The 72089-nt window shown below is 43.8% G+C and overlaps 1 pseudogene; it reads left to right on the top strand.

The window, feature by feature from the left end:
• Nucleotides 1–36990: 36990 nt before the first annotated feature.
• On the top strand, nucleotides 36991–37108 carry LOC126092967 (5S ribosomal RNA; annotated as a pseudogene).
• The last annotated feature ends 34981 nt before the right edge of the window (nucleotides 37109–72089 follow it).

Genomic DNA, 72089 nt, shown 5'->3' with positions numbered 1-72089 from the left:
GCAGCGAAAGATTTTAGTGTTCGTTTTTTCCACGCGCTGTAAAAAAGAGTAGAAATAGTTTGAAGGTAGTTCGATGAACCCTCTGCCAGTAGCTCAATTGTGAATTCCAGAGTAGTCATGTAGGTGCTTCTACATAATGTAGAAGCAAAAAATTGTCGAACTCTGGGTCAACACATTTCAGTTAAAAATCACAACCTTCTGTAGCATTAATGGCATGTTGCGATTCCGACGCTGATGGACTATTCACTATGATTGAATTTGTTATGCAAGAAGCAAACGTGACAAAAACAAAGAGTTTCGCGCTGTAGCAGTCAAATATAGGCCTTGATTTTTCATCCCCATCGAAATTAGCGTACGTGGTATTACCTATTGTAGCAGATGAAGCGTTTCCTTTATCACGTTGCTTAAGGAATGCTGTCTCTAAGCATTTCTGGATAATGTGAAAACAGCTTTCACCTACAGATTAAGAAGAATAAAAGAAGAAAAAAGGAATGAATAGGAATTGAATGTTCGTTTCGAATGTAAGAGAGATTTAATATTAAAAGCTCGTCTTCGAGAACCTGTACTTAATCTCTTGGAACCAAGGAACCAGCACGTCTATTCACCTGGAAATTTTTAGAAACTGTTTGTCTACAGGATTTTAATTGCTCGTACTGTGTACACATGAAGTGAATGTCAAGCGATGTGTTACAAACTCGCTTCATAATCAAGTTCCCTTTGAGAAACTCCATGCGTTGACCGTCTTAATACTATATCGAATTCACAATAACGTCGTTTCTAGATTTAGTTTTGCATTACAAACTATAATTAAGCAAGTTCAGTTGCTTGATGACCTATGCTGGCTAGATATCCTTTCTGGAATCAGTAAAACTGCCTTCATTTAAGTCGTTCACTCCAGCGCTGAGAACTGCATTTCTCGCTGTGGGGCGGCGCGCGTATTCATGCTTTCCTTCATCCGCCGTCTCTGCTTTTCCTGTTTCTTAATGTGGGGTCACAGTTGTCTTCAAACACACTAGGCTACTATTTTAACGTTTTATTCTAAAACAACGAGGGATCACAAAAACATTTACCTCTAAACTAATTACGTATCATGTGATATTTGTTCAGAAAGCTCTCTTGTCCAAGGGTCACATAACACTGTATTCGTAGCAATTCGCTGCACCTAACTGATAGGTAATAAATCACACTTCGTTGTAGTGTTGGCAGCATAATTGGTATAGTCGAGCGTGAACCACCTTTGGTACACGTTTCCCCATGGGAAGACCTATCGTGAGCCATCTGTCGTATACGCCAGCGTGAACGACTTAAGCAAACAAAACTCCGCGTTGTGGCCCAGATGGGCCAGTCGGGACCGACCGACCGACCGCCGTGTCGTCCTCTGCCAATGGCGTCACTCGGATGCGGTATGGAGGGCCATGAAGTCAGCACACCGCTCTTGCGGCCGTCGGCCGCTTTCTTGGCCTTGGAGCCGCTACTTCCGTCTCAAGAAGCTCTTCAGTTATCGCCGCTGTACATCGTTCCAGTCTCCCCACCAAGGAAAAATCCCTGGTAGTACCTGGAACCGAACATGGGTCCTTCGTATAGCACCCAGACACACTGATCGCTGAGCTACAGGGACAGATTTACTATGCTTTAGGTCACATTAATTTAATCTGGACTTGATACGTCTTTAAATGATATTCGGAAATAGCCTGACAATTCTGTTTTGTATTATGTACTATAACTATTATAAAAATAAAGCCTGGCAAGCGAGAGTAGGACTCGCTCTCCGAGGAATCCGTACAAACTTAATTACGTATATAGACACTTCATACATCCCTGGAATAGCAATCTCGTCGATTTTTACCTTTTATCGATATTGGGCACGCTGTAGTTCCTGGAAATTGCAATACTTTCGAGAACGTTGTAATTTTAAGCTGAATTTTTTTGTGGAACTTCGCATTCGCTACTGTAATTTTTCATTTATTTTATTAATTTTGAAGCTGTGTTAACATGCTATGCTAACTGGCAATTGTAGATGCGTAGACTGGGTCTACCCTCGTCTCTGCTATGATTAACGACAACATTTGGCGCAAGAGTCCAGATAATAAAACCATACAGCCGTTGTTGCTGCACAAATATCGAATTGTTCTGTGGAATGCTTCAACGGATATTTTATAGGATTTTCCCAAATAATAGATATGCAATCTCACATCTCTGCTCGAGGTCTTGCGGTAGCGTTCTCGCGCCCCCGCGCACGGGGTCACGGGTTCGATTCCCGGCGGGGTCAGGGATTTTCTCTGCCTCGAGATGACTGGGTGTTGTGTGTCTTTCATCATCATTTCATCCTCATTCACTCGCAAGTCGCCGTAGTGGCATTAAAGAACTTGTGGGATGGCGGCCGAACCGCCCCGCGAGGGGTCTCCCGGCCACCAATGCCATACGCTCATTATTATTACTCTGCTTCGAAATATTACAAATGCTGAATGTTTTACAAACATAGACAGCCAGGGAATGTTTGCATGTGGAGTGAGCACTTCGTAGAAGACCTGTGATTCTAGCGCTGACGTGGCGCGGTATTCGTGTGACATTATGCTTTACTACCGCTAGATGGCAAAGGAATCGTTTTCACAAGAGTAGGACCTCGATCGCAGCTGAGCCTTTTGGCACGAAATACGAGGACTATTCGGAAATTAAGGTCCAATCGGTCGCGAAATGGAAACCACGTGAAAATCAACAGAGTCGCCGCTCCGACCTTGACATTGGTCGTAGCGTTGTACCAACTTTCCAACATCCTCGTCAAAGACGGCAGCCAATCCTCTACGCTGGTCTACAGCCCGTTGTCTGTGCGAAAATACTGTCTTCATAGGCAGTGGTTCGTGAGAGCTGAGATGAATTTCTGGGAGAGCCAATTACGGGCTGTGTGGTGGGTGATCAAACACTTCCCATCGAAAATGCTGCAGGAGCATCTTTATTGCCCCTGCACTGTACGGTCGAGATTTGTCATGAATAAGGAAACGCATGACAGCTATGTTACGTGGGCTGCATGACTTCAGGCGAAATCTCTCACCAGGCCCTCGTATTTGGCGGGAAACACTATTTTCTAGGCATTTTTACGTGCTCAATGTGCACTCAGCACTGAAAAGAACGACGTGACGCGGACGATGAGTATATTAGAGACACTGCTCAACACATCTGTGCAAAGATTCATCGGATTCTCACTGTGGTTTCCATTTCGCACACGATCGGACCTTACTGTCTGAATATCCCTGGTAGTTGTAAATTATGTATACAATGCTTCCTCGTGAATTACTTTACCTGTTACATGAAAATCGGATCATAATTCCTACAGTAGTCTTAAGATTTTTGACGGATTACGAAAGCAATTTAAATTTGTAATGGCCAAATAATATTTTTTATGTGCTGTAATTACAAATTAACGATTTTCTGTTTTTTTTAACTTATACCATGAAACCCTGCCTCTGGCCAAATTTAATTATCCTCAGTCAATGCGAAGATTTTGATGAGTGAGTTGCAGATCTCAAAATATGTGGCATAAATGGCAGTATCTCTTGACTGCATTAATTTAAAAACTTAACTTTTTCACTCCGCCAACGATCAATAGACTGTATTAACTGAGATAAATTTCAACTCGATATGGCTACCTGTTTGTGGAAAGAAAAGAGGTCTTAACAAGGAAAATAATTATCACATGACCATATGAGGAGGTTAAGCTAGATCTTAAACTGTAGTGGCTAAAACTATAGATAATTCCAGCCTATCCTTCGAATTTAGGATTAATAACAATTTGAATATCACATAAGTGTTCAGTCGCGGATGTTCTCCGTTCATCACTTAAAGTACGATCGTATTTCAAGTAACCTGATATTAATTTACTTCAAAATATGGGAGCAGAAAACTGACTGAACAATATATCTCAAGTATGACATATGCCGCCTTTGGTGGCTAATCAAGTTAGCAAAATTGCTAAAGTGTGCTCCTATATAGTCTTTGGCTTAATCTCGTGATTTATCGAACCGATTACCTCGGCGCGCGTAATGTACGCGCCTATAAAATTTCACGACTGCTGTTAATTTATTCGCCCACGTGCGACGTGCAACGCCATGGCGTCCCGTTACACGGACAAATTTATACACCTAACTGGAAGCCTGCGCAGATCTTTGTCCTCGATAAAGATTCTACGGACGCGAAATATGGGTAACGAGTTGGTACTCAACAACACTCAATTTCGTCACTTAGGTGCGAAACGCGAGCTGTTTAAGATTTTTAGTATTTGCCACTTATAGTAAGGTTGTAATGATGTGGCTTTATATCGGTACTTCTACGACACTTAACATTTCACAAGAAACCGGTAGTTGTCATGTCTCAGAAAGCTACGTAGTAAACTTAAAAAGGAGCGGCAGAGAATGAGAACGTACGAAAACGTAACTGTTTAGTTACTTATTCGGCAGTAATCGACGCACTGACGTTATTCAGATTGATCCTGTCCTTGTATGGAAATCTCAGTTTCAAGAAGAAGAGCAATGAATGGGAAAACAGTTTTGACATTTCACGACGAATGCCTCTAGCTACACTTGCTACCAGTCAGTATACAAGTTCAGCATTTTCTTCGAACTGACAATGAATCGATACGTCTCTTTGAATGACGGATCAGAGTGCGAGATCTATTTTGCAAAGATAATTTTTTTGTGCTGGAGAGGGGGTGGGTACACTGCCAATAGAGTGCCATTAGTTTATTTCACACCTGATAACATGAAAAACTTCGACAGACAGATGTAGAAATCATTTATCTGCTTCTCGTCACATTCATCAACAGAATTGAAACCATTATAACCCAACCGGATCATGATTTGTATTTCTATCGTCTGGCGCTGGAGTCTTTACCAATTTGTTCATGTGAAATTGTTCATCAGCTAGATGATTTTTTCAAAATAATTATCTCGATAATTTTTTTTAATAATCACCTTTTTAAATCTGATTAAAATTATAAAATACTTTCTCCTAATCTCACGCAGGTTCCTAATCCCATATAGATTGTTCTGAAAATTTGTAATTGTGAATTTTTAATAGCTATGAAAATATTTGTAAGATTTAAAACGAAAATCATGGAGCACATGTACAGATAAAAGGAAGGAGGTGAAATACGAGGGCTATTCGGAAATGTCCGATCGCTCGCGAAATGGAAACAACGGTGAAAATCAAAAGGGTTTTATTTACAACAGTTATCTACACCTTCCAGCTACCTCTCTACATAGTCGCCGATCAGACTTAGACACCCGTCGTTGCAATGTACAAACTTTCCAGTACCATCGTCATAGAAGGCAGCCGCCTGTGTTTTCCACCAATTCTCTACTCACGTCTACAGCTCATTGTCTGTGTCAGAAGGTTGTCTTTCATAGCCAGCGGTTCATGTGAGCAGAGATGAAGCTCAGCATAGCTAGTTACAGATTGTATTTTGGATGATCAAACATTTCCCATCGAAAACGCTGCAGGAACATCTTCATCGTCCCTGCAGGGTGCAGCCAAGGATTATCACGCAGAGAATGCATAACAGCTATGTTATTTGGGCTACGAAGTCCCTTACCGGGCCCTCATACTAGGCGGGGGGAGGGAGGGGGGCACATTATTTTCTAGGCATATTTGAGTGCTCACTCTGAGCTCGGAAATGTACAGAAAGGTTTGACTCGATCGACAGGCATACTAGAGACACTGGCCAGCACAACTGTGCGAAGCTTCATCGAGTTTTCACAGCGCTTTTCATTTCGCGCCTGATCGCACCTTACTTCACGAATAGACCTCGAATTTATGCATCAACGTATTGCATGCCCCCAAGCCAACAAAATTTTCTTCAATTCGAAGACTGAATTATTCAGCACAAATTTGTTCTTGTGTTTGTTAAATATGGTTCAAATAAATGGTTTAAAAGAGATATCAGTTTCATAAAAGAGAATAATACGATTACAAAATCAAACTACACTACAGGCCATTAAAATTGCTACACCACTAAGATGACGTGCTACAGACGCGAAATTTAGCCGACAGGAAGAAGATGCTGTGATATGCAAATGATTAGCTATTCAGAGCATTCACACAAGGCTGGCGCCGGTGGCGACACCTACAACGTGCTGACATGAGGAAAGTTTCCAACCGATTTCTCATACACAAACAGAAGTTGACCGGCGTTGCCTGGTGAAACGTAGTTGTGATGCCTCGTAGGAGGAGTCACGTTTCCGACTTTGATAAAGGTCGGATTGTAGCCTATCGCGATTGCAGTTTATCGTATCGCGGCATTGCTGCTCGCGTTGGTCGAGATCCAATGACTGTTAGCAGAATATGGAATCGGTGGGTTCAGGAAGGTAATACGAAACGCCGTGCTGGATCCCAACGGCCTCATATCACTAGCAGTCGAGGTGACAGGCATCTTTACTGCATGGCTGTAACGGATCGTGCAGCCACATCTCGATCTCTGAGTCAGCAGATAGGGACGTTTGCAAGACAACAACCATCTGAACGAATCGTTCGACGACGTTTTCAGCACCATGGACTATCAGCTCGGAGACAATGGCTGTGGTTACCCTTGACTCTGCATCACAGACAGGAGCCCCTGCGATGGTGTACACAACGACGAACCTGGGTGCACGAATGGCCAAACCTCATTTTTTCGGATGAACCCAGGTTCTGTTTACAGCATCATGATGGTCGCATCCGTGTTTGGCGACATCGCGATGAACGCACATTGGAAGCGTGTATTCGTCATCGCCATACTGGCGTAACACCCGGCGTGATGGTATGGGATGCCATTGGTTACACGACTCGGTCACCTCTTGTTCGCATTGACGGCACTTTGAGCAGTAGACGTTACATTTCAGATGTGTTACGACCCGTGGCTCTACCCTTCATTCAGTCCCTGCGAAACCCTACTTTTCAGCAGGAGAATGCACGACCGCATGTTGCATGTCCTCTACGGGCCTCCCTGGATACAGAAAATGTTCGACTGCTCCCCTGGCCAGCACGTTCTCCAGATCTCTCACCAACTGAAAACGTCTGGTCAGTGGTGGCCCAGCAACTGGCTCATCACAATACGCCAGTCACTACCCTTGATGAACTGTCGTATCGTGTTGAAGCTGCATTGGCAGCTGTACCAGTACAGGCCATCCAAGCTCTGTTTGACTCAATGACTAGACGTATCAAGACGGATCGGTAGATTGGAAGGAACGGTCCAACACCGTGGCCGCCCCGTTCTCCAGACATTATGCCCCTTGACCTTTTTTCTGGGGCTATATCGAGGACAGAGTCTTCGTCACACCAGTTGCTGACGTCGACGAACTGAAGGCTAGGACACAAGCTGCTGTGGGTACTGTGACAGAACACATGTTACGAAACACCTGGCGGGAACTGCAATACCGCCTATATATTCTCCGAACTACTAAGGGAACACACGTTGAGGTTTAGTAACTAAGTGGTCTTAAAAAATAAGCTAGTAACGCTAACCTATGTAACGGCTTCAAAAGTAAATAATTATGTCAAACGGTTATTCTGTAATAAATTGTTATAATCAGGCGAAGACTTTGTGCTCACCCTGTACATTGATCTTACTCCTCTAGTTACACTCCAAAGTAGTAGATACGAGACACAGCACATTTATATGGATATTGAGATGAGCGTGCCACAGTTTAAATGACATTAGGCGGATTATGCCTCAGATAATGGTACTGGAAAACATGTCATGTTGTACGCAAATATATAATAACTAAACTAAGCCAGATCAATATAATTTTAATACTACTTTCCCTAATGTTATATAGAGTTGACACTAAATTGCAACGTCCTAGATGCTGTATGATTTCTCAAAATATGGGGTGAAAATGCTTTCTGCTGAAGATCAAGTCCTCTTAAAGGCATGCCGCAAGCACGTAAAAACAAATTATTACAATTTCAGTAAAAAATAGATGATTTATTCAAGAGAGAGAGCTTAGCAAATTTAGCATGTTAATAACGTTTTAGTCCACCTCTGGATCTTCGGCTTTGCATTGATTGATAAGAGTTGTTGTGTATCCTCCTGAGAGATATCATACGCGTTAGATCGTTAAAATCCCGAAACGATTGAAAGGCCCTGTCCATAATACTCCAAATCTTCTCAAATGAGGAGAGATCAAGAGACTTGCTGACCAAAGTAGGGTTTGGTAAGCACGAGAGTAATCAATAGAAACTCTCGCCGTTTGCGGGCGGGCGCTACCTTGCAAAAATGTAAGCCCAGGATGACTTGCCAAAAAGGACAACAAAACAGGTCGCGTAAAATATCGTAAATGTACCGCTGCGCTGCAAGAATGCCGCGTATGACAACCAAAGTGGTCCGTCATGAAAAGAAATGGCACCTCATAGCTTCACTCCGGTTTGTCTGGTCGTATATCGAACGACGGTCACGTATCCCAACTCTATCCAGGGCGTGTCCAGACACATCTTCGACCTGGAATTTCAATGACTCGAGTGCAGTTGTCTTCAGTGATGAGCCCAGTTTCGAACTGAGTCCCGATGGACACCGAAGACGTCCCTGGAGGCGCCCCGGATAACGCTGGTACACCAGTCTGACTATTTCCGGCATACGCCCCGACGACAACCAGGCTTGATAGGTTGCGGTAGCATTTCCTTTCATAGCAGGACTCCGTTGGTTGTCATCTGCGGTACGCTTACAGCATAGCGGCGCGTCGACGATATTCCCCGTCCCATTTTGTTGTCCTTCGTGGAGACCATCTTGGCCTTACATTTCAGCAAGCTAAAGCCCGCCCTCACAAGGTGAAAGCTTTTATTGCTTCTCTTCGTGCTTACTAAACCCTATCTTGGCCAATGAGGTCGACGTATCTCTCTCCAATTGAGATAGTTTGGAGCATTATGGGCAAGGCCCTCCAACTGGCTCGGGATTTCAACAATTTAATGCGCCAATCGGACGACATTTGGCACGATGTTAATCAGAAGGACATCCTACAACTCTGTTAATCCATTCCAAGCCGATTAACTGCTTGCACAGGGGCGAGAGCAGGACCGCCGCGTTATTGAATTGCACAATTCATCAAGCTCTTCAATAAATCATTTTTTAAAAATTGTATTCATTTGTTTTCTGTACATGTACATCACTTCTAACGCTTTCATTAAACCTAAAAAACTACACTTTAGCTGTTCCGTAGTGAAGCCTGTAGTTTAAAATTTCTAACATACCGAAGTGTAGTTCCTTTTAATGCTAAAGCTTGCCAGTACTTTTAATGAGTCAAAATATACAGTTCTGATAATCATGATACGCCTATTTTTCCTACAATGTTTAGACACATCACTTTTAAATCTACCCGCCTTTCGTAATCATTTAATTTTCATTCAGGTCGGCATGATATAAGATTTTTTAATTTATAATTAATAGACCTATGTATCAAGGTTTTTGATATCCAAAGTCCTTCATTCCTTTTGGGTAGAGTGTTTAAATATGTTTATATCAGTGCGTATTTGATTGCATTTACAATTTTGGTTACAACATTGCACTAGAAAATGGCTACAATATAAAAGATAAAACGATTCTGGAGTAAAACAAAGAACTTATCAACTGGAGCGTTTATTAATCAGTAATGTGATTGTATTGTTCTGCCTGTCGGTTGTCAGCTGATAAAGAGGTTTAGAAGATCCCTGCATGTTTCTGTGATGAAACATTTATATGCTTGTTCTTGCATATGGTCAACCAATAGCGAAAAGCCACGGACTTGTTAACTCAAAGCACGACGAACAAATGTTTCACGGAAAAGACGCAAACTACGACGACGCTAGTCACAAGCGGATACATATTTCTTGTGTTACAAGTCGTCTGCGTTCTGCATGCTTATGTTCCACAGTCTTGTCACGCTATTGTGTCCTGAGGTGAATAATCGCAGTACATGCCGCGAACAGCGTGCATACCTCCCAGCCGGCTTGGGAAGCTGCTGTTGGTACAGGAAAGGCACGGGGCTGGTACCAGGTTTGTAACGGAATACGCGTGGTGGTAGTGCGTAGCGTAGCAGCAAAACACAAGCGTGGCGGTCGACGTGTTCCCACGAATATTCAGTTGGGTTCAGGGCCGGGTAATTATTTAAGAACATGGAATGGAATTTCTTCGCTCACGAAATTTCGTTAAATATTTATATTAAGTGACGTTTGATATTGACTTATAAGCTGAATGGCCAAATGTCACGGGAATGGTGTCCCATTTGACGAAGTGCAGTGTACAACGCTCGAATATTGTGTCTACATGCAAGCGCGTAGTGCGAGTATAGACATGATGCCTGAGCAATATATAACAGAGATGTCTGTAATGAAACTGACATTGAACGTGGGATGATAGTTAGTTCCAGACTCTTGGGTCATGCCATATTGGGCATTACACAAGAATTCTGGCTGTCGAGTATCTACAATGGATTTAGAGTATAGCGTAAACTTCCGCATAGGGCAACCACGAGTGTTGCCGAATGGACATAACGTCGCATCCATGGACAAAACGGGGTTATCCACGATCGACTTGCGGCAGTACGCGTTCGTCGGTCTCCGACTGAAATTAACCGTCCATGGTTCAGTGACCATTTCGATGGACTTAAAGTCCAGCTGAAATGAAACATGGTCGGCAGATTCTTGTCACCCAACTCTGCCTCTACAGGAGCAGCTACACGCATTAATCGAAATCAAAATGTACTGGATGAGAGGGCGTCTGTTCGATCCTACGTGCAGGGTTTGCCAGCAAAGGTCACAGCAACTAACGATCTATTATATGGGCTGGTATGAAAAGGAATTTACACAGGTGTGCAAAATTTAATGACGAAAGTAACTTTCGCATGAGGTGTCACTGCCAAGTAACATAGGTTGATGAAACATGGACCATACATAGAAATTGTACTACAGAAGATAACCAAAAGAACTACATAATGAGACGAACAGAAATGACACTGTTATTCATTTACAATAAGTTTTGCACACCAGTGTCTAAACACAAAATTCCAAGAAATGCCAAAACATATTCATAATGAATTTGAACTGGCAACCTATGACGAGGATTCCGCCGTGCGTGGGAGAAATCAAAGGAGCACTTACGACAAGGGTTTTACTACGCGTGGAGAGATAGGTTGCATAGAGCAATGTGCTTCGCTTCAGTGGTATTGAACCGAACGGTGCATGGACCCGGCGTAGGAAGTGGAGGCTGATCCCTCACAAGTTAACAGACGGATGTCTGTATGGAGGAGTCGTCCTGTCGGTAACGAATAGTGTTGGCAGTTGGCTTCAGACAGTCTTCTGCACTGTCTCCTCCCATGTTACCAACCAAGTTGGCTCTTGCAGGTATGTTCCACAGGACCTACTGAATAATTCGTTTCCCCTGAGGGTCCATTAGTTTGTTTTGCAGGGACCCTGAGGCTGAAGTTATCTTTGTCTTCTTCGTCGTGTTTAAACTTAACATCTATCTCACAGATTTCCCCAGAAACGCGATCAAGAGTCATGTCTTACAAATGTAACCCTTACTGTTACTGTGTTAAATCCCTTGATCAAGCTAATGTTTGTTTTAAAAATTACGTCTCTTCCTTCTGTGAGGTTCCGTCAACGGTCGACGCATCCAACATGTCTGTCAACATCGTTTTCTATCTCCAAATGGCTCTGAGCACTGTGGGACTTAACACCTGAGGTCATCAGTCCCCTAGACTTAGAACTACTTAAACCTAACTAGCCTAAGGACATCACACACATCCATGCCCGAGGCAGGATTCGAACGTGCGACCGTAGCGGTCGCGCGGTTCCAGACTGAAGCGCCTAGAACCACTCGCCCACACCGGCCGGCTTTCTATCTCCTCATGGTACCTTGTTGTCTTCTATTTCTCTTTTTTACGTGGCATCCTTTACCCATGTAACTACGAAATCTTTGGTCTTTCTCTTTTCGTTCATTCCTGAGAAAAGAACGTCAGGGTTTTCTTGGCCATCTTGAAAGGCAACCCTGGGGGGACTCTTTAAATGATTCAGACCTTAGGCAAAGGTTAGTGTTCTAACAACATTTATTTCCCAAAAACAGACATAAATTATGTTAAATAAGTTATTGATTGAATACGATAAACAACAAACAGGTGATTTAAGACTACGCTGGACAATGATCCTGGGTGGCAGAGAGAGTTTAAATAGTGGAGTGAGTCAAGTACTCTGGTCCTAAAAATATGAATAACGCAATGTGAATTGATGTGACACCGAGCAGACTTTGATTGATCACATCCACTGAAATTCTTCTACATAGGGGGAGCTGAGGGCAAGTGGAGATTGAGATCTGTATGCCCTGACAATGCTGGAGCGGCAGCATGTTATCCCGCACAAGGGTACCAAATGTCAAGACTGGTAAACCAAAAACGAATAAGTGTGCCATTGGCAAACAAGTAGTCTGAGATGTTTGAAGTCACACTGTCAGTACAGCCGGAACTTCACCACATGCTCCCCAGTCTAAACTACTCACAAGTGAAGTCAGTCTCAGGCCAGGTCCCAGGTACCAACCATACATGCCAGAGCATCGACCAGAAGTGCTTACCAGACCAAAGTCCCACACCTGAGTGCTTCACACCTCTCCAGAAAAAAAATCCGTTTTCCCGCAAAGTGCACGAGTGGCACAGCCTTCACCCCATCTTGAGCCAATCACAGGGCTCTAGAGCCTCTAAATCTTCCCTCCCACACGACAGCACAAACTCATCTCGAACCAGGGCAAGAGTTAAGAAACCTACATCTCTGGAAGAAAAAGAAACCGCCAATTTCTGGCTTTTTTAAGATTTTTCCGAGGAGGAAGATGATTTTTTCTGAAGTCGTACCTTTTCCCATGGCAACAAGTGAACTATACAATCTCAAAGATCTAAAACGCCTGTGCCTTGGAACTTGTTAATCCTAGCTATGAGGTATAATAAAGATTCTATTTTCAAACGTTTCGCAGATGCCCGATTATTTTATTTATTTAGCGTATGGTTATACATGCAACATTAATACATCAAGTGTTAGACATTAAAATCTTATAACAATCATGAATATAATTTATGTTTATATTGGTCAGTTAAAAGGTTATATCGAGGTTTGAGATCCATTCTAGCGCCGATGGGGATGCCTCCAGGAAGTCTGACCAGTTCCCTGCATATGCTCGCAAGGAGCATTCACCATGGATATGTTGGATCGTCTGTCTAGGGGCACCGCAGTCGCATTCTGGTGACATCGCTCTTCCCCATTTGTGTAGTGAATCCGCACACCTGCCCTGTCCAGTACGTATTCGATTTAATGCGGACCATGTTTTCCGTGTTAGTTCCATTCCAGAGATGTTGCAGTTATAGCTCTCAAACCAGGTCTGTAGTTGGTCATTTGTCTTTTGATTCCAATCTAGTCTCCATTGTTTCATGTGGTCATAGTTATTATTTTGAAGCTGCTCAGCTGTGCGCGTGAGTGGCTTTCTTGATTTCAATCGAGTGTGTCGCAGTTGTGAGAATTATTCTTTAATTGGTAGTTCTGGTTTTGTCTCAATCTTTCTGAATTCGTGCAGTAGGGCCGCTTTTCTACGCAGGTCCGGGGGCAGGATATTACATAGCACCGGTAGCCAGTACGTGGGCGTTGCTTTAACGGTTCCAGAAATCAACCTCATTGTGTTATTTAATTCCCTGTCAATAAGTTTGGTGTGACAGCTATTAATCCAGACTGGAGCGCAGTACTCAGCCACAGAGAACACTAAGGCGATAGATGAGGTGCGTAATGTTTTTGCGTTAGCTCCCCAAGTAGTACCGCCAAGTTTTTGAATGATGTTATTCCGTGTTCCAATTTTTGCAGTGGTGTTCTCCAGATGTTTTCGGTAAGAAAGAGTGCGATCCAATGTTATACCTAAGTACTTTGGAAACTTATTATGTTTGAGGTTGGTGTTTCCGAGTTTTATGTTAATAATTTCATTTGCCATTTTGTTATTAAGATGGAATGTAGATACTTCAGTTTTGTTAGGGTTTGGCTTGAGTCTCCATTTCTTGAAATAATTGTATAGTATTTCGACGTCATTATTAAGGACTTCCTCTGTATTGAAAAGATACTTGTCTCTGGTAGCCAGTGCTATGTCATCCGCATAGCAAAATTTTGTTGACATTGTGTTTGGGAGATCTGCTATATAGAGGTTAAACAGAAGAGGGGCCAATACGGAGCCTTGCAGAAGCCCGTTGGGCTCCGTATTGGCCCCTCTTCTGTTTAACCTCTATATAGCAGATCTCCCAAACACAAAGTCAAGAATATTTTGCTATGCGGATAACATAGCACTTGACATTGTGTTTGGGAGATCTGCTATATAGAGGTTAAACAGAAGAGGGGCCAATACGGAGCCTTGCGGAAGCCCGTTGGGCTCCGTATTGGCCCCTCTTCTGTTTAACCTCTATATAGCAGATCTCCCAAACACAAAGTCAAGAATATTTTGCTATGCGGATAACATAGCACTGGCTACCAGTGCCGAATTTTTCTTATACAATGAGGCGGTTGGGGGAAGTGATTCACTGGCCTATTTGCACTATCGGCAAATGCTTGGCGCTGTACACAATGCCCAGTTTATGACACCACTTTGTAGACGCATTCCTTCAGACGGTCGCCCCAGCCCGGGCTTGTGCTAGCGCCGCAGCAGATAGCACAGCATTGTTCTGCTGGAGACCTGTGTCGATGAGGGGCTGCCCTGTCTGCCCTGTATGACTGTGGGCCTGTCCGGCAAGACTTACTAAGGGATGGGCTAGCTGCCAATTGCTTTCACCTCCCAACAAGCCATTTGTATGAGCTAAGAATCATAAAAATACCTCATGCTTTTAGTGCCCTACCAGGTTCAAAAATGGTTCAAATGGCTCTGAGCACTATGGGACTTAACTTCTGAGGTCATCAGTCCCCTAGAACTTAGAACCACTTAAAACTAACTAACCTAAGGACATCAGACACATCCATGCCCGAGGCAGGATTCGAACCTGAGACTGTAGCGGTCACGCGGTTCCAAACTGAAGTGCCTAGAACCGCTCACCCACACAGGCCAGTCATTATCCTCTTCATGAGACTCCACTGACTGATCATCTTCGAAGGACAAGTACTAGCCATCTTCGTCTACAAAATGTTCATTTTTCTTCCGAGGCTTTTTACAGATATGTTGAGTTCCGTAACTGTGTTTTACGAATGCTGGGCAGCTAGCCCAAAGACTGAACCCCCGCCCTGGAGGACCGGGAAATACTTCAGGTTGCCATGCTCTCGGCAGACTGTTTTTCTGAACATTTGAGTTCTTCATTATCGAGTGGAGGTGGAGGAAAAACAGGACAGGATATAGGAAAGATCGGGCTTTTTGAGACACACTTTCTCTGGCTCCCCCGAAGAGGCCTGCCGGGCCTCAGTGGTGCCGTCAGCAGCTACGCTACCGTCGCTGTAAGACACAGCTTCATCAGAATGGACACACCTTCTCGCCCACATGGACAGTGTTTAGATAGGGCAGTGCCTCCTGACACTGCCTTGTTACTACACGAACACTTACGTGGCGGTGAATCAAAGTATTCATACCACTACATACTGTGAGAAAGGTTGTGCAACCACATACCTGAACTGACTGCTATAGTACTTGTATCCCAGACTGTATAAATGAGAAGAACTTGGCCCGACTAGCTGGCGAGATACATATTGATAGGCCGCTGAGGTGTCATATTAATATTCTACCCATTATCAGACATGGAAAGGTTGGGCTATGACGCCGCTTGCAGAGAACCACTCATTTCAACGGTTACTGGGAAAGGTAGTTGGAATTGCAAAAGAAATAAAAGGTTTAGAAAATAAGAAATGAGGTATATTCTCAAAACAGTTCAGAACGAACCATTCTTAACCGAGGACAGCCTCCACTGAAACAAAATCATCCACAGAACGACATGTAGAGAGAGCATTGACCTATAACTACACCATTTCAGCTCGAAACGTTTCTAAGGGAGAATACTGAACTTGAGAACTAGGGTTGGGTAGACTTCATTAAACCCTTACCTCATGGCTGGCAGTGCTGTGCTATGTTTGTATCACGAATTATTCACGATCCATAACGACCGAAACGGTGACCGAATCCGAGCGTCGTTACTAAACTACGCCCGAAGTAACTAACCATTAAACCTTACCGCAGCTTGACGGAGAGTGCCTACAGTCAAGACGCGGTCGCGGGCGAGAAGGTAGCTAGTGGTCCTTTCCAGAGGATGTTACACAGTGCCCTTGAGGATAGTCCACAGGGGTTTTGTTAGCTGGCTGGCATCTCACACTAATGTGCCTGAAGAAAGTGGTTCAGGTGTCAGCTTACTGGATGGTAAAGCACCTGACTGTCACCTGCTGGGCCATAGAACTGGCACCTTCCTTTTTGCAACAGGGATCTCATAACATGGCGCAGCCTAAGACGTTGGAACGGCGGGCTTTTCTGTTCGTACACGGCTCAAGACGAAGAAGACGCTTTGTTTAAATTTGAATAATCTAAACGGATCCTTTTAACGGCCGCCACGATATTAAATAAATTATTAATTCATCTCCAAATGACGGCAGAAAAATCTGTTTACAGATTTCCGTTCATTTGTACACTCCTGGAAATGGAAAAAAGAACACATTGACACCGGTGTGTCAGACCCACCATACTTGCTCCGGACACTGCGAGAGGGCTGTACAAGCAATGATCACACGCACGGCACAGCGGACACACCAGGAACCGCGGTGTTGGCCGTCGAATGGCGCTAGCTGCGCAGCATTTGTGCACCGCCGCCGTCAGTGTCAGCCAGTTTGCCGTGGCATACGGAGCTCCATCGCAGTCTTTAACACTGGTAGCATGCCGCGACAGCGTGGACGTGAACCGTATGTGCAGTTGACGGACTTTGAGCGAGGGCGTATAGTGGGCATGCGGGAGGCCGGGTGGACGTACCGCCGAATTGCTCAACACGTGGGGCGTGAGGTTTCCACAGTACATCGATGTTGTCGCCAGTGGTCGGCGGAAGGTGCACGTGCCCGTCGACCTGGGACCGGACCGCAGCGACGCACGGATGCACGCCAAGACCGTAGGATCCTACGCAGTGCCGTAGGGGACCGCACCGCCACTTCCCAGCAAATTAGGGACACTGTTGCTCCTGGGGTATCGGCGAGGACCATTCGCAACCGTCTCCATGAAGCTGGGCTACGGTCCCGCACACCGATAGGCCGTCTTCCGCTCACGCCCCAACATCGTGCAGCCCGCCTCCAGTGCTGTCGCGACAGGCGTGAATGGAGGGACGAATGGAGACGTGTCGTCTTCAGCGATGAGAGTCGCTTCTGCCTTGGTGCCAATGATGGTCGTATGCGTGTTTGGCGCCGTGCAGGTGAGCGCCACAATCAGGACTGCATACGACCGAGGCACACAGGGCCAACACCCGGCATCATGGTGTGGGGAGCGATCTCCTACACTGGCCGCACACCACTGGTGATCGTCGAGGGGACACTGAATAGTGCACGGTACATCCAAACCGTCATCGAACCAATCGTTCTACCATTCCTAGACTGGCAAGGGAACTTGCTGTTCCAACAGGACAATGCACGTCCGCATGTATCCCGTGCCACCCAACGTGCTCTAGAAGGTGTAAGTCAACTACCGTGGCCAGCAAGATCTCCGGATCGGTCCCCCATTGAGCATGTTTGGGACTGGATGAAGCGTCGTCTCACGCGGTCTGCACGTCCAGCACGAACGCTGGTCCAACTGAGGCGCCAGGTGGAAATGGCATGGCAAGCCGTTCCACAGGACTACATCCAGCATCTCTACGATCGTCTCCATGGGAGAATAGCAGCCTGCATTGCTGCGAAAGGTGGATATACACTGTACTAGTGCCGACATTGTGCATGCTCTGTTGCCTGTGTCTATGTGCCTGTGGTTCTGTCAGTGTGATCATGTGATGTATCTGACCCCAGGAATGTGTCAATAAAGTTTCCCCTTCCTGGGGCAATGAATTCACGGTGTTCTTATTTCAATTTCCAGGAGTGTATGTATTGAATTATTATGATAAAGATTCTTTCCTTCCTGTAATTATTTCGATACTCTAATACGCGGCTGAAATTTTATGTAAGTCGAAATAAAACTGATGCGCAAGTTATCGATACAGCAGCGGTTTCGCCCTCTTTTAAAAGTCCCGAAACTGTAACCTGATTGCCGGCCGAAGTGGCCGTGCGGTTAAAGGCGCTGCAGTCTGGAACTGCAAGACCGCTACGGTCGCAGGTTCGAATCCTGCCTCGGGCATGGATGTTTGTGATGACCTTAGGTTAGTTAGGTTTAACTAGTTCTAAGTTCTAGGGAACTAATGACCTCAGAAGTTCAGTCCCATAGTGCTCAGAGCCATTTGAACCATTTGGAACTTGATTTCTTCATTATTCATTAATTACTTCTCAAGTCATCTCTTGTCTTCGACCTTGGGCAGCCTCCCACGCGCTCGTTACAGCACGTGGCGCTCCTGGAAGGGTTCGTAGCCCGCTGTGTTATAAGATCGCCACCCCAAGAGCCCATTTCTTTCAGTAATGCACAGAGCTAAATCCATCGCATAGATTTAATCAGCTGAATACCAATATCACATCCAGTGTCATCCTAAGACTTTCAGTCGCTCAGTGTAATTGCCTAATTTGGACCATTAAAGTTTCTTCTAGAAACCGGATTCTAACCACATGCTTCATGCAGATGGTAACTGTTCACTGAGTATTATGTACACTAAGGTGACAAAACTCTTGAGATAGCAATATGCGAGTACACAAGGTATAAAAGGGCAGTGCATTGGCGGAGTTATCATTTGTACTCAGGTTATTCATGTGAAAAGGTTTCCTACGTGATTACGGCCGCGCGGCGGGAATTACCAGACATTGAACGCGCAATGGTAGTTGCAGATAGACGCATGGGACATTCCATTTCGGAGAAAGATAAGGAATTCAGTTTACTGAGATCCACAGTATCAAGAGTCTGCCAATAATACCAGCTTTCAGGCATTACCTCTCACTACGGACAACACATTGACTGAAGGCCTTAACTTAACGACCTAGAGCAGCGGCGTTGGTGTAGATTTGTCAGTGCTAACAAAAAAGTAACTTTAAAAAATGGTTCAGATGGCTCTGAGCGCTATGGAACTTAACATCTGCGGTCATGAGTCCCCTGGAACTTAGAACTACTTGCTCTGAGCACTATGGGACTTAACATCTGAGGACATGAGTCCCCTAGAACTTAGAACTACTTAAACCTAACTAACCTAAGGACATCACACACATCCATGCACGAGGCAGTATTCGAACCTGCGACCGTAGCAGTTGTGCGATTCCGGACTGAAGCGCCTAGAACCGCTCGGCCACAACGGCCGACGACAAGTAACTCCGCATACCCGCAGAAATCAGTGTGGGACGTACGACAAACGTATCCGTTAGGAGAATGGCCTGAAATTTGGTGTTAATGGCCTATGGCTGCATATACTGATGTGAGTGCCTTTGCTAATAGTACGACATCGCCTGTAGCGCCTCTCCTGGGCTCGTGAACATATCGTGTGGCGTCTAGATGGCTGGAAAACAGTGGTCTGATCAGATGGGTCCCGATTTCAGTTGGCAGGAGATGATGGTAGGGTTCGAGTGCGGCGAAGACCTCACGAAGCCAGGACCCATGTTGTTAACAAGGCACTGTGCACGTGGTGGTGGCTCCATAACGGTGTAGCGTCTGTTTACATGGAATGGACTTGGGCCTCTGGTCAAACTGAACCGATTGTTAACTAGAAATGATTATGTTCGGATGCTTCGAGACCATTTGCAGCTCCATTCATGGACTTCATGTGCCCAAACGACGATGGAATTTTTATGGATGATAATGCGCCACGTCACTGGCGAAAATTGTTCGCGATTCATCTACATCTACATCTACTGGATACTCTGCAAATCACACTTAAGTGGATGGCCGAAGATTCGCCGAACCACCGTCACAATCATTCTCTATTACTTCCCTCGTGAACAGCGCGCGGAAACACGAACGCCTATATCATTCTGTGCGAGCTCTGATTTCCCTTATTTTATTATGATAATCGTTTCTCCCTGTGTAGGTCGGCGTGAACAGAATATTTTCGCATTCCGAGAAGAAAGATTCCGCCGCAACGAAAAACGCTTTTGTTTTAATGGTGTCCATCCCAAATCTTATACCATGTCCGTGACAGTCTCTCCCCTATTTCGCGATAATTCAAACGTTTTGCTCTTCGTTGAACTTTCTCCACACTCCGTTAATCCTATCTGGTAAGGATCCCAGATCGCGCAGCAGTACTCCAGATGAGAACGGACAAGCCTAGTGTATATCTGTTACATTTACTAAGTGTGTTACCAATAAAATGCAGTATTTGGTTTGCCTTCCCTACAACCTTTTTCTATGTGTTATTTCAATTTAAGTTGTTCGTAATTATAATTTATGGGTATTTAGTTGCATTTATGGCCTTAGGGTTTGACTGATTTACCGTATACCCGACGTTTAATGGATTCCTTTTAGTTCTCCTGTGGATGACCCCACACTTTTCATATTTAGGATCAATTGCCAATTTTGGCACCATTTAGATATCTTTTGTAAATCGTTTTGTAATTTGTTTTGATCTTCTGATGACTTTACTAGACAATAAACGAAAATTTAAGACGACTACTCAGATTGTCTCCCAAATCGTTTATATATGAGATAAAAAACAATAGAGGTCCTATAACATTACCTTCGGGAACGCCAGAAATCACTTCTGTTTACCTCGTTGACTTTCCGCCATTTACTACGAAGTGTGACCTCTGTGACAGGAAATCAGGAATCCAGTCACATAAGTCAGACGGAATTCCATAAAAGGGCAGTTTCACTACAATCCGCTTATGTAGTACCGTCTCAAATTGCTTCTGGAAATCTAGAAATACTGAATCAATTTGAAATCCCTTGTCAATAGCACTCAACCTTGTGTGTGTAAAGTTCTAGTTGTGTTTCACAAGAACGATATTTTCTAAATCCGTGTTGACTGTGGGTTAATAGACCTTTCTCTTCGAGGTAATTCATGACGTTCGAACACAATATATGCTCAAAAATCCTGCCGCATATCGACGTTAATGATATGGGCCTGTAATTTGGCGGATTACTCCTACTACTTTTCTTGACCTATGTACCTTGTTTAGTATGGAGCTACTGCACCAGCATACTCCGAAAGAAACCTAATTGGCACACAGTCTGGACCAGAAGACTAGTTTTTATTCGTGACTTAAGTTGCTTCACTACTCCAAGGATATCTACTTCTCGTTGGCAGCTGTTCTTCATTCGAATTTTAGAATATTTACTTCATCTTCTTTGGTGAAGGAATTTCGTAAGGCTGTGTTTAGTAACTCTGCTTTCGCCGCGCTGTGTCGATAGTATTTCCATTCCTAACGGGCAGAGAATGCATTGATTGTGTCTTCCCGCTAGCATACTTTACATACGGCTAGGGTCTCTCTGGATTTTCTGCCAGGTTTGGAGATAAAGTTTAGTTGGGGAAATATATTGTAAGCATCTCGCACTGATGTCCGCGCTACATTTTGAGCTTCCGTAAAAGGTCGCCAGTCTTGGAGATTTTGCGTTCGTTTAAATTTGGCACGCCTTTTTCGTTGTTTCGGCAATAGTGTTCGGACCCGTTTTGTGTACCAAGGATGATCAGCTCCGTCGTTTGTTAATTTACAATACTGGCCATTAAAAAGGCTACACCACGAAGATGACGTGCTATAGACGCGAAATTTAACCGACACGATGAAGTTGCTGTGATATGCAAATGATTAGCTTTTCAGAGCATTCACACAAGGTTGTCGCCGGGACGACACCTAAAACGTGCTGACATGAGGAAAGTTTCCAATCGATTTCTCATACACAAACAGCAATTGACCGGCGTTGCCTGGTGAAACGTTGTTGTGATGCCTCGTTTAAGGAGGAGAAATGCGTACCACCACGTTCCCGACTTTGATAAAGGTCGGATTGTAGCCTATCGCGATTGCGGTTTATCGTATCGCGACATAGCTGCTCTCGTTGATCGAGATCCAATGACTGTTAGCAGAATATGGAATCGGTGGGTTCAGGAGGGTAATACGGAACGCCGTGCTTGATCCCAATGGCCTCGTATCACTAGCAGTCGAGATGACAGGCATCTTATCCGCATGGCTGTAACGGATCGTGCAGCCACGTCTTGATCCCTGAGTCAACAGATGGGGACGTTTGCAAGACAACAACCATCTGCACGAATAGTTCGACGACGTTTTCAGCAGCATGGACTATCAGCTCGGAGACCATGGCTGCGGTTACCCTTGACGCTGCATCACAGACAGGATCGCCTGCGATGGTGCACTCAATGACGAACCTGGGTGCACGAATGGCAAAACGTCATTTTTTCGGATGAATCCAGGTTCTGTTTACAGCATCATGATGGTCAAATCCGTGTTTGGCGACATCGCGGTGAACGCACATTGGATGAGTGTATTCGTCATCGCCATACTGCCGTATCACCCGACGTGATGGTATGGGGTGTCATTGGTTACACGTCTCGGTCGCCTCTTGTTCGCATTGACGGCACTTTGAACGGTGGTGTTACATTTCAGATGTGTTTACGACCCGTTGCTCTACCCTTCATTCGATACCTGCGAAACCCTACATTTCAGCAGGATAATGCACGACCGCATGTTGCAGGTCCTGTACGGGCCTTTCTGGATACAGAAAATGTTCAACTGCTGTCCTGGCCAACACATTCTCCAGATCTCTCACCAATTGAAAACGTCTGGTCAATGGTGGCCGAGCAATTGACTCGTTACAATACGCCGGTCACTACTCTTGATGAACTATGGTATCGTGTTGAAGCTGCATGGGCAGCTGTACCTGTGCACGCCATCCAAGCTCTGTTTGACTCAATGCCCAGGCGTATCAAGGCGGTGGTGGTTGTTCTGGGTACTGATTTCTCAGGATCTATGCACCCAAATTGCGTGAAAATATAATCACATGTCAGTTGTAGTATAATATATTTGTCCAATGAATATCCGTTTATTATCTGCATTTCTTCTTGGTGTAGCAATTATAATGGCCAGTAGTGTATGTGGCATAAATCTTTCAGTTGCTGTCGATACTGCTTCTTTGAATTCAAGCCATACCTGGTCTACTCTTCGGTGTTAATTTGGAAGGGGTGGAGATTGTCTCTCGGGAGGGCGTTAAGTGAATTTTTGTCTGCTCTTTTGAATAGGTTTACTTTTCTTTTGGTTTTTGAGGATCCGGGGGTTACAACATTCAGTCTCGCTACAGCAACCCTGTTCACTAATCCCTGTATCCGTTTTGATGCTGGTTATTAGCTCAGGATTATTTGTTGCTAAGAGGTCAAGGGTGTTTTCACAAACGTTGGCCTGAAGACCATTCTGGATGATTCGAGTGAATGATTTAGCCACTTAGATCGCCCGACACGGATGCTATCGAACATTTATGGGTCGTAATCAGGAGGTCAGTTTTTCGACAAAATCCTGCACGAGCAATACTTTCGCAATCGTGTACGGCTATAGAGGCAGCATAGTTCAATATTTCTGCGACTTGTTAAGTCCTTGCCGGACAGGGGGTCCGCCGCGGTATTAGGACGTACCGCATAACTTTTGTGACCTCAGTGTACACCAGCTTGTACGTCACTCGCCCGGTAAGCGGCGGATAGCTGTAAATGAATGGGCTACGTAGCCTGCGTGCTGTCCCCGTGTTTACAGAGGAACACATTTTGCGCCGCTTCATCGTCAGAGGGGTCTCGGGGTGACAGTAATGAGCGAGCCGGCAGTGGCGCGGGTGTGGTGCTGCGACTGTCAGCGGAGCCCTGGCGCTCCGGCCACGCCCCGCCTTCTGTGCAGAGGCAGCTGTAAACAAGCCTTATCTGTGACAACTGGCTGGCCGAGACCCCGGCGAGGCGACGTGAGGGGAGCTGACATGGACAAACGAGGAACGCTGCCCTGTCTGGAACAAGGCATGAGGGACGGTAGCACCACTTGCTCGAGCCGAAAGCGACACTGCGAAAATGCGGGTTCACTCACTCGGTTGCAAAGACAGGAAAAACTCAGAGAATATTTCATATACCGAGTGATCAAAAAGTCACTATAAATTTGAAAACTTAATAAACCACGGAATAATGTAGATAGAGAGGTAAAATTTGACACGCATGCTTGGAATGACATGGGGTTTTGAGTAGAACAAAAAAAAAAAAAACAAAGTTCACAAAATGTCCGACAGATGACGCTGGACAGAGAATCAGATGCACCAGCAGTCGCAGCATGTTGACGTTACCTGAAAAGGCGCTTTTAGTGAAGCTGTATTATCAGAATGGGGAATGTGCTAGTTCAGCGTTACGACCCTATCACCATAGGAAGGGGATTTGAACGGGTAAAGGTCCGTTGGCAAATGCAGCTGTGGCCAGAATGATTTCGAAGTTCGAAGCCACGGGTTGTTCAGACGATAGATCCCGTAGTGGCCGACTGAGGACAAGGCGTAATGCCAGTTCAGGAAGAAATGGAGACTGTAGCGGGTTCGTCTATGCACGGGGAAGTCAGCACTCGTGCAGTCGTACGTCGCACCCGCATTCCATAATTTACTGTCTGGTTGGCACTGAGGCGTACCCTCCGATGCTATCCGTACAAAATCCATCGGCATCATGAACTGTTACCTGGCGATTTAGTGAAGCGGAGTGCATTTGCGGTGTGGGCGTTTCAAAAGATGGCGGAAGATGATGGTTGGTTGAGTAACGTGTTGTGGACCGGCGAAGATCATTTCACGCTCCGAGGGTCTGTCAACGCCTACAACTGCAGAATTTGGGCTACCGAAAATCCTAGAACTGTCGTGGAAACTCCATTGCACGACGAGAAAGTCACGGTATGGGTTAGATTTACCACATCTACCGTTATCGGGCATTTTTTCTTCGTGGAAATGCGTGATTCTGGTTTAGTAACTGCTACCGTGACGGGTGAGAGGTACGTCGGTATGTTACAGAATCGCATCATCCCCAGACTGGCTGATAAACACCTGCTGGAACCTACGATGTTTATGCAGGATGGCGCTCCACCCCATATTGCTAGACGCGTGAAAAATCTCTTGCGCGCGTCGTTTGGTTATGATCGTGTGCTCAGCCGCCGCTTTCGTCATGCTTGGCCTCCCAGGTCCCCAGACCTCAGTCCGTGCGATTATTGGTTTTGGGGTTACCTGAAGTCGCAAGTGTGTCGTGATCGACCGACACCTCTAGGGATGCTGAAAGACAACATCCGACGCCAATGCCTCACCATAACTCCGGACATGCTTCACAGTGCTGTTCACAACATTATTCCTCTACTACAGCTATTGTTGAGGAATGATGGTGGACATATCGAGCATTTCCAGTAAAGAACATAATCTTTGATTTGTCTTACTTTGTTATGCTAATTATTGCTATTCTGATCAGATGAAGCGCCATCTGTCGGACATTTTTTGAACTTTGTATTTTTTTTTTTTTGTTCTAATAAAACACCATGTCACTCCAAGCATGTGTGTCAATTTGTACCTCTCTATCTACATAATTCCGTGATTTATTCAGTTTACAAATTTATGCTGACTTTTTGATCACCCGGTATACTAAGGGGATTACCAAAAACCGAGAGCATCTGCGCCCTATAACTCAGTTGCGTCTGAGAACGAAACACTGATAGTACCGGGTACTTATCATTAAAGTGCAGCTATTCATAGAGGTCCAGTGTTAGCAGTAATTATCGTTTGGCAAGGAAACTTGGTAGATACCTTAATGCACCAGTGTGGGACCGATTTGCTCCGCAAAAAAGAAAAAAAAATAAATAAATAAATAAATTGTATCCGTTTTGGCCACCAGGTGCCAATATGGCACCGTAAATGTAAGAAAGATGTATAGAAATGTTTCCGTATGTAATGGATTAGGAACTGGCTGTGGGAAGAAACGTCAAAATAGTAAGAAAGGCATAATGTTGATTTTATTATAAGGAGACGTCGACGAGATGCTGCATTCGTAAAATGACGTGACCAAAAACTGCTGGTAGCAGTTAAAGTAGAATCTGAGCAACACGTTCCTGTATACTGGGCTTCACATCAAGTAGAGACCAAAACTGTCTCTGTTAAGTACGGTATTTTAGATTTCCCCAGAGCCAAAAGTCGCATGGATTCATATTAGGTAATCTTGCAGGCCATGCATCTGGCAAACCTCTGAAGATAAAGTTCGCGGAAGGTTGCATTAAACAGATCATTCACTGCCCAGTGCGGACGCTACGGTACACCTGACAGGCCCTCTGGGTGCCTTCTCTTCAAAGAAGAATGAACCGAGAATAAAGGTGCTTGTGACTCCACACCACACAGTCACATAAGTCGAGGCCAAATTCGGCACTTCCTTGTATTCACTGCACGTTGTAGTGTAAAACGTGCCTCGTCACTCCGTAGAGTATTGCCCGATCACATGTCATCTACTTCGATCATTGCGAGAAATCGAAGAGCAAATTCTGAACATTACTGCGGATCATGAGGTTTCAGTTACTGCACCACTTCTATCTTCTACAGATAGCATTGTAACATAGGCCGCAAAACTTACCGTACTCTTGACCATCGTGTGGACAGTCCTCCTTAAAATGCGCTCGCACTACAATACCCGGAGCACGTGCTGCTTGGTCACTTTTAGCAGCAGGAACCTCGTCAGTAACTTCCACCGGTTTAGGTCGCCTTCTTCCAGCTGCCTCGCAAAGCTAACGCGTCTTTTTAAGTTTCTTTATCATCTTCTTTAAAGTATTTAATGACATCAGGCCTCTCCTCAGACCTTTCAGCTGGCGACGCTCTCTCAGTGGAGCATTCTGATTGCTGCCGTTCACGTAAAACAGTTTTACTGAAATATGTCTCTTCTTCCTTGCGGTGTTGTGTGAGCTGTCGCTGCATCGCACATGTCTGTCACCATCGGTTTCATGTCCCCATGCTTCCTCGTTTTCTTCTATTTCTCTTTGTTTGATGGCCTTCTTTACCCTATCTAACTAGGCACCCTTCGATTTTCTTGTTCTCTTTATTCCCTGAGGATACTGAACCGAGGTCTTCCTTGGTCACCAATCTCTTTTACCCGCATTACATGTCCACATCAATGGAGCTGTCTTCCTTCTTCCATTGTATCTGTGATGTTTACTTCAGCCTGGGTCCTTCGCCTACTCATTATATTTCTTACGTGGTCTCGCTGAGTTATCCTACATGATCTTTAGTGGTAGTCCATTCCTATTGCTCTTAATCTTTTTTTTTTTTTTTTTTTTGCGACTAAGCTCCCAACCTTTCATAGGATCTGATACGTCACAATTAAGGTTGGGATAACTCAAGGGAAATCAAGTGGAAGTTAGAGCCATATATTTCGTCTTTTGTTGTTTCATGAAATACACTTCATTGCTTGACAACGATATTATAACTGCAATTTAAAATCAAAACTTTGTTAAAAGAACGAAAACGTTCACAATATTAAATAAAGAAACCTTGAACAGACACAATTCATTAAAAATAAACTTTAACAATTTATACCTTTAAGAGCAGGGCTTGAAACCAGGTGTTCGTAGTTCCCAAATACGAGAAAGAAATCGCACCAACTACGAGTGGTTGCAAGCATGTTCAACAAACAATTTCATCAGCAAAATTAATTACAATGATAGTGATTAAGTGTACTAAAAATTTCCAGGCATGGTTAACACGTTATTCAGGTGGGTAACGCCGACCCAAAATACAGAAGGGGTAACAAGTCACACCACTGATTGTTGTTGTTGGAAAGTCCTTAACAATGTATATTGTTGTTTGTTGTTGTTGTTGTGGTCTTCAGTCCTGAGACTGGTTTGATGCAGCTCTCCATGCTACTCTATGCTGTGCAAGCTTCTTCATCTCCCAGTACTTACTGCAACCTACGTCCTTCTGAATCTGATTAGTGTATTCATCTCTTGGTCTCCCTCTATGATTTTTAGCCTCCACACTGCTCTCCAATGCTAAATTTGTGATCCTTTGATGGCTCAGAACATGTCCTACCAACCGGTCCCTTCTTCTTGTCAAGTTGTGCCACAAACTCCTCTTCTCCCCAATTCTATTCAATACCTCCTCATTAGTTATGTGATCTACCCATCTAATCTTCAGCATTCTTCTGTAGCACCACATTTCGAAAGCTTCTATTCTCTTCTTGTCCAAACTATTTATCGTCCATGTTTCACTTCCATACATGGCTGCACTCCATACAAATACTTTCAGAAATGACTTCCTGACACTTAAATCTATAACAATGTATAAGCCTTAATAAAAATCCCTTAAGCAATGAAATATACAATTCCCCAAAATACAGACAAAGCTGGGGAAGCATACGATTTAAATGTGGCTCCCAGCTGCTACACACCAACAGAAACCTTGTCAATGACCCTTAACAAAAATATAATTGCATAAACTACAAGGCAAGCTGAGAATTACAGCAGACGGGTATCACAGCTAACAAGGAACAAGCAGACAAATTTCACAATGATTGGAGTTGCCTAATGACTGTGGATCAAAGTAAAGGCTCAACAGTTTATATTGATAAGCAAAAGGCCTTAAACGTAACGCACTCAAAAGCAGTAGTAAGTGTGCAAGGTTTAAACGAGTAGATAAAGAGCAGGTATAGCGATGAGGAACTTCGGGCATGCAAAACACGCTTTAAACCTCATGAGCTTACTGAATTCACCAAATAGGGCAGACTACTGGTTCCCGACACTCTGCAGTGGTACGCGTCGAACGATCAGCTTTATTTAACTTGAACCACCACGACGCGGCTGTTGGTGGCACCAGATAGCCGACCAACCCAGACGCCGTGTGACGACGGAAGTATGGGAGCGTCAGAAAGCAAACGTGTCTCTGCTCGGGGCCTAGGGAACAGGGATGCGTCGTGCGCTGCCAAAGCTACCATGCCAACACACATCAAAAGGGAACAGTAATCTGCGCAACTAAGTCTACAGGCGAGATGTAGAAAATCTGAACTAATCGCGCAAGCGACTACACATACAAGTTACAAGCTTAAAACTTCTTAAAATTACTTGTTATTTAGATGTGGAAATATCAGCGCCTGCTGATGCAATGATTCAGGCATACTCATCTGCAAAGGGTGCTTTCTCTCTGACACAGATGATGTTACAAATTTAATGCCGTTCATTGAATTTATAACAGAGAATACTCGTACACTTGTACGGAATATGTCCTGGAACACAAATTGCGATCAGTTACACTGACCGATGATCATACATGCGATCACTAGGAGGCGCGTTAATGTAACAGTTTCAGTTCCACGTAACACGGACATGGCCTTGCAATATCAAGTACCCAAAAAAAAAAAAAAAAAAAAAAAAAAACGAAAACAAAACTTAACTCCACTCAGGTGTGAAGGAGACGTGACATGCGGGATTCCAGCCGGGGTTTTATTGCCTCAAATCCGTACAGGCAGTCTTCGAGGTACCGTAAAATTCAAGCTTGCAGATTAGGCCGGGTACTTACCGACCAGGTTGCACGTGACGTCCGCTACTAATCGTTAAGCGAGCCGGCAAGGCTTGTCCCCGACCGATTTAACGACTCGCGGCTGCTAGAGGCCCGTACCGGACAACCGGGAGTCCCTCAGAAGCAGCAACTTGCCATCGATGTGTCCTCCAGCCAACTCACCGTACCAGGCCCCGCCTACCCAACAGCACACGCCTCGGACAAAGACCCCAGCTCGCGACATACGATCAGCTCGTTACCGGCAACCCAAGTAATTAGTAGCGCCAACGGAGGGCCACGTAGCACAAATTAAGGTTGTCATGGTTCAGGATCTACGATAATTCTATAGCGCGTCTTCTATACTTTCCATCTTATCTTACACCATAACAGAGGGTTCAGCTTCACGATTGCTGTTTTCCCCTGAGCTACTCATTGCCAAGTCTCCAAATTTCCTTTCCGATTAGACGCTATCCAAATTCACTCTAAGACAAAAATCGATGCACCACGAAGTAAATATCTGAATGGAACGGAAATCGGTAGATGTGATGTACATGTACAGATAAACAGATGACTACAATCTCAGAAAAATTGGTTGATATACTCAACTGAAAGGGCCCCACAAATTGAGCAAATCCATAAAGCATTGGTCAGCCTCCGGCCCAGCACAGGTCTGTCTTCACCAAAGCCATGGCGTTAACTGGCGTTAAGGCTTGTCAGATGGTAGCGTGGATATCATACCATCACATAAACCGTGTAAAACGACAGATTTTCACCTGGTGGCTAAAATCTGAACCAATTCTTCCAGCATTAATGCATTAGCATATCTACCAAGTTTAGCTGGCATTCGATAATTACAGCTCACACTGAACTCCATGAGTAGCTGCACTTAAATTATAACCACCTGGTATATTGCAGAAGCGTCTAATTTGTTTACTAATTTTAAATGGTGCTTGGTAGCATGCAATCAGTACTTTCTTCCATACTCTGAAGATCTGATTATTGCCGGCCGGTGTGGTCGTGCGTTTCTAGGCGCTTAAGTCAGGAACCGCGCGACTGCTACGGTCGCAGGTTCGAATCCTGCCTCGGGCATGGATGTGTGTGATGTCCTTAGGTTAGTTAGGTTTAAGTAGTTCTAAGTTCTAGGGGACTGATGACCTCAGATGTTAAGTCCCATAGTGCTCAGAGCCATTTTTTTAGATCTGATTATTAAGAAATATGGTGTGAGATGTGTACGGGATGCATAAAATATGTTAACAAATCACGGGAATACGTCACTGCTTATAACTGGTTCAACTGGCTCTTAGCACTATGGGACTTAACAAGTGAGGTCATCAGTCCCCTAGAACTTAGAACTACTTAAACCTAACTAACCTAAGGACATCACACACATCCATTCCCGAGGCAGGATTCGAACCTACGACCGTAGCGGTCTCGCGGTTCCAGACTGAAGCGCCTAGAACCGCTCGGCCACATCGGCCGTCTCACTGCTTATAAATCATTTTAGTTTGTTGAGGGAGAAAAAAAGTAAAGAATAGTACAAATACGCTAGTGTGTGCTAGAATGTAGTTGCTGCAAAATTTTGTGGTTCGACAACGCTTTCCATAACGTAAATATCCAATAATATGTGGCTAGAACTCTATCGCATATTATTCAGGCCTTGGGCTAGGACAGAAGTTCTCTGCTGGGTTAGTTACCCTCATGAGGCAAACCTGTATGACCACTGCACACCGCGAGATTGAATGCCCCCTGTTGCATTACGTGTACATGCCACGATGTGTAAAATGTGAAAGCGATGTATGGGGTATCATTCTAGCAGCGATACTACCCGAAAACGGAGAAATTCTCTGATCTAAGCGACTATGACGAACGCAAGATCATTATAGCCTGACCCCTGGGAACGAGCATCTCAGAAACGGCGAAGCTGTTCGCTTGCTAATACACTGAGCATCTACGGAAAGTGTTTGAAGAACGGCGAAACCACAATTAGACGACAAGAGGTCAAGATCGATCAGTCTCTTACCTGGCTACCGCATGTCATAGAGGCCAGGATTGTGAGATGTTTACACAAGCTCTACTCTCTGGTCTACTCAACTCTCTGGTCTGTCAGCATCATACTCTATCTGACGCTGGTTCGTCCAGTGTTGGAGTAGGTAGCCATAGTGTGGGGGTACGCTCCCTGCAGATGGTACAGAATGAAGCGTTCAAACCAGCACTGCGTCTGCTAGGCTCTACCCCTCACACCAGCTCCATGAGGATGCGGAACCCTCATTGTTGCGAAATAGGTTCCGCCAGAGAGCCCAAGTGTTTTATGAAAAGGCGGGCCACGCCAGCACCTGGCTTGTCAGTAGTTCGGTCCACCAGTATCAACAGCGGCCAACTGTGCATTCACCAGACCTGTTGTTGGAGGGAGGCTCTCTGCAACAGCATGAGGACCAACCTCCTCACGACACCAGAGGCTGTTGTGACTTGGCAAGACAGCCAAGTCACTATGCGAGGATGCCGAAAGGCACGCGTTTAAGCTCATGCAGGCTGGCGTGACGTCTGGAACAGGACAATGTAATTAATATAGCCAATAAGATACGCTGCTGCTGGAATACTTAACTTTAATCAATAATTGGTGTACATCGGTCTGATGGTACATGCTTCACAAGATACATAGGAAAGGATAAATGGCGCCTAGCTAGGTCGTAGCAAATGACGTAGATGAAGGCTATGCTAACTATCGTCTCGGCAAATGAGAGCGTAATTTGTCAGTGAACCATTGCTCGCTAAGTCGGCTGTACAACTGGGGCGAGTGCTAGGACGTCTCTCTAGACCTGCCGTGTGGCGGCGCTCGGTCTGCAATCACTGACAGTGGCGACACGCGGGTCCGACGTATACTAGCAGACCGCGGCCGATTTAAAGGATACCACCTAGCAAGTGTGGTGTTTGGCGGCGACACCACAGAGGCTGATTCAACACGATAGACAGCAGCATCCAACCATGACTCGAAATGCAGGAACAGCATTCCAGCGTTTATCTTTTGACAGGCCGAACTCCGACCGCGTCAGTCTTCGATGGCTCACCTGAAGATGACTGGCAGGCGCCCAGTTGAAACGTCGTGGGATGTATTGAAGGATGACCGGCTGCAAGCCTGAAATATTTTTGAACATTCAGTTGGCCGAGAAAATTTTAAAATTCATATTGACAGTGATGTTCTCTCAGCCTGCTTCGTGTAAATGCAGATAAAGTTTTCAAGCAAGATTCAAAATATAAGAAAATCAGGAAAAAGGGGGACTGAAATAACTAACTTTCCTGATTAACTTGTTCGTCATAATGCCACCTGTTTCACTTCGGAACCACCGTCACAGCAAGACCACAGTTTTGTTCAAAATGGCTCTAAGCACTATTGGACTAAACATCTGAGGTCATCAGTTCCCTAGACTTAGAACGACTTAAACCTAAGTAACCTAAGGACATCACACACATCCATGCTCGAGGCAGGATTCGAACCTGCGACCGTAGCAGCAGCGCGGTTCTGGGCTGCAGCGCCACTCGGTCACAGAAGCCGGCCCCACAGTTTAGTCAAATAGAACCAACTGACGATATTTGTTTATTAGAGGGTCACCTCATCAGACAGTTGCAGGACAAATCGATGGAATTTGAAACCTTGAATTACATTTACTTATTTATCTTCAAAATCATCTGAAATCGAGGTAGACTCAATTCTTTTTATTACGGACAATGAGCGTTGAATATTGTGCGATTTTTTTATTTCAAATTAATTCTGAAAAACTGAATAAATGGAGAAGGCACTTGAACTCTACACAGAAGACTGCCCCTCATGAAGTAAATGACGTCTCAAAGCCAGAGCAGCTCGCAAATCCAGAAGTACTGGAGGAGATTGACTCATGACCCCCGCACTAAACTTTTGTACAAAGAGCAGACTCACATCGCGAAATGAACTCGCAAATTGTGAGCTGCACAGACCAAAAGAAGCGGAAATTCGAAACGTAACACTTACGTAAAACCAGCCAAAGTTAGTTCCAGGCTGGGGCTGGACACCTCTGGATATACGAAGTGCCAGGGAAACCCGCAGAATTTTCTCCACAAACGCTAGTTGTATTTCTATAAAGTGCTGTATACGGCAAAATCGTAAATGGCTCATTATCTGCAATCGCTAGAGAAGACCATGGGCATTTCTGGCTACCCTCTACCCCTCTCTCCCCCCAAAATCACCGGGGACCACTCGTAATTCACACAGCTCTGAAAAGGCGCTTTTGTGATAGCCCGGTTGTGATAACCGTTACCTGGAGCGGCCTTCCACGCGGTTACGCCGTTCTCCTGGAGAATCTGGGAAACCTCCTGTATTTCCGCTACTTGGCCTCCCAACGCCTAAAGTCTGCAGCAGTCCTCTCTCGCCACGTTTCACCAACGGGGAATTTCACAAGCACAAACTCCAGATTTCGTAAGCGCTGTTCCTCGATTCATAAAATTTACGAGACTACAACAACACAGGATTTATCGTCGCTTAGCGAAATGTGACTACTTCCATGACAAAGATACAGTTACAGCTGTGGACAACGTTAACATCCTTAGGGACCGCCTACATCGCTGCGTGCTTGATGTACATGGCATTTTCCGGAAGTGTAAATGTCTATGTCACAAGGCCAGAACGAGCTACGGTGATTTCAGGTGAGTGAAAATGCACTCACAGGATGCCTTTGCCACTAAATATACCTGATCTGAACCCGAGTAACTCGTCTGGGATGCCATCAGGCGAGCTCCACAACCGCAAACCGTCAGCCCGTAATTTGCGGGAATTGTGTTCATTGTATGTAGAAATATTGTTAATAATTGGCAATCAGTGCTGTACAATCGCAATAAAGTGAGATGTTCATTTGACTCTTTTATTAGAACATGTTACGCTTTTCTGGATTACACCTACCTTCAACTCCCTCGTAACCAACTAGGCGTACAGCCTTGACAACTCAAAGGCATGGAAGGAGTTGAAGTTTGTGATGTCTGGAGATGGGTGTAATCCCGAAAAGGGTAACATGTTCTAATAAAAGAGTCAATTGAACATCTCTCGACTTTATTGCGATTGTACAGCATTGGTTGCCAATTATTAACATAAAAATGATCGCAGCCCTCAGACGGGATTTTATGTCCTGTATATTATAAAAATATTGTGCCACATACCTCCAGAAATCTAGTAAGGACTTGTCGAATCCATGCCACGCAGAAATGCTGCTGTATTACGTTCCAGAGGTGAACCAACACGTTTTTAAACAGGCGATGATATTATTTTAGCTCATCAGAGTGAGTGTGCTGGTTCAACATTTGCAGCAGCAAATAGGAGTATCGTAGCACACTACCTTCCATGGTAATATCCGACACCTATGTGATGGTCTCCAGTCATCACTGCCACATTATGTTGTATCCAGAAAAGAATTAAGAATCTCTTGGGCAGTGTACAGTCCCAGGAAATTGAGAAAGAATGCAGGTCACTCTCGTTCACTAAAAGTATGGATTGTTGGATGTACAGAACTACAGACCCGCAGAGCTCACGTCCGTCTGTTTTAAGCTCCCAGAGCATATTCTAAGCTCTCACATTACGATTTTAGAGCCGGTCCTAGAACGTCTCTGCCTATTGATGTATGAAGAGGCTTGGCGTGCGTGCAGTGTGTCTGCTGTTATTTGTGGCCAAGGAGGAACTGAAGCTGCCGAGTCTCGTCAAGCAGTCTGCCTGGAAACGGGAGGTGTGCGTCGGCAAGCAGACAGTCTGTGTTCTGCATTTGCGGAGGCGCCACCGCTGAGAGACCGGGTCACTGCCGAGCGACAGGCAACGAGTGCAGGCGGTACGTTTGTTTCCCTTTCTCGCTGCCGGGCACGGACTACGGCGCCCTACTGGATTTTATGAATGTCATGTTCTGCTAAGGATGGGTGCAGAAGTGGCGAGATTATGGTTGCGTGGTTCTCTGGTGCACTCGGATGAGAATAAATAGCCGCCACACCAGTGATCCCTGGAGTTGAAGTTATCGTCTGTTCACAGTGCTTCAACATGCATTCTGTTCTGGTAGGGACTACTTAGTCTGTTTTCCTTCCATACTGCGGTAGGACGGCACAGCAGTATGACGGGTACGTAAAGTGTGGTTCCTCAGTGTCTTGAGCGACGTTATTTGGCGGACATTATCGTTGACCAGTATTTGGGTGACGTCGGTTGACAGACACTGGTAGCTGATGTTATATCCTAGCCAGTAATGCCAACCGAGCCCGCTGCCAAAAAGGTTGGCAGCATCAAAGTCCGGACGCCGTCCGCATAAGCAGCGCCAGCGATACAGGAAATCGCCGCAAGTCTGCGCGCGCCACCGCTGGCTTCTGGCTTCTTAAGCGCTGGAGTCGCGAGCGCTAGGACAGTTCTGTATTCGCCGCTCAGTTGTATACTCGCCACCGATTTGTGTACTTGCTAGTCAGTTGTGTGTTCATCGCAGCAGACTTGTTGTTTGTCGTCAGCCGACGCTGACCTAGCCGCTCCGACTCGAACTAGACAGATTTCTGTAGACACGGAGTTCACTACTGTGTTTCTGTATCTTCGTTAATAAAGATAAGTACCGACTTTTATTTAATCAGAGTGTTTGGGTTTTCATCTTTCTGTTCACTGTTCCAGCGGACCGGTCGGCCCGCTATTAAAAGTGTGGCGGTGACTTCGTAAGCAGTTTCTACAGCGAAGTGTTTGTCGCTACGAACGCCGCCACAAAAGCTGATCAGTTTTTAAGCGACATTGTAATTGTGGGACGTTGCGGTGGTATCCTTTTAGCTGTGTCCGTTCCGTCATGTCTGACAAGGGGAGGCCACGGCGCTTGGAACGCGGATTTACTGCAAACTTCGTGCACTCGTAGTACTCCACGAGGACAACAAAATGTGTAAGCAGTAGCGCGTACTTATCAAGCGTTATTGAGAAAATCGAAAGATAATTTCGGTCGTCAAATAGATACACCTGTGCGTGGCCATTTTTACCGTTAAGCGCCGGCAGCGGAGTGGTTAGCGTTCAAGTCCCGTAACCGCTGGGTCGCTGGATCGAGACCCATTTGTCAGTTGTTTTTTTTTTAATTTCTAGCTGTATCATTTCCGTGACACTCTCTCCCATATTTCGCGATAATGCAAAACGTGCTGCCTTTCTTTGAACTTTTTCGATGTACTCCGTCAGTCCTATCTGGTAAGGATCCCACACCGCGCAGCAGTATTCTAAGAGTACGGACAAGCGTAGTGTAAGCATAGTAGGTCTGTTACATTTTCTAAGTGTCCTGCCAATAAAACGCAGACTTTGGTTAGTCTTCACCACAACATTTTCTATGTGTTCCTTCCAATTTAAGTTGTTCGTAATTGTAATACCTAGGCATTTAGTTGAATTTACAGCTTTTAGATTAGACTGATTTATCGTCTAACCGAAGTTTAACGAGTTCCTTTTAGCATTCATGTGTGGCAACGGCCTTGCCGCAGTGGATACACCGGTTCCCGTCAGATCACCGAAGTTAAGCGCTGTCGGGCGTGGACGGCACTTGGATGGGTGACCATCCGGGCCGCCATGCGCTGTTGCCACTTTTCGGGGTGCACTCAGCCTCGTGATGCCAACTGAGGAGCTACTCCACCGAATAGTAGCGGCTCCGGTCAAAGAAAATCATCATAACGACCGGGAGAGCGGTGTGCTGACCACATGCCCCTCCTATCCGCATCCTCGTCTGAGGATGACACGGAGGTCGGATGGTCCCGATGAGCCACTTGTGGCCTGAAGACGGAGTGCTTGCTTGCTTTAGCACTCATGTGGATGACCTCACACTTTTCGTTATTTGGGGTCAACTGCCACTTTTCGCACCATTCAGATATTTTTTCTAAATCGTTTTGCAGTTTGTTCTGATCTTCTGATGACTTTTTAGTCAATAAACGGCAGCGTCATCTGCAAACAACCTAAGACGGCTGCTCAAATTGTCTCTATAATCGTTTATATAGATAAGGAACAGCAAAGGGACTATAACACTATCTTGGGGAACGCCAGAAATCACTTCTGTTGTACTCGATGACTTTCCGTCAAGTGCTACGAACTGCAACCTCTCTGACAGGAAATCACAAATCCCGTCACACAACTGAGACGATATTTCGTAAGCACGCAATTTCATTACGAGCCGCTTGTGTGGTACAATGTTAAAAGCCTTACGGAAATCCAGAAATACGGAATCGATCTGAAATCCCTTGTCAATAGCACTCAACACTTCATGTGAATGAAGAGCTAGTTATGTTTCACAGGAACGATGTTTTTTAAACCCATGTTGACTGTGTGTCAATAGAGCGTTTCCTTTGAAGAAATTCATAATGTTCGAACACAATACATGTTCCAAAATCCTGCTGCATATCAGCGTTAATGATATGGGCCTGTAATTTAGTGAATTACTCCCAACACCTTTCTTGAACATTGCAGTGACCTGTGCAACTTTCCAGTCTTTTGGCACGGATGTTTCATCGAGGGAACGGTTGTATATGATTGTTAAGTATGGGGCTAATGCATCAGCATACTCTGAAAGGAACCTAATTGGTATACAGTCTGGACCAGGAGACTTGCTTTTATTAAGTGATTTCAGTTGCTTCACTGCTCCGAGGATATTTGCTTCTACGTTACTCGTGTGGGCAGCTGTTCTCGATTCGAATTCTGGAATATTTTCTTCGTCTTCTTTTGTGAAGGCATTTTGGACGGCTGTGTTTAGTAACTCTGCTTCGGCAGCACTGTCTTCGATATATCTCCATTGCTATCGCGCAGAGAAGGCAATCGTCGCGACCTACGATGGTCCCCTGGACGTAATTCTTAGTAGTGTGTGAGATCACCAGTGCATGATCTGCACCGTGTTTCCATGCTGGCCACAAGATTGGTAAGGAGCTCTCGTGGTTGGCAAGTGCTGGACGTGCGTGAGGACGTGGTCCACTGCGTCTCTCCAATGCTTACCACATGCTCTTAGGGGGGGGGGGGGGGAGTAACGGACAATCCAGTCTATTCCTATCGTTCCAGGAGCTATTCGATTCAGTAGCGCACAGTGTCACGATAACGTTGATCGGTGAGTGTATCGTGTTCAAAGATTTGGAGGTCAGTAAGCCCACGCAACTCTATGTCTCCCCATACTGTAACACCTGGACCACCAAAATTATCGTGCTGAGCAATATGGACGCACCAGCATCCAGCATATGGCGAGAGATGGGTAATACGTAATGCACACAGGAACACTGTCGAACATGATCGTTTTGTAGGTCGAACTGTCACAGTGTTGGGAGGCATAATGTTGCACGGGCTTGCTGGCCTCAAAATCTTTCAGCACTGTATACCCACCGCTCAACATTATTGTGACACTGTCCTCTTTCCCCCTGTACGTCTTTTCCGGTGTGCATTCGGCCCTGACTTCATTCTTATGGATGAGATTGCGCGGCTGTATCGGACCCCACAGATGTCACAGCTCTTGGAACAATAGGATATTTGGTGAATTGACTGGTCTGCCCATTCCCTCAACTTAAACCCCATCGAACACGTGTGGGATGCGTTGGCGAGTCGTCCACGTGCACTAGCTACCATCCGGCAGTTGTCATCCGCGCTAGTGGGGGAATGAAGCACCCTAACACAAGAACTTCTTACTAACCTTGTTTCCAACACAGAAACACATTGCAGAACTTTCACTGCCGTGAGTGATGATCGCGCGCCCATGTCCCGCATTTTGCAATGTCCAGGGGAACTTCGTGAATAGCAACGACTTCAGCGTCATTATTTTCTTTGAATAAAAGTGTCGTTTCTGTTCGTCTCATCGCGTATTTCTTTCAGTTACCTTCTGTACTATACTATAGCAATTCTCTCTATATATGTTCCGAGTTTCATCGAGCTATGTTGCTTGGCAGAGACACATCAATCTAAAGTTGCTTTCCTCCCAAAATTTTGCACCGAAGTGAAGGCTCGGTAGCACTATGAGATCGTATGCAGACGATGTTGTAATGTATATGAATTTATCGTCGCGAAGATCGTAAAAAATGACGGAAGACGTGGACAAAATTTCTGCCTATTGCATTGAAACGTAGCTGTGTTTAAATCTGCAAAAAAAAGTGAGGTAACTCTTATAATAAAGAGAAATAACCTTAAAATATCTGAATACATCTTGAGTGCGTAACTTCATATGAGTCTATAGGAGTTAAGCTAAGAAGCTATATGAAGGGCTTGTTTCAATGATGGTACAAGTCCAGTTTTGTTACTTCTGAGATACAGAGTCCTAAAGTTCAAAGAGCGCTGGAAAATCTGCAGTTGAGATACCAGAAATATTCAAGCATATGGCTTCTTGCTAGATATGAACCTTTCTTTCTGTTTGTTTGGACCACTAATGTCAGAAGCATTATAGACAGAAAAGTGGAGGTAATGGACTTGTACCACGATTGAAATAAGCCCTTCATATTAAATCGGATGATCGTCTAAAATCAGTATTCGGGAAGAGTGGAAGACGAATTGTTGGAACGATTCTTGGAAATCGCACCGAAGATGCTAGTGCGACTAATTCTAATGCTTGTTACCGAATGGGCATGACAACAGACATCGAACCAATTCAAAGATCCGTTGTTACTTTATTATTCCCCTCTCCCGTCCCTATACTTAAATGTGTCGTAAAAATTCATTTAAGTGCGTAATGTTGCTGCTGTGGTGATCAGGAGAATTAATTTCGTGTCTCTGTGTCTTATGTTTAAGTTTCGTACAAGTATCTGCTGGCGTGGTTACGCTCCAGGTAGAGGTTCCGTGGGCCGAATTTGTGTGTATGTTTCAGATCTTGGCCGCGTGACTGCAGGCTCGTCGCCGAGGGAGTCTGTCTCGCACCAATATCATGAGTATAGCTCCGAGAGTAAAGTATTTTTAACAATGATAAGTATTCGTCTTCGTTACCTTTCGCTCGCCATAGTATTGACAATATTCACTGAACAGTAAATTTTGACTAGGAAAGATGGGAATGTCTAAGATCTTTTAACTTTCAGGAAATTTGGAAATTTGTGGTAAGTTCTTTGGGTCCAAACTGCTGAGGTCATCGGTCCCTACGCTTACACACTACTTAATGTAACTTAAACTAACTTACGCTAAGGAGAACACGCACCCATGGCCGAGGGAGGACTCGAACCTCCAACGGGGGAGCCCCGCGAACCGTGACAAGGCGCCCAAGACTTCCATACATGGCTACACTCCATACATATACTTTCAGAAACGACTTCCTGACACTTAAATCTATACTCTTCTTCAGAAACGCTTTCCTTACCATTGCCAGTCTACATTTTATATCCACTCTACTTCGACCATCATCAGTTATTTAGCTCCCAAAACAGCAAAACTCCTTTACTACTTTAAGTGTCTCATTTCCCAATCTAATTCCCTCAGCATCACCCGACTTAATTCGACTACATTCCATTATCCTTGTTTTGCTTTTGTTGATGTTCATCTTATACCCTCCTTTCAAGACACTATCCACTCCTTTCAGCTGCTCTTCCAGGTCCTTTGCTGTCTATGACAGAATTACAATGTCATCGGCGAACCGCAAAGTTTTTATTTCTTCTCCATGGATTTTAATTCCTACTCCAAATTTTCCTTTTGTTTCCTTTATCGCTTGCTCAATATACAGATTGAATAACATCGGAGATAGGCTACAACCCTGTCTCATCCCCTTCCCAACCACTGCTTCCCTTTCATGCCCCTCGACTCTTTTAGCTGCCATCTGGTTTCTGTACAAATTGTAAATAGCCTTTCGCTCCCTGTATTTTACCCCTGCCACCTTCAGAATCTGAAAGAGAGTATTCCAGTCAACATTGTCAAAACTTTCTCTAAGTCTATAAATGCTAGAAATTTAGGTTTGCCTTTCCTTAATATATTTTCTAAGATACGTCGTAGGATCAGTATTGCCTCACGTGTTCCAACATTTCTACGGAATCCAAACTAATCTTCCCCGAGGTCAGCTTCTACTAGTTTTTCCATTCGTCTGTAAGGAATTCGTTTTAGTATTTTGCAGCCGTGGCTTATTAAACTGATAGTTCGGTAATTTTCACATCTGTCGACACCTGCTTTCTTTGGGATTGGAATTATTGTACACTTCTTGAAGTCTGAGGGTTTTTTGCCTGTCTCATACATATTGCTCACCAGATGGTAGAGTTTTGTCAGGACTGGCTCTCCCAAGGCTATCAGTAGTTCTAATCGAATGTTGTCTACTCCCCGGGTCTTGTTCCGACTTAGGTCTTTTAGTGCTCTGTCAAACTCTTCACACAGTATCATATCCCCCATTTCATCTTCATCTACATCCTCTTCCATTTCCATAATATTGTCCTCAAGAATATCGCCCTTGTATAGACCCTCTATATACTCCTGCCACCTTTTTGTTTTCCCTTCTTTAATTAGAACTGGGTTTCCATCTGAGCTCTTGATATTCATGCAAGTGGTTCTCTTTCCTCCAAAGGTCTCTTTAATTTTCCTGTAGGCAGCTTCTGTCTTACACCTACTGATATACGCCTCTACATCCTTACATTTGTCCTCTAGCCATCCCTGCTTAGCCATTTTGCATTTCCTGTCGAGCTCAGTTTTGAGATGTTTGTATTCCTTTTTCCCTGCTTCATTTACTGCATTTTTGTATTTCCTCCTTTCATCAATTAAATTCAATATCTCTTCTGTTTTACCCAAGGATTTTTACTAGCTCTCGTCTTTTTACCTACTTGATCCTCTGCTGCCTTCACTACTTCATCTCTGAAAGCTACCCATTGTTCTTCTACTGTATTTCTTTCCCCCATTCCTGTCAATTGTTCCCTTATGCTCTCCCTGAAACTCTGTACAACCTCTGATTTAGTCAGTTTATCCAGGTCCCATCTCCTTAAATTCCCACCTTTTTGCAGTTTCTTCAGTTTGAATCTACAGTTCATAACCAATAGATTGTGTCAGAGTCCACATCTGCCCCTGGAATTGTCTTACAATTTAAAACCTGGTTCCTAACTCTCTGTCTTATCATTATATAATCTATCTGACACCTTCCAGTATCTCCAGGCTTCTTCCATGTGTACAACCATCTTTCATGTTTCTTGAACCAGGTGTTAGCTATGCATTAAACAGTGGAACAGTGGAATTCTCTGGTTATTTTACCATGCCGAAAGTTCTAACTTGCCCCCTTACCCACCAACCATAAAGCCTGGGATGAAGCGTATGTGTCTTGGGTGAACATACTACAGAGTAGCCAGCTCACCAGGTTTGTCCAATACAGGTGTACGTCCGTCACTCACATTCTAATTTTATCACTGAAGACAACAGAACGTCATTCCAGTCTCCAGTCAACTCTTTCATGGCGCCTAAGTAGTCTGTCGTGGCTAGCCATCAGTCATCATATGCCTTTAAAAATGAATTGGAGTGACAGAAAAGAGGGATGAGAATTATCGGTATCTACTGTGGAGTCGTAGAAACGGCGGGTACTGCAAATGTGCTGTGAAACGACATTCCAGTACCATGCAGAAAGGATATAAGGATTCAGTTGACAGTGAAAGAGTACAAAACTACAATGATCGATAGACGGCAATCATTGTTCTGTACATAAAGAAGCACTCTGTCCTAAATGTAGCTAGGGGTATTCATTTCATTGTAATTTCATTCTAACAAGCTGCATGGTCATCGATGGTATCTGTTCTTTCGAACATGTCACATACAGAGTGAGTCACCTAACATTACCGCTGGATATATTTCGTAAACCACATCAAATACTGATGAATTGATTCCACAGACCGAACGTGAGGAGAGGGGCTAGTGTAACTGGTTAATACAAACCATAAAAAAATGCACGGAAGTATGTTTTTTAACACAAACCTACGTTTTTTTAAATGGAACACCGTTAGTTTTGTCGGCACATCTGAACATATAAACAAATACGTAATCAGTGCCGTTTATTGCATTGTAAAATGTTAATTACATCCGGAGATATTGTAACCTAAAGTTGACGCTTGAGTACCACTCCGCTGTTCGATCGTGTGTATCGGAGAGCACCGAATTACGTAGGGATCCAAAGGGAACGGGGATGGACCTTAGGTACAGAAGAGACTGGAACAGCACATTACGTCCACATGCTAACACCTTTTTATTAGTCTTTTTCACTGACGCACATGTACATTACCATGAGGGGTGAGGTACACGTACACACGTGGTTTCCGTTTTCAATTACGGAGTGGAATAGAGTGTGTCCCGACATGTCAGGCCAATAGATGTTCAATGTGGCGGCCATCATTTGCTGCACACAATTGCAATCTCTGGCGTAATGAATGTCGTACACGCCGCAGTACATCTGGTGTAATGTCGCCGCAGGCTGCCACAATACGTTGTTTCATATCCTCTGGGGTTGTAGGCACATCACGGTACACATTCTCCTTTAACGCACCCCACAGAAAGAAGTCCAGAGGTGTAAGATCAGGAGAACGGGCTGGCCAATTTATGCGTTCTCCACGTCCTATGAAACGCCCGTCGAACATCCTGTCAAGGGTCAGCCTAGTGTTAACTGCGGAATGTGCAGGTGCACCATCATGCTGATACCACATACATCGACGCATTTCCAGTGGGACATTTTCGAGCAACGTTGTATAAAATAAATAAAATAAAAATATTATTTAAATATTAATTTTATTCTATCTGTATGATGGTGATTGTAATTGTAATTGATATTTGCTTATCTGGAACGTGGACGTTTAATTATTCGGTATCAGACGCTTGACAATGGCTTTCTCGTAAAGGCAATGTTACTCGTAGTTGACCGTGAAATAAAACTGAAATAATCGGACTTCGTAAATAAATCGTTTCCAAAGACTGCTGCGGTAGGTGCGGACTCATAATCTAAATCTCAATATTTCAATAATTTGCCAGCCATGCCAATACGTCGTACAGAGGTGATTGTCTACTAAACATAAAAAGTTACACAGTTAGTTAAATCAGATATATTCAATGAATAAGCCTACAGTTCATAATCCTACTTACTTTTATAAATATAAATTCTTTACAGAATCGAGTGCCTAGTCTGGTTGCAACTCGCAGTATTCTTCTATAACATGAAATATGGCGGTGTGCCAGACAATAGAATAAAATACGTGCTTCTCGCACCACTTCTACCAGAGCTCTCCCCTTTCTTAATCAAACATAAGAGTAACGTAATTGTGCTTTTGTTTTATCAGCGACACAGCGCTGCAGTTGTGTGCCATAGGCTTTATTTATTTGTCACTGATTATTTATTTAATTAATATTTCGAGTTTCCGAGGCAGCTCACGCTCGGCATGCAAATGTGCCTTTATATTGCCCCCTGAATTGCGAGGCGAAAGGACACACCTGCAGGCGAGCAATTCACCTAAAGGCACAAGAAAATCTAAGTTATCTACAACTATTTACATGACCTACATTATACACATCATACACATTATATACAAAATTTGAATGACGCGGGTGCGCCGGAAAAGTTCTTATGTTGGCAGATAGAGTGCGCGCATGCGCAGAAGCGTCTGTGTGACTCCGGCACTGCCGTTATATCGTACAGTTAGATCACGCGGCACAGTGTTGCAGTTCATATTGTTCGTGTGCGCGCGTTTCTCAGTCGTTGCACAAAGAAAATATTCAACCAAGATTACATATGAAGACTACATTCTATGACAGGTAACTTAGTTTTAAATTTACAATATTTGTTATAACACAATACAACTTAGATTGTTGAATGTTCTTAGTTACATAGTATTGTTTTGAAATACTTCAAAGAAAAATGTCCGTATGTTTCAGGTGCGTTGACCTATACACATCGTTTCGTTATTACAGTTCATATTCATCTGCTGCACAATAATTTTTTACAGGTTAGTATCGTCGTGGTAAAGTTTTTTTGATCACAGTAACATCGTTGTATAACAACGTGATTAATACATAAGCGTGTCCATTTCCCATTTCCATTATAGTCGTTGTGATGCAGTTCATTGTGACTAAAAGCATTGCTTATTACAGATCAGACGTGACCCGTCGAGTAATTGGTCCACGTGCAGTTCGTTTTTTACATTCCGTGGAAGCTTGGTTGCAGAACCTCGGACGGCACATAGCTGGCGTCGATCCTTGGACAGTCCAGGTAAGAGTGTCCGTCACATTTCGAGAACATTTCATTCCCTGAAGTTCCAACCAAAATTCTTCCACCCGTCGTGTTGTTTTCTGGACAGGCACTTTGTGTCCATTTAATCCAGTTAACATCTTGAAGTTAGGTACTGTAGTAATATCACTAGACGATGCACGAATTATGCCCTTCACATTTTCAGTTTTTTGCTGAATATAGCTCACCTAAATGTTCGTAGTTATTAATCAAAGAAATCATTCATCGCGTTTACATAGATACGCTGCATAATGAATGGCATTAACCGTTTCTTTCACATAGGTTTCTGCGTAGTTGCAGAGTTAGTAATGTTCGTTAATGTCCGTGAACAGAGGTTCACTATGCAATGTCTTTTTGGCACTCGTTTTGTTCAAATTTTTTTTACATAGTAACAGTTACATGATACATCAGTTAAAAAAATAAGTAATTATACATACACACGTCACATATTTTCTTAGCATAAACATAATACAGTTGCACATAAACATGTTTGCATCATCATTACATAGCTATAGGTTATTACATTGTGTCACGTGATGTCATCTGAAATTAAGATAGGTTAGACACAACATTCATTACATCAGTAGGCAAGACCAGGCGTTTTCACTACTCAATAAATATTCAAAATAGTAAGAGAGAGAAAATGTTCGATTCCTCGCGTTTTGTGCGTGTGTGTAGAGTGTCTGTGTGGCCTTGACTACTGATAGATGCTTTTCGTGTTGAGAGATGTGCGTCTAATCTATTTCTCAAAGTAAAAGATCGCTTCACAGATGACGTCTGTCGGTTCGTCAGGTGTCATACCAAGTCAGTGGTCCCTACAATTACAAATGTTCCGTGAAAAATTAATATATCATTCACTGCTACGTAATCATAAATTTCATTTTGATATTCCGTCTTCCAGGTGGTGGCGCGCGCTGAAAGAAGAGTTCTTCTGCCTTCAACTGCGACTCTGGAACCGCTGAAATGAAAATTTCTACACTACTTATTATCTGTGTTGTAACAACAGTGTTTTTCGAGTTGCTTAGCAATATTTTGATGGGTATGACTTTGACATTATTCAGCATGAAATGCTCTAAGATCTCGGTGTGCGTATTTTTCTAAAATTCTTTGAAGTGTGCCAACGTGTTCCTTCCAAGACTGTGTAGCTATCAGTATATCATCTACATAGTGTGTGACTGTCTCAACTAAATCATCGCCAAGCACGGTATCCAGGGCTGTAATGAATACCCCAGAGCTGACATTCAGTCCGAAAGGTAGAACACAAAACTGATAGGTTCGCCCCGCGAACATAAATGCAGTATATTTCCGTGAATCAGGAGTGATACCCACCTGCCAAAACGAATTAGCGAGATCTATTGTGGAAAAATATTTTGCATCTAGAAATTTCTGTAATTGCTCTTCTAAATTTTCGGGTTTTGTGTGAACCGGTAAAATTATTTCACTAATTGCTCGTGCGTCTAACACTAACCTAATGCTTCCATTTGATTTTTTGACAACAAGTAGAGGACTACAATAAGGTGAGGTGGATGGTTCAATGACCTTCCAGTCTAACATTTGCTTTAATTCTTGCCACACAGCAGGTCGTTGAGATAACGGTACGTTATATGTCTTGTGGTAGAAGATCTTGTGAGGCTTAACTTCAATCTTGTATACATACGTGTTGATAACACCTAATCGTTTGGTAAAAACTTGTAAATATTTGGATAACACTTCCTGTAGTTTTATATGTTCATGTACACTGAGAGCTGTAGCTTCACTTATCTTATGATCAAGCAATGTTTTCAACTCCATTAGCTCTGTGTCAGATGAGTGTGTTTGCATATCTTGAATGTCATTGTCAAGTACTAACTGAACCTTGTACCCTGTACAGTGTTTGTCATGCTTTAGAGTTCTCCTGTCCAAATCAATAATAATTACACTGCCTTTATCATTTAAAATACATTTACCTTTGGAGAAGTCTATAATAGGTCCTTCTCGCTCATAATATCTATTCCTAATATGCAATTTGTCACAAGGTTTTGTACAACCAGGAATGGCCATTGTACGGTTCCATTACCTATTTTAATGTTTACAAAAACTTGCTTCGTAACCCTACATGACTTATTACCTAGTGCAGTAGTTATTTTACAGTTTTGGGCAGGAAACTCAGGCACAGGTTCCTATTCACACATCTTTTTATAGAAATTAAAAGACAAAACGCTCACAGCTGCACCTGTATCTAGGATAATAGTAGTTGGAATCCCACCTACTACACCAGTAGTAGATGCTAAAACAATTTCATTTGTGTTTGAACGACATTGTGTACTGTCTTGTAAAAGTTCATCTGATATATTGTTATTGTAGTTGTATCTTATAAATAAAACAGGTAATTTTTGTTTAGAATTATTCGGCATATCATTACTCTGTTGTTCAAGTGTGGTGTCAAATAACTGATTAACATTGAAGTCGCCCCCCAAGAATTCTTCAGCCACGACCTGGGGCATAGAAGTGACTGTTTCTAGTTTGTTGGATTAGCATTTGTACTAGGTACTGACACAGATTGAGGTTGTGCATCAGGTGTCATTTCTATTATATTCACATTCGGATGTTGCCTATTATGATCTCCAAACTTTTGCGGTTGTTGTTGCTGTTGCGCATTATAACTTACCTGTCGGTCGTAAGGTATGCTCCAATTTTGTCCTGGTGGCTGCTGTGGTAAAGCAGAGTTTGAATGAAAGTACTGATCGTTACGAGTCCAACCTTGATGCTGTCTTGGCTCGTAGTTATTATTATTTCTATTTCTGTTTGTGTTTTTGTTGTTGCCTTTGTATCCGTTGTTACCGTTGTAGTTATTACCGCGGTGCCTTTTGTATGGATTGCCGCATGAAGTGTTATTACTGTTGTAACTATTGTTTGTATTGGAATACGCGTGTTGATTTTGATTTTCGTATTGAGACGGCATGTGAGTTTGCTGTTTTTGCTGTACCGCGTATCCAACTGTGGGCGCGCCAGAATTGAGTTGGCAAGCCTGCATGTTTTGCATACCACTAGTGTAAACATTGTGGCTGCTGTTTTGCCGCGCGAAGCGCTGATCTTCAAGTAACATGTCAACCGAATCTAAGGCTGTTAAAAAATAATCTGAATCGTCATCCGGGATATGTAGGAGTTTTTCTTTAATGTTGAAAGGCAATTTGGCCTTCAACGCACGGAGTATATCACGCGTTGCGACTGGTTCGTCTAAAAAGTGTCCCATGTTCAAGTATTTTTCAAAATATCTGCGTAAGTTGCCATTTTTACTGTTAAAAGTTTCAGGTTCTAAAATTTGTCTTCTGAGTCGCTCCTGGACGGATTGCGACCAGAATTTGTTCAGAAAAGCACGCTCAAACTCACTGTACGTGGTACATACGTCAGCTTGACTGTATGCCCAGACAGCTGCATCGCCTTGGATGTAACCGACAATATATGAAATCTTTTTCCGGTCACTCCAAGTGCGTGGAAATGCGTTACTAAAAGATTTAAGAAAAATCACCGGATGAATGGTTCGTTTTTCTGGGATAAAAATCTGAAATTGCCTGTGTTTCATTAAGCTTTCTTCTTCCTTCGCATTGTGATATGGATTTATTCCACTGTAATTACTGGTATGTTCAGCTGGCGAGTAATTACGATAATGTTGCTGTGGTTTACCATGATAATAGCTTGTGTTTGTGTTTGCACATCGTGGTATGTGTTGTAGTCGTGGTGTGTTTTGTTCTTGTGTGTTTGTCGTGTGCGGTATGTGTGTGTCATACTCGAATGTATATTGGTTCCTGAACTGTGCATTTTGACTGATATTTTCGTTACATTCAGACTGTGGTCGATCGGTGAATTGTCTCATGGGTGCAGTGACGGATTGTACTGCGTCACTGATCCGCTGTTTGTTATTAGTAATGTATTGCGCTACGGAGTCGTGCACAATTGTTGGTAAATTTTCACGTAAGCATCTATCAAAATGTTTGTCTTTGTTCACTACCCAATCATGAAATTCTTTATTAATATTTTGAAAATGAGCTGTGGCATCAGATTGTAAGATGTCAGTCAGGTGTTGTTCAACATTGTCAAATTTATTCTGTACGTCAGTAATTCGTTTTTCAAGGTTGTCATGTACTGAAGGATATGTTTGAATTTGTTCAGTAAGAACTTCACACGTGACATTAAGGTTTTTTACTTGTGTCTGTAAAAGTGCTACGTCAGTTGTAGTCTTTTCTTGTCTCGTATTAAGCTGGGAAAATTTAGTACTGAGTTCAGTCATCTGTTTGGTCAGTGTGGCGTCTATAAGTTCCACACGTTTACATAAAGTGTCATTACCTGTCTTGAGTGCTATGAGGTCAGATTTAATTGCGTCATTTTGTGTCTGTAAGGTTGCCATGTTTTCGGCGTTCTGTTTCCTTATGTATGCCATATTTTCTGCGTTTTGTTTCATTAGCATTTGTAACATGTCGGCAATGTTTACTGTTTGCAAGGTCTGTGCCTCCGTCGCGTCATTAGACGTGACGTCATGCATCAACATGGGCTCTGACTGAGACTTTGAAATTTTTGTAGTGGACGGCCTATTGCCAAAATTTCCGTCAACACTTGCGTCAATGTTTGATAAATCGTCGCTACCGGTTGCTGTCGTAAAGTCATTTTCTAACATTTGTCTCTCGTCCGAGTCGGATTGCGTCTGAATAGTACGTCTTTGCTCTTCCATTTTTGCGTATTGATTTCTAGTTATTACCATGCCACACGTGATATATGTTTCAAGAAAATATTTGACACTGATTTTAAAATAAAATGCAGTTGAGCATGAATCGCTCGTAGCAACAATGGCTGTCTGTTAATTTAAAAATATAAACTGAATTTGAGATTATTGGTAATGGCTGCTGTCCATGTTACTACGTATCGTACAGAAGTCGGCCATATTGTACACTCGTGTATTGGTATTGTTGCATACGTTATTGTTTAAGGAAAAGTACTGAGAATGAAATTTATCACTGAAAACTGTTATGCACGAAAGAAACACTACAGAATCTACTGAAAAGCTAATACACTGAATTATACGTCTGGTCAAGCCTGCTAATGCAAAGATGCTGCGTCTTACCTTATTTTGCTGGAAGTTTCATTGCGTCTTCCCGCAAAATTTTAGAATTGGAAAATATCTTCAGATTTTTTTTTATCTCTCATACATTCACGTCCAAGTCCAGAAAGTTGATTTTTCACATGAAACAAAGAGAACAATATAACAAATGACAAAATAACAAGTCCGACACGCAGTCGCCAATATAAAATAAATAAAATAAAAACTATTGTTTAAATATTAATTATTCTATCTGTATGATGGTGATTGTAATTGTAATTGATATTTGCTTATCTGGAACGTGGACGTTTAATTATTCGGTATCAGACGCTTGACAATGGCTTTCTCGTAAAGGCAATGTTACTCGTAGTTGACCGTGAAATAAAACTGAAATAATCGGACTTCGTAAATAAATCGTTTCCAAAGACTGCTGCGGTAGGTGCGGACTCATAATCTAAATCTCAATATTTCAATAATTTGCCAGCCATGCCAATACGTCGTACAGAGGTGATTGTCTACTAAACATAAAAAGTTACACAGTTAGTTAAATCAGATATATTCAATGAATAAGCCTACAGTTCATAATCCTACTTACTTTTATAAATATAAATTCTTTACAGAATCGAGTGCCTAGTCTGGTTGCAACTCGCAGTATTCTTCTATAACATGAAATATGGCGGTGTGCCAGACAATAGAATAAAATACGTGCTTCTCGCACCACTTCTACCAGAGCTCTCCCCTTTCTTAATCAAACATAAGAGTAACGTAATTGTGCTTTTGTTTTATCAGCGACACAGCGCTGCAGTTGTGTGCCATAGGCTTTATTTATTTGTCACTGATTATTTATTTAATTAATATTTCGAGTTTCCGAGGCAGCTCACGCTCGGCATGCAAATGTGCCTTTATAGTTGGCAGATCATTCTGTAGAAACGCGATGTATGTTGCAGCTGTTTGGGCCCCTGCAATGAAGTGAGGACCAATGAGGTGGTCGCCAGTGATTCCACACCATACATTTACAGTCCACGGTCGCTGTCGCTCTAGCTGTCTGAGCCAGCGAGGATTGTCCACGGACCAGTAATGCATGTTCCGTAGATTCACTGCCCCGTGGTTTGTGAAACCCACTTCATCGGTAAACAGGTAGAACTGCAACGCATTCTCTGTTAATGCCCATTGACAGAATTGCACTCGATGATTAAAGTCATCACCATGTAATTGCTGATGTAGCGACCATGAAACGGGTGAAAGCGGTGACGATGCAGTATGCGCATGACACTACTTTGACTCAGTCCACCGGCTCTCGCAATGTCCCGTGTACTCATGTGTGGGTTCATGGAAACAGCAGCTAACACACCAACTGCACCCGCTTCTCCTGTGACGGGCCTGTTACGGACCCGTTTGCGTGCTACGACCATACCTGTTGCATAAAGTTGGCGGTAGATGTTTTGCAATGTGCGGCACGTTGGATGCTCTCTGTCCGGGTACCGTTCTGCATACACCCTGCAGGCTTCAGCTGCATTTCGTCGACACTCGCCACAGATGAGTATCATCTCCGCCTTTTCAGAGTTCGAATACACCATGGTCACAGTTTCTACAACACTACACTATCACAGACGTCTGGTGACACGGTGTACTACAGTTGGTCTGCGTGCAGAGACGAATGCAGAATAACAATAGCAGCAAGCGCTACATGCGGACGCTGCGACAGCTAGACCAAACCACAACAGTGCACTACAGCCACACTCGTAAACACGGTCGTCATCGTAAACATGTCCCGGAAATGATTCTCGCCGACCGTGGCCCGTGTTTGTTACAACACGCAACTGAACGTCGGAGGTATCAAGCGTCAACATTAGGTTACAATATCTCCGGATGTAATTAACATTTTACAATGCAACAAACGGCACTGATTACGTATTTGTTTATATGTTCAGATGTGCTAACAAAACTAACGTGGTTCCATTTAAGAAAAACGTAGGTTTGTGTTAAAAAACATACTTCCGTGCCTTTTTGTATGGTTTGTATTAAACACACTAGCCCCTCTCCTCACGTTTGGTCTGTGGAATCGGTTCGTCAGTATTTGATGTGGTTTACGAAATATATCCAGCGGTAACGTTAGGTTACTCACCCTGTATATAACTTATTTCTGATTAGATTTGCACACATTTCAAAAGAAAATCGCGTTGTAGAAGGGACGAATTCCGACAAATACAGCCAAGTTCCCTAAGCTTACTGGAGTTAAAGGAGACGTGAAGTCAGAATAAATCTTTGTGGCCTGAAAAGAATTACAAGGATACATGTGGACAACCATCAGCTGTATAACGGAATGACGACAACGAAAATTTGTACACTACTGGGTCTCGAACACATATTTCCCAATTATCACGAATGGTCACCTTACCGTTTCTTTTTAATCTCATTTTGTTTGTTATTGGTCCTTGTATTTGTTCGGCGCAGACGCCCCATAGTAAGCGAATTGTCATATCGCTGGCTTTGTTGTGGAGTATCTTTGCGGGCAACCGCGTCTGTCTAGTCGAGCGCGGGACACGGTACTGTTATGTTGTGTAGTGTGTAGCTCTGCATGTAAGAAGTATTGTTAGTATTCAGGTTGAAGTGTTGCTACAAGTGCTATTACAGTAAAGTGATTAAATACGTAAGTAATTCAGAGGAAAGAGCGTAAAGATGTAATTAAAAATGAACAGTGCCGCCGATAACGTATTTGTGTGTCCTCTCGTTGCGTGTCGCACAATATCAATCATCCGCGCCGTGTTCGGTCTCCCAGAATGAACTGATGTGAATCATTAGAAATTAGTTACCATAAAAGAGTGCAGTCAATTGCCAGTGTCTTGTAGCGAGCGTGAGGAAGTGCGTTCGATCATCGCGTTTCCGTGTTATCAAAAATCAGCCGCGCCGCGACGGTTACGCGCACGCTCGTACAAGTGAGAACTGAGAACTGAAAAATTAACTTTACGAACAGTGCTATATCAGTACTAGTGTCAAGGAGGACTATTACCAAATATCTGTATGTGTGACGAGCGTAAGAACTTTCGTTCGATCATTCACCGGGTCTAGTGAAGCAGGGGATACAACCCGTCGACTTTGACCAATGACGTCATACATTAGTCATAGTGATGTCTTCTCTTCGAGGCATAGATAATAAAACAGTTCTGTGCTCTGATTAAACGCTATCATTGTACATTAAAATAATTATTCGTAATGACATTGAGGTAATTTGGAGTATTAGTTTGTTATTGTAGAACAATATTTAGTGTCTTATTTTCATTATAGGAATGGATTTGTCTGTTTGTGGGTATGTAATTTTCGTTACTGTCTGTGTACGCGAGCTTCGGTTATTCCTCGATATTTCCGTGTGGTAAGTTCACTTTTCCATTTGCTTCTTTCACTGTATTTCACTATTTTGACATATTTCACTGTTTTATTCCACCAATATGTGTATTGTCGTGTTGTGAAGTACGTAATAGAAATTTCGGGTCCAGTAAAGCAGGGGATACAACCAGTCGGCTATTTTGACATATTTCACTGTTTTATTCCACGAATATGTGTAATTTCGTGTTGTGAAGTACGTAATAGAAATTTCTCAGCTGTCGATCTTCTTTCGTTTCCCATCACTAGTATCAGTACGACATTTTCGAATGTGTACTTGCTGTATTACAGGCGAAACCCCTGACACAACTACAACTTGTATCCCGTACTTCACTTCGCCTTTACACTGACAACACAACTAAAATTTGTATCCCGTCCTTCACTTAGCCTGTACACTGACACTATATATGTCAATTGGCAAGCAAGACACAAATGTTGCGTATAGCTATACAGCTCAAGTAACGAATGGGATACTATTAGCGTCCAAGGCAACAAGAAAACTGTACCCCATAGTGAAGTACAGGATACAAATTGTACATGTGTCGTCTTCTTGTCTCCGTGTAGTTCAATTGAGGTACAGGTTGCAAACGTAACGTACGTCTATTTCCACTTTTTCGTTTCCAGTGTACATATATAGAGGTCAACGGAAGTCTGTTATACATATATTACATACGTAGGTCCTTCTGTCATCAGTGGTACTGATATGTACGTAACAAAAGACTGTTAATAATAGCGGAGACGAAATAAACAACACATCTACAATTTGTATCCCGTTTTCCACTTAGGGTTTGATACATCGTTCAAGTGAAGAACAGGACAGTAATGCTAGTGAAAACGAAGAAATCGTCGTACGCTGAACTTGTATCCCGTACTGCACTTAAGCAATACAGTTCGAAAGAGTTTCGAGATACAACTGACACACATGTAACGTGATGTATTCTTTGCTAGTAATATATTTCATTCATTTCTTTCCATTGTATTTTGCGGAGAAATACTAAGATACGAACACGCGATATCGTAGACGTGAAAATACTACTGGCCCTTATATACAAAGTACAGTTTTTCTCTCTTGCATTCCATTGTTTCTGAACATTCTTCTCAGCTCTTTCATCTATGTAATACATGCTCTCTGGCCAATTCTGACGTCATTGGTCAAAGCCGACGGGTTGTATCGCCTGCTAAACTAGACCCAGTTCACCTTCCGCATCATCAACAATCACCCGCGTCGTGTCGGTTACGCGTACGCTCGTATGAGTGATATTGTGGACAGATAATCATCAAGATTGTTAATTGGGATAAACACCTATGAATTAGAATGTAAACAGTGCAACCTGCGATTTTCTTTAATCGTCTCAGAATATAGCTGTTCATACCAGACGTGAACAGTGTTGTGTTTTAACATTGAGTGGCTCCCCTAAGCCCGCTTGCATATTTCGATAGATAATTTCAATCAAGCCAACAGCCAGCTGTGGAGCAGAATAGTACGACCGCCGCGGGATTACCGGGTACGTGGTGTGGATAGGGCGCACGGTCACGAAACGACAACCAGTTTAAGGTACCCACTGCCACCCATTCGTACCCCCGGGCACCTTACACCATGACGGCGCTTGTTCAAGTTCATCGTTCATTCATTCACTAAGTTTTCTTTGTTACAGAGGGCAACTATCCCCCTGACCGTCGTTTGGGTATCGGTGCAGTACCCATGGCCAAACCTAAACACCCATACGTCGTCAACAACATGTCTACAACCTGTTATCGTACATCCATTATGTACATTCCCGTACAGAGGAGACATTTTACTTGAAAGTCGTTTGCCCAGTGTCCACGGGTAAATGCGATATTGCAGTGCCTCCATTATGCTATTCTGAAGTATGGTACAAAGTTGCTTTGGACACACATTTATCTCTGAAGGAAGTTTGTATTGTAATTCAGAGTAACAGTCCTGCAATATCGAAATTACAAGGATAGTTATGTAAAAGTTTTGAGGATTCAGCAGGTGTAGCATGTGGCCAAATTTCGTGCCTGGCTGTTGTTCGGACAGCCACCATTGCTCACAAGGTGCGTCGATCTTGACGTGCGTTTGCACTACGGTGACGTCTAAAATCTAGTTGCAGATGTGGGAATGTTCAACAGACCGCGGTTCGAAGCAGCGACACACGAACCGTATATTGTGCCCAACATGTGCAGCAGTCCGTCGATACATTCATCAAGCTTTTTGTAGGTCCACAACTTGACCTCATTCAAGTGGCTGAAGCCATTCAGGAGGAGTATGTACTTATCGGATGGACATTATTTTATCCTAGAATTCATATTTCATTGTTCACCAAAACAGGGGGTGCTCAGACAGGCCCCCTGAGCGACATCTGATCACAAATTACTATGACAAATTGATCACCATGCAGTTTGGGCATATTATACCCTGATGCCACTTGCGGGTGATGCATTTCTTTTCTGTCAACGTATAACACAGAAGTGATAAGGAAGTGAATCTGTACGTCAGGATAGCACCATATAGTATCCATGTCTTATTCTGTCTCCAGCACACTCACAAGTCTATGGATAGCTATATATTAGTAAATATAGGACAATTTTTCTCATTACTCTCCATGCATTCTTTTGTCTCCCTATTTACGAACATGGACACAGTGCCAGAGAAGTCTGTAGTATCGTCGAAAGATCATGGTGGCATACCAAAATCGGCAACGCGAGTCGATACCACAGACATAAGTGAGGGCTCCCTGCAGTCTGCAGGGACGAATGGGAGGCACTCCTGCAGACACACTTGCTCTCTCAGCACCACAGTACCATCACACAGAGGCCAATACAGACCCTGAGCATGTACTTACTCTGGTCCAGTTCATGACCACCAATGAAGTAGTCAGCACCATCAGTAGGGGGACTAGGCCGTTTCTGGTGCATTTTGTTATTGTGGGTTGCATACATCAGGGGTAGGTATGCACTCAGGGGCAGACCTATTGTTCTCCTTTGATTAACAGGTACTTAACCTATGGTTCTGCTAAGTGATTTTCCATATTGCAGCACTTAACCCATCGTCCCCCACCTCACTGCCTCGCACTCCCCTCCCCCCTCAGGAAACACCCCACCCCTATCTGCTACAGGTACACTTTCAGATCTGCGTTACCCTATTGCTCTTTTAAGTGCTTTTCCATGTCACCCACACTTCCTTTTGATTGACAGGCACTTAACGTGATATTGCACTCATGTATACTATCACTGTTTTGCTACTAACAAGCACCATAAGGCGTCACCCATCCACAATACTCATTCCCCAACTCAAACAAGCGCTGTCAATCAATCATTACACGGTAACCAACAGTGTGCCATTGCACGTATGGGATGGAAAAGACACTATCAATGTACTCTAATAATAAGCATTACAGTTATTAGCGTGAACAATTTTAGCAATTTTACAATAATTTCAACACCAGCCAGTGATGTGACAGCACATTTCCCCAGTTTCAGTATCATAGCTACACCACCCCTTCTCCACTTTGCGAGTATCATTGCGAACATGTATAGATGACTATGCAGTACATCCACTCAGTGTTAATTCTCGAACACATAAATTATCAAAATATACCAGACAGCACTCCATATATTTCTAACCCCTCGAGCATAGTGCGTAATTTACGATGATCTCTCTGCATAAGAGAGTCACAGAGCATTCTCGCTGTTTTAGGGTAAAATTAGTGAGTGAAAGACCCTCCTCACACTGTCATTGACCAACCCGCCCTGCAGCACCATTACCGAATTAATCTGCAATCGATCAAAAGAAGAACACCACACTCCACGTCTCGTGAATGAATGGAGCTTTTAGAGTCCTAACCCATCCAAGTGCAGGAGATTTCTCGAGATGCACCCATGTCGAGGACCTTAGCACTCCTTATTGATGTATAGTAACAGATTTCAAAGTGTCATGAGATAATAGCAGAGGGTTAAGCAGAAAAAGGAACGAATGATTTTTATGCACAATGGAGCTCCAGGCGGCTGGAGTTCGACGTATTTTTATTTAAAACAACCAAGCTATCAACTCTAAAGTATTAATCTACAGTCTAGGATCAGTACGTGGAAGCTACTGTGAGAGAGAACATAAACACATGCACTCCTAAGGCTACAACGTTCTGCAGTTAGAATGGGCTATAATGTTCGATCTCCTGCATTTCCAAACTATCAGTCGTATGGAAATTAGCGCTGTTGATATTCCAATGTGAGAAATATATTTCAAGCGCATGTCATACATTCTTCTTCCCGGTTTCTCTACGATAAACTATGTTATCGAACTGCAAAACGACAAAACTACTTCTGTAAAACATTTGCTCTGCGTGACATGAGCACAGTATAGCTTTCTGGAGACGTATAGTGCCCACCGATCACATTCGATCACGGTTCTGAAATTATCGATGCCTGCATCAGGCCTATGTAGAATAATCGTTAGTAGCATGGGATACCTCCTACAAGGAATCAAATAAAAGCATAGCAGCAGCGTCTGACATGTGAAAATCACAAGTAATTCTGTCACTAACTCTGTAAACAGCACATTTGTCAGCCAAATGTGTACACAGGGATTGCAGCGCCTCACAAGCACCTATTGCTAACTTAGTTATGACACTGAAGTCTCTCGCTTCCCACGCCCGGTTTCCCGGGTTCGATTCCCGGCGGAGTCAGGGATTTTCTCTGCCTCGTGATGACTGGGTGTTGTGTGGTGTCCTTAGGTTAGTTAGGTTTAAGTAGGTCTAAGTTCTAGGGGACTGATGACCATAGATGTTAAGTCCCATAGTGCTCAGAGTCATTTGAACCATTTGAACACTGAAGTCTCGATTTTACTCCCAAGATGCGACAGGGGGGATGGAGTACATCGCATAAATCTAAGTTTGTTTAGAGGAATGTGTCAAGGTTCATCACACATGAGAGGGAAGTCCTCTTATGGCCGACAGGTTTACTTTTAACGATCGCAAGTAGACAGTGCTTTAAACCACATGCAGAACATGTGGCTGTATATGAGTAGAACGCAGGCTATGTCACGTGACTGTTGCAACCAGACAGAACAGTGCAAAAATAGACCTACAGCAACTTCTCCTTCACTAGAATGCATCAGTCAACCATTAAATCGTACCTTGTTACAACTCTATCTCAATAGATCAGCCCAACCACTCTCTGTTATCCTTTAACACAGATGCAAGTAAGTTTAGAGGTGAATGTTTCTCTGTCTTCCTGAAAAACATCAAATACATTAGTCAACTTGCGTTGACTTCTCTGCTTGTGGACCAAACTTCGAACATAGAATATGTGTCCAGATGTAACATGTGGTTGATCCACCCATTAACCCTATCACAGGTGTGACTTGTGGTGGAACTGCCTCCAAACATAGGTCCAGATATATAGTCTGCGGCAGATCCACACTTGAACAATAATTAGCATGTGATATATTGTGGACCTGCATCCCAACACTGCTTCGTACATAGTGCATGGTGGATCCACCTTCAAACCCTATTCTCTTCACAGCATATTTTGCATCTGCATGTCAATATCACTCTGAATATAACACACAGTGGATCCACATTTGAACAGTAACTTGGGTCTACTGCGGGTCCTGGGAGCCTTCTGTGGGGCATGAATGTACATAGACAAACAGAAAACAGAGCAAACACTCTCCAAATGTGGAGGTGACCTGATACAGTCGAGTGCAGTGATATATTACGCCTCCCGATCAGTGCATTTGGGCTAGGTGTTAGCAGCTGTGCTACATTTACAAGCAATTTTAGAACAGAGAATGGGATATTATGTCATGATCGCCTGGATAGATCCGACATAAAATAGACAGAATTGCGAAAAATGACGAGGGAATAGGTATAAATTGACCGACTATACACCAAAATGCAGGGAAATTCAGGAAGTACTTGCGTACCATCGTGTTCACGCCAAAGAATTTGTACATGGAGACAAGTATGCGGCAACAAGATAAATCCAAGAAAACGTCGACATCGAGGGGAATCATGGAGGCAATCAATATTTTTCCATCGAGGCAGCATTATACTGTGTGTCTATTGAGGTACCAGTGATACATGCGAGTTGACTACTGTATTTGATGCTTTTCAGGAAGACATAGAACCATTCACCTCTAAACTTACTTGCATCTGTGTTAAAGGATAACAGAGAGTGGACGGGGTGATCGATTGAGGTGGAGATGTAACGAGGTATGATTTAATGGTTGACTGATGAATTCTAGAGAATGAGAAGCTGCTGTAGGTCTATTTTTCCACTGTTCTGTCCAGATGCCTCAGTCGCATGACATAGCCTGTGTTCTGCTCATATACGGCCACATGTTCTGAATGTGGTTTAAAACACTGTCTACTTGCGGTCGTTAACAGTAAACCTGTCAGTCATCAGAGGACTTCCATCTCATGTGTGATGAAACTCGACAAATTCCTCTAAACGAAATTTGATTTATGTGATGTACTCCGTCTCCCCCCCCCCCCCTGTCGCATCTTGGGTGTAAAATCGAGACGTCAGCATCATACCTAAGTTGCCATTAGGTGATTGTGAGGTGCTGCAATTCCTGTGTACACATTTGTCTGACAGATGTGCTGTTTAAAGAGTTGGTGACAGAATGACTTGTAATTTTCACATGTCGGACACTGCTGCTAAGCATTTATCTGTTTCCTTGTAGGAGCTATCCCCCACTGCTAACGATGATTTTATATAGGCCTGATGCAGGCATAAATAATTTCTGATCCATGTTCAGATGTGAACGGTGGGCACTATACATCTCCGGAGAGGTATATTGTGCACGTTATGAAACGTCCCCTTAGAAACAATCATACACGACTGTGCTGATAAACCTCTTACACTATTTGCTTTTCAAACAGCTGAGCAAACCTGAACGTACTCAAACATTCACTAAAGTGACACACAATATTTTTAGCGCAACGCAATCTGACTATCAAAGATCCCTGCAAAAGAATGGCCCTGAGTAACATTAAACTACACCTTTCAGAAATCACTTACCTCACAAAAATCTTCATTACTCGAACTACTGCAATACAGCGAGCACTACTACTGCCAGCTAAATAAAAGATTCAAACTACGGAAGGCACTAACTACTGATATGGATAGTTAGCAAATGAAAGATATTAATAGAGAACAAACAATGTATTTACCTTAATAGTCATAATATATATAGCAGTTCATGACAAATTTCAAAACTCCGCCATCTCTCTCCCCACATCCACCACTGCTGGCGGCTCACCTCCAACTGCGCAATGCTATGCACTGTTCACATCCAGCTGCCGCTGCCCAACACTACAATGGCAAACAACAATGCAAACTAGCCACAGACTGCACACAGCACAGCCAGTGATTTTCATACAGAGCACTACGTGGCATTACCAATATAAAAATCTAAACAGCCTACTTACATAAAGAAAACATATACAGCCCACTTACATAGCCCCCATGCTCCCCACAAAAAATTTTACAAATTCTTTTGGGCAGTGGCCAATAATGATTTGAAAAAATTTTTCATAATTACAGTAACAAAGATATCAAATGCACACACTTATTGATACAATGTTGGTCAAAAGCTAAAATTTTCTCACAGTCCATAAAGACAGTCCTGATCATCCATCACAGTAAAATTTCAGTGTTTTTTTTTTTCAAAGTCTGAGCAGTAAAAGAAAATGCACACGGAAGTAGTGGATTTCCATGCAGTCTTGAAGAAGTAGTGTTGTCCTTCCAACGGAAAGACAGTGCTGACTCTTGACATGCTGACAGGTAATGGGCTACAACAGAGCAAACCCACAGCAGAGTCAGTGATTTTCATACAGAGCGCTACGTGGCATTACCAATATAAAAATCTAAACAGCCTACTTACATAAAGAAAACATAAACAGCCCACTTACAACGTAAAACATCAAATGTTTTACGGAAGTAGTTTTTTTCGTTTTATGGTTTGATAACATAGTTTATGGTAGAGAAACTGTGAAGAAGGATGTATGTCATGCGCTTGAAATATATTTCTCACATTGAAATATTAACAGCGCTAATTTCCATATGACTAATAGTTTGGAAACACAGGAGACCTAAGATTACAGTCTGTTTTAAGTACAGATGTTGTAGTCTTTCGAGTGCATGTGGATGTTTTCTCTTACCAATACCTTCCAAGTTCCGATCCTAAACTGAGATCAATACTGTAGAGTTGATAGCTTGGTTGATTTACATAAAAATACGTCGAACTCCAGCCGCCTGGAGCTCCATCGCACATAAAAATCATTCGTTCCTTTTTCTTCTTAACCGTCTGCTATTACATCACGACACTTTGAAATCTGTTACTATACATCGATAAGGAGTGCTAAGCTCCTCGACATGGGTGCATCTCGAGAAATCTCCTGCACTTGGATGGATTAGGACTCTGAAAGCTCCATTCATTCACGAGACGTGGAGTGTAGTGGTCTTCTTCTGATCGGTTGCAGATTAATTCGGTAACGGTGCTGCAGGGCGGGTTGGTCAATGACATTGTGAGGAGGGTCTTTCACTCTCTAATTTTACCGTAAAACAGCGAGAATGCTCTGTGGCTCTCATACGCAGAGAGATACATCATAAATTTAGCACTATACTCGAGGGGTTAGAAATATCTGGAGTGCTGTCTGGTATACTTTGATGACGTATGTGTTCGAGAATTAACGCTGAATGGATGTACTTCATAGTCATCTATCCATGTTCGCAATGATACTCGATGAGTGGAGAAGGGGTGATCTAGCTGCGATACTGAAACTGGGGAAACATGCTGTCACATCATTGGCCAATGTTGAAGTTACTGTAAAATTGCTAAAATTGCTCGCACTATCAACAGTGATGCTTATTATTAGAATACATCGACGCTGTCTTTTCCATCCCATCCGCGCATTGGCATGCTGTTGGTTACAGCATAATGATTGACTGACAGCGCTTGTTTGAGTTGGGGAACGAGTTTTATGGATGGGTGACACCGTCCGGGGGTTGCTAGCAGCGAAAAAGTGGTCACGTACATGAGTGCCGTATGAGGAATCAGTCAAAAGAAAATGCTGAGCCATCATCTAATCCATCACTGTGACAGATGAGTTTTAAAATATGTAGAGGTCGTCATTCACTTTTGTACATCAGTTTGGAAACTCTCCACAATGCAGCCAAACTCTTCTAGTTTCCTTATGTGGTAACTGTCTTTTATTGAAAATCAGCCAATGTGTGGTGTGTTATGCTATCTGGCGTTAGCATATGATTTACACCATGCAATGTCTACTTGTCAGCGAAAGGCCGTGGATCAGTGCGTCTTAATGTCAGTTTAGGACCTGACATAGACATCAAAGTCGTGGCGGAAAAACGAAATGTTTGGCTTTGTACAAAAACGTGTTAGAAATCAGTGTTCCAAACAACTGAACAGGACCAGAGGGAGCGTCTTTTGCGACTTAGTTTAGTCTGTGGGATACGATTATTCGCCTAGAGTATAGGTGATAAAACTTGAAAGTGCCCTCTGCAGTGGATCAAAAGCTGTATATTTAATAGGATCGAACTGCATCGGCAACAGCAGCAGGTTGACAGGTAAATTCGATGAGGGATGGGGTATACCATTGGGAATGCTATTCTGGGAGCATCACAACAACATTCTCTCTGCACCGGACCCATATCGCAGCTATGCATCATTGCGCCAGCGTCGGTGCCTAGGTGATTACTATATTGGATGAAGTTAGTGGACCTTTTATAGTTCATAGTTTGTGTGGGGTATAGAATAACGATTATAGAATGTTGGGCTGATAGATTTGAATGGGTGCTGATCTGCTTCAGACTGTAGTACCTGTATCTAGTTTGGATACATGTTCAAAACACAGTCCTGTTGCACTAACTCAGGTCTTTCTGTTTCTACATGGGTTGCAGAAGATGGTGGATAAGTCTTTCTCCAGCTTCTGTTCAGTTCCAACTTAAATTGGAACGATCACATGTGGAAAGCTGTAGAAATGGTAGCAGTTGCAAGATGCGTAGGGGCTCACTAAAACCACATTGGAATTTTACTGTAGCAACTATGTTCGGCAAAGGTAACTCGTTTCAAGATATGGGGGTGCAAGAAATATGATTGAGTAGTGGTTGTAATCATTAAAGGAATTGTCAGTAGGGTCCAACACAAGTTTGTGCTTGAACGGAAAGACCTGTTTCCAAACCCCAGACATCATTTCTAGCAGATAGCAAAACACTAGAGATCTGAAAAGCCAGTGTACATTTACTTGTGACCTCAATCAGCACATCATCTACTACTACTGTTTGTGTTCCTTCTCAATCAGTCATCGCCTATAACTCGCTGGATATATCACGGAACCTATGATATGGTATTGAGACAGAATGTGCTACAAATCCTATAGAATTATCTAGCTAGGGCGGTGTGAGGGAGTCGTAAACACCGCTTACATATCACGTTCCTTAGCTGAATCACTTTCAAAATGCATTAATTTTATCACAAGGATGCATCGTGGGCTATATGTTGGTCTGATAATACACATTCCTACGATCACCATCACGGTATTTGTCTGGAAAGAACCACCTCATTCAGAGGTAATGTCGTACCTCAGTTTGTGAAGTGGGTAAAGCTTTTAACAGGAATACATATGTGCACTTACAGAACTGAGACCGCTTGTGACAGTAACATACAGTACTTGTTGCGATTGAGTTTTTTTTAACATCTGGCTGATTATATCTCTCTTTCTAAGACACAGTGGTAGCACTCACAAGAAAAACCTAAGAGGCATGCCCACCCGTTGTTGATTTTTGGTTAGTACTATTTTGCATCATGTGGAATCATTTGTTGGTCAAGTACTATACTTAGTAGTAGTGGGAGGTGCGTGACTCACATTTTAGCAACAGGCTTATAATGTATGTGTTTGTGTTCCATCATGTGTAAAGGAAATTACTATGTCCAGTCATAAGGAAGGTACAGATATTTCCATTTCAAGAGATACAGCCTTCAGCAGGATGTATTTCCGATACTTCGGTCACTGTCGATTGCCATTCAATTGAGACTGCGATTGTAACATTTAATTGTAAGTATAATGATAAATCATAAATGTGACCGATTTCTTAGGATGTTGATTCTACCTGTGCGTGCTTGGCCCGCAGCATCGGTGATTTGTGCGGGAATGATTCACATTTCCCGTTAATGGCAGCAGCTGTCCGAATGCTTAGGCCTGTTGGAGTGTAGGAATGTATCTAAGTTAACTTTGCCATCCTCTAGACGACCGAATAGCGAACTAATACCTAGGACGCGTTGGGCGGCTTTCGTGATGAAGTGGAAGTGTGAGAAGCATGTGTATGGAGGTGCATTTGTGCTGGACCATTATTGCTTCGCATGTAAATTGTTTGGTTGACTGCTTCGGCACATTTCGCACCTTTATTTAATTGAGAGAAGATCGGTAGTGCGGTGTGCACCTAGCATGTGGAAGTCATTTGCCAGTTCTCTAGACATGAGAAGCACCTTAGTTGACCTTGTAAATTATAGGGGTGATTTCGTATCTGTTACATCACCGAGACTGGTATTCGTGGGTGGAAATATCATTTTTCGTCTGATTATTTCTAGTTACTCAGACGTCTAGAGCATGCTCCACCTAACTAACGTTTTGGGTTTGTACAGAAATAATTCCCAGTCTACATCTCCGGAATTATGTTGCATGAGCGATCAGCAGGATGCTGCCTAGTGCTTGATATCGGGAAGTACCGCGAAAATAGCATAATATTATGGTGAACCATGCGAAAATACGTGTGTTCTTGTAATCCCCTAGTCTGGAGATGGGTGTAGAAAAGCAATCAAGGAAGCAGGTTCGGACCAGAAACAGTGATATGTCTGTGACAAGGGGAAATGACCCCGAATTTGTAGAACAGTTCTGAGAGCGATTTCAGTCCACTGAGGGGGCTCTGATCGAGCGTTGGGGGTTGGATGACTTGTGATCGTCAGCTGCAGGAAAATGTGCTGTGAGGAGTATGTACGGTACTGTCCGCCTTCACATTATATGTACGAATGATGTAAAAGGGATGGTTTTGTTTGGTGCAGGATACAAATTGTATGTTTACTACATCGAAATGGCACATGGTGACATATTGCCGGGTTGGAGATCGGTTTTGCACACTGATATTCAGGCTCCTGTCCTTGATGGGAGAGCAGTGTAAAGGAGTATAAGTCTTTCCATATTTGGCGTTATGTAGGGTATGCAGTGATGTACTGATGGGTCGCAGGTCGGTTTCATGTTCTAATATTCAAGCTCCTGTCCTCGGTATGAGAGCAGTGTAAATGAGTAATAGGCTTTCCATGTTTAACGATATGTATGGTAGTTTGTAAGATTTAATTGCCAGTGCAATATGGCGATTTGTGTAAAATAACGGCTGAAAGTTTCGTCAGCAGAAGGAAAAAAGGCAGATGGTGCTTCAATACTGGCGGCACAAGTAATTCAGTGGGTAAATTCAATAACAGCCAGTCATAATACTGTATTCATTCGCATCCTTTGTGCTGGGATATAGGGGCCTCTACATGACAGAGGGAACGTTTGTGTGTGTTCAAATGGTTCAAATGGCTGTGAGCACTATGGGACTTAACATCTGAGGACATCAGTCCCCTAGAACTTTGAACTACTTAAACCTAACTAACCTAAAGACATTGCACACATCCATGAAGGCAGAATTTGAACCTGCGATCATAGCAGTCGTTCGGTTCCAGACTGAAGCGCCTAGAACCGCTCGGCGACCACGGCCAGCCAGTGTGTGTGTTGAAAGCAGGAAGGGTAACACGTGATGGACTGGGTACCACGTTAGGTCCGCAAGAAAGACTGCATTCGACGTTATTCTGTGTTATTTTCGTAAACAGGTTCTGTTAGGGGAAGAACTGTTGTGCAGACAAGCTGAGACATCAAGAAAGCGAGTGTTAACTATTTCTCGGACACTACACAATTTCCACAAGATCGATTCTGTCATTATTTTTTACATAGTCACATGACATTAGTATAAGATTGAGAACATTGTTAGATGCGCTTGCGAAGGTTTGTAGCTATGCGCGAGCACTTTGCAACATTGCATCAGTTACGCTGGGCAGCTAAGCAGGGTTAGACGCATGTCTCATGTTTCGCTAGGAACAATGCGTCCTGTGCTACTCTGGGAAATATAGGAACATCTCTCTCGGTGCTGGACCATACCACAGCTATGCGTCATCACGTATGGGACCAGCGTGAGCCAATCTTGGAATTCTGTGACATCAGTATAACACTCGCAGAATTCTAACTGTGTACATGAAAATAGACCCAACTTTCACCTGCAGCTGTATGAGAGTGATGCCTCATGCTGGCTTGGGTCTGGCAGTGGCTTGCGGCGGTGGCGGCCGTCAAGTGTCAGGATGTATCAATCTTTTGTTTAAACCATATTCTATCGATTTCACCAACCAGTAGGACGCTGTGAATTAAGAAAAACTAGTCCATATATGTGAAGAATACTGATTTAATTAATTTGCATAAGTTTCTTAAATCAATGCAGTGTTAGCGGTACAGTAGTTAATGGGAGGGAGTGCATGAGTGGGTGACTTGGAGCAGAAGAGCACTTTATGTGCAGAACACTACATTAATTTTCATAATGCAGTACAATAGTTTAAGGGCGTGAGTGACAAAGAAGAATGCGGCAGAAATGGCATTGAAACGCATTTGAAATACCCCACAAACTGATTTTTTTATAACTAAACAATATACCATTTCCATATATAATTGTTTAAACAATATTCCACACAGAGCAATCGAATTCCCTCCAAATGATCGATCAGCTAGGTCTTTTTCCCGCCGTTTCCTAGGAAGAGGTGGCGGTCGGATGATTTAGGTTACTGGTGGTAGCCAAACTGCCCTTTTTTCCCACCAAAGTTCAAACTTCGAGCCAGGGGCGTGTGGCACTTGCGCCATCAACTGACGTCACGGCCGCCATGTTGGATGAGGTCGTTAGGGCACGTTAGTACACGTTATTGCACGTTAGTACACATTAACCTGCCAACATGGCAGTGTAAGGGGACATGGCAGTCGGTTGAGGATCGTGGTGGAGACTTTAACTATTTCATTCGAAGTCCCGGTAGGCATGGCACTTACGAAAATCTGACAAAATTTGACCTGGGAAATGGCACTTTCCCACCAGAGAGGTTAATTAATTGATCAATGTAATTAAGTAGTCAATGTGACCTATCTTCCTGCGATTTTCTTAGGTTAGTAGAGGTTGCATTGTCCTGATGGAATTTGAACTTCCCACGAGGGGGGGTGTGGCACTTTCCCACCAGGGAGGTTAATTAATTGATAAATTCAATTAAGTAATCAATCAAATTGATAAGATTGACAGGGGGCCGTATTCCAACAACTCATACCTGAAAGTGTATCTGTAGCAGCGAGGGGGAGGGGGTCTGGGAGGGGGAGGGTTGGTTTTGGTTTGCGGGATTAAAGGGACCAGACTGCTACAGTCATTGCTCCCTTTTTCCAATACCCTCAGAGAATAAAAAAAAAGAAAAGAAAAAACCTTCAACAGAATAGATGACAGACGACACAGAACAAGAGAAACTTAGACAAAGACCAGACAAAACGAATTAAAATGTGTGACGGTGGTTGGCTGACCATAGAGAAAATAAAAGGAAAAGCCAGTCACCGAGACATATATTGAAAACTCAGTCTAAAACCATAGGCCAAAGGCCAGAATCAACACTAAATAAAGAGAAACACTTAGAGCAAATGATAAAAGCCCCCTGCCCGAATGAAAAGCAAAACTAAACCTGCTATGACGGAGTCGTCTGTTAAAAGGGCAGGGAGCGTATCAGGCAGCGCAAATGTCTGCCTGAGCACAGCTAAAAGTGGGCAGTCCAACAAAATGTGGACCACTGTCAATGCCGAGCCGCAGCGACATAGAGGGGGGGTCCTCACGGCGCAATAAGTGGCCGTGCGTCATCCGTGTTTGCCCAATGCGCAGTCGGCAGAGGACGACAGACTCCTTGCGAGAGACTCGCAAGGAGGAGCGCCACACAGTCGTCGTCTCCTTGACGGCACGGAATTTGTTCGGGGTGGTCAGACCGCGCCATTCATCGTCCCACAGCGCGAAAACTTTGCGGCGTAAGACTGCTCGCAAATCAGTCTCCAGGAGACCAACGTCCAGAGATGGTTTACTGGTGGCCTCTTTCGCCAGTCGATCAACATTTTCATTGCCGGGTATCCCAACATAGCCTGGAGTCCACATAAAGACCACAGATCGGCCGCAACGGGCAAGAGTATGCAAGGACTCCTGGACAGCCATCACCAGACGAGAGCGAGGGAAACACTGGTTGATGGCTCGTAAACTGCTCAGGGAGTCGCTATGATAACGAAGGACTCACCTGAGCAGGATCGGATATACTCTAGGGCACGAAAGGTCGCGACCAGCTCAGCAGTAAAAACACTGCAGCCAGCCGGCAAGGATCGTTGTTCGTAATGGTCCCCTAGAGTTAGAGCATAACCGACCCAACCAGCAACCATCGAACTGTCTGTGTATACAACGCCAGAGCCCTGATACGTGGCTAGGATGGAATAAAAGCGGCGGCGGAAGACCTCCGGAGGGACTGAGTCCTTTGGCCCTGTGCCAAGTCAAGCCGAAGGCAAGGGCGAGGAACACACCATGGGCGTGTTCGCAAAGGGGCCCGGAAAGGAGATGGAACAGGGAAAACACCAAGCCCGGTGAGAAGCTCTTTGACGCAGACCGCGATCGTACTACCTGACCGGGGCCGACGTTCTGGCAGATGGACGACCGCTTGCAGAACAGAAGACGATAACTTGGATGCCCGGGCAAGCTAATAACATGGGCAGCATAAGCGGCCAGTAAACGGTGGCGCTGTATCTGCAATTGAGGGACACCTGCCTCCACGAGTAAGCTGTTCACAGGGCTGATCCGGAAAGCACCAGTGACAAGGCGTATCCCACTGTGAAGAATTGGGTCCAGCAACTGCAACACCGAAGGGGATGCTGAACCATAGGCCAGGCTCCCATAATCCAGACGAGACTGGATTAACGCCTGGTAGAGCCATAAGAGGGTAGATCAGTTGGCGCCCCACCTGGTGTGGCTCAAGCATCGCAGAGCATTAAGATGCCGCCAACACATCTGTTTAAGCTGCCGAATATGAGGCAGCCAAGCCAACCGGGCATCAAAAACCACACCCAAAAGCCTATGTGGCTCCACCACAGCAAGAAGTTCGCCGTCAAGATCAAGCCACGGCTCCAGGTGGACAGTGCGTCGCCGGCAGAAATGCATAACGCAGGTCTTGGTTGCCAAAAACTGGAACCCATGAGCTACAGCCCAAGACTGCGCCTAACGGATAGCGCCCTGTAGCTGACGTTCAGCAGCTGCAGTGCCAATAGAGCTATAGTAAAGGCAGAAGTCGTCAGCATACAAGGACGCTGAGACAGACGTTCCCACCGCCCCAGCGAGCCCGTTAATGGCTATTAAAAGCACGCAGACACTTAAAACAGATCCCTGTGGCACCCCGTTCTCCTGAACTCGGGAGGAACTATGGGAGGCTGCGACTTGCACGCGGAAGGTACGATGCGACAGAAAATTTCGGATGAAAATCGGCAGTGGACCCCGAAGACCCCATCCGTGTAGCATGTCGAAAAAGACAGCGACCAGATGCTGACGGCGGGAAAAGGCAGAACGGATGGCGGACTCCAGGCTCACCAGATTGTCGGCGGCAGAGCGGCCTTTATGGAACCCACCCTGAGACGGAGCCAGAAGGCCCCGCGACTCGAGTACCCAACTCCGATGGATAAACAGCTGCAAGCAGCAAGTTGTATACTCTTAGCTCACTTATTTGTTACATAGTTTAATTCTTAATTTCTTTGCGTGTTTTTGGTACTTGCATTGTTTAATTCATAAATTTCGGGCGTATTATAGTATTTGAGATTTGTAGCATTGCGTTTTAGTACCTGAATAGTGTAACTTCGCGTAGTCGTCTGTCTTCTGTTTTTGTATTGAATGGCCAGTGTCGGTTGGTTACAGCCAGTGTGCTCCCTGCCGCCGTTGGATAAGCAGCTGCCAGCAGCAAGTCGTATACTCTTAGCTCACTTATTTCTTACGTAGTTTAATTCTTAATTTCTTTGCATGTTTTCGGTACTTGCATTGTTTAATTCATAAATTTCGGGCGTATTATAGTATTTAAGAGTTGTAGCATCGCGTTTTAGTACCTGAATAGTGTAAAATCGCGTAGTCTCCTTCCGCCGCCGAGCAGTGTGTCAGCAGTGCGCAAGTAGCGGCATTACTGCATTTACTAGGCAATCTTGTATTTTAATAACCGTTTAAATTTTGTGTCGAATTGTTTGTGCTCTCTGTAGATTAGTTCAGACGTTCTTTGCACAACAGTTTTTAGCATGGATAGGGACTACAACTGATGTGTTCGGATGCAGGCTGAGTTGGCATCCCTTCGCTCCCAGCTTCAGGCAGTGCTGGCTTCAATCACACAGCTTGAGGCTGGTGGTAGAGTGGGAGGTCGTCTCGAGGTGTGGCAGGGGGCGAAAGACATTCCGTAGGGCTGAACGGAAGGCCTCTCCAGTTTGTCTGACGAACCGGTTTCAGGCTCTGTCTCAGGCTGATACTGATCTTCGGCCTGACATGGCTGCTTGTCCTGTTCCAGAGGTTTGCCCTCAGTCTGCAAGATCCGGGCAGTCACAGAGGGTGGGCTTACTGGTAGTTGGGAGCTCCAATGTCAGGTGCGTAATGGGGCCCCTTAGGGATATGGCAGCAAGAGAGGGGAAGAAACCAATGTGCACTCCGTGTGCATACCGGGGGGAGTCATTCCAGATGTGGAAAGGGTCCTTCCGGATGCCATGAAGGGTACAGGGTGCACCCATCTGCAGGTGGTCGCTCATGTCGGCACCAATGATATGTGTCGCTA

Source organism: Schistocerca cancellata, chromosome 7, assembly GCF_023864275.1.
Source record: "Schistocerca cancellata isolate TAMUIC-IGC-003103 chromosome 7, iqSchCanc2.1, whole genome shotgun sequence".
Lineage (NCBI taxonomy): Eukaryota > Metazoa > Arthropoda > Insecta > Orthoptera > Acrididae > Schistocerca > Schistocerca cancellata.
Note: the sequence above shows the minus strand (reverse complement) of the source record. Positions and strands in the feature narration are given on the sequence as shown.